Genomic DNA, 72089 nt, shown 5'->3' on the forward strand with positions numbered 1-72089 from the left:
TATATTTACATGTTGTAATGTGATTGCTGTTGCAGTGATATTTGGTGCCTCTATCATATTACATAATTATAATTTCTTTTTAGTGGTTGGGATAATTACGTTTTAGTCTCAGCAAGTTTGATGATTGTAGTACAGTATTGTCGTGTATATTCACTGTATCGGGCATTGGCTCTCTATGACGTATTTACTTCTCATTGCAAGTTTGTACCCTTAAACAACAGCAATCTTATCCCCTCACTCCCCATCCTCTGGTAAACACCATTTTACTCTTGTTTTTCAAAAGTTTGACTTTTTTAGATTCCACATATAAGTGATATCACACAGTATTTGTCTTTCTGTATCTGACTTATCTCAGCATACTATATGCAAAGTCCATCCATGTTGTTGCAAATGGCAGGAGATCCTTTCTCATGCCTGAATAATATTCCATTGTGTGTGTATACTACATCTTTTTTTAAAATCCATTCATCCATTGGGCATTTAGGTTGTTTCCATATCTTGGCTATTGTGAATAATGCTGCAATAAACATGGCAGTGCATGTATTGCTTTGCAATCCTATTTTCATTTCTTTTGGTATATACCGATCTTATGGTAGATCTATTTTTAATTTTATGAGGAAACTCCATACTGTTTTCCATAGTGGCTGGACCAATTTACATTCAAACAGTGTATAAGGGTTCTCTTTTCACCACCTCCTCGCCAGCACTTGTTGTCTCGTCTTCTTGATGATAGCCATTCTAATAGATGAGATGAATCCCATTGTGGTTTTGATTTCCATTTCCCTGATGCTTAGTGATGGTGAGCATCTTTTCATGTCCCTGTTGGCCATTTTGATGTCTTCTCTGGAAAACTGTTTAGTTCTCTGTCCATCTAAAAATTGTATTGTTTGCTTTTTGTTATTGAGTTGTATGGGTTTTTAAAAATATATATTTCAGATATTAATCCCTTATCCAATATATGGTTTGTAAAAATTTTCTCCCATTCTGCAGATTGTCTTTTCATTTTGTTAATTGTTTCTTTTGCTGTGCAGAAGCTTTTGAGTTTGATGTAGTCCCATGTGTTGATTTTTGCTTTTGTCATTTGTGTTTTTGGTATCATATCCAAAAAATCATTGCCAATATCCACGTCAAAGAGCTTCTTCCCTACGTTTACTTCTAAGAGTACTTCTCTACTTCTTAAACAAGAAGTTTTCTGAAAGTTTCAAGCTTTCTACACCAGCTTCCAAGATATTGATGAAGAATGACTAGGAATAAGGAAGTGTACCCAGTTGTGTGTTGGTAAATGTTTGGCAGTCAGCAATCTGGAGATCTAATTTGTAGTGTTTGCCAATTTCTGTGGTGTAAATAAGCCCACCATGGCTAATTTCACATTTTCAACAGTTTAAGAACTGGCTCGCAAAGTTCCTAAGAATTTACTGGTTAGCTCCCATGAGCTGGCATGTGCTGGTTTAATTAAGCACACCACTGGGTCTGCCTTCTCTATTTGCCCTCTGATTTTGGGGGGAGAAAAAACTTATTATATATGATGTTAATAAGCTCTCTAAAGTATGGAATTATGTTCTAAATCTCCTGTGAGCCCATGGTACTATCATGGTCATAGACAAAAAAGTATCAATTATCTAAAGAAAATTTCCTGTGGACATACTGCTTTTTGGGAGCAACTGCCCAGCTAAGAGCAGGGAGGCTGCCTCCTCTTTCCAGCAGCCTCAGGGAGGCTTGTAGGGGAAAATACAGGAGCACAGGATAGTTTTGATAAGCATGCCGGTCTCACTGAAAGTCAGATCGAGATACTGTAAGACCAGCTCAGATTCACATCCAGAGCTGATTAACTAACACACTTTCCTCTTATAAATGCATGTGTTTCAGGTACAGGGTTTGGCATGTACTTCAGTGATTAGAATGAAATCCCCCAAGAAGAGGATCTGTAGCCTTCATCACATATTGCTAGTAAAGTGCCAAGGGCTCCAGAGAAAGCGCACTAAAATTTTGTAGTATGAAATACCTTTTATACCTATAAAGGTATAATATAACTCTACCATAGAGTGGGTGGGGACCAGGAGGGCCAGAGAGCTCCTGGAGGCCCTCGGGGCTCAGGAAATAACCTTTCAGTGGGATACGAAAAGCAAGGAAAGCGGGGAAGATTGAGAGATGACAATCTCCAACCATATGAATTTACTTCTCCTTCCTGGGCTCTTTGGAATTGGGAAAGATTTGTAGATGTGGAACCACAGGTGTCATGACAGCAATATGGCCCAGAGATCCTGGGAAGGCAGCTCCTGTAGCAGGATCTGCCTGCGAGACTAGATTCCCTCTGTGTCAGCAGAAGGAATAATTGGTAGACAGGTCTAAGTTCTGTACACTCACTGAAGACCCTGATTGAAGGTCTAAGTCCTGACTTTCGAGGCAACCTCCATCTGTAGGCTTTACGTGTGAGAGGTGGCCCAAAATCCTGCACATCTCATATTGGTCATGCATATGCCACTGTGTTTTCTGACTACTGAAATATAATAAAACAGTGGTCACAGTGTTTATCCTTTATTTATGATTAAAAATATTTCCAGGAATTTTAGAATTTGGAGAATATATTACTTCCCAGCAATATTCCTTGAAACAAAAATCTAAGGGAATTTATAAAAATTTGCCTGGATCTTTGCCTAACAAATGGAACGGGAGAAAGGCTAGTGCAAAAATCAGGCAAGTTTCTGTCCCGTACATACAGCGAGGCTGCTGATACCACCACAGATAGAGTGTATGTTGTGAGCAGCTTTCTGAGTTGTAGGAGGGCTTATATGATCCATATACGCTATTGTCCTTATTACTTAAGAGGTATTCGTGCAGCCAGCCAGCAAAAAATTTACTGGATATCTACTCCATGTCGGGCACTCAGATTATACAGATTGTAGTTAAGACATGGTCCTTTATTCTCAATTAGCTGATATTCCACTAGAGGGAGCCAAATACATAAATAAGCACAATAACCGTGTTGAAAGTGCTGGCATAGAAGTCTGGGCAGAAGGTGTGTGTGAGGTGGGGAGGGTAACAGAAGGAACTGGACAAATCTGCCCCAGGATGGGTCAGGAAAAGTCTTCATAGGAAACGTGTCCCTGAGCAGTGTTTCTGAGGCTTCTTACCCAGAATAAGGAGGCTGCTGAGGTGAGCACGGAACTGTTAGGCTTCTGTGTGTAGCTAACTGGAGAGACGGAAGATGAAACCTCTGGCCTGAGCCTTTTGACTGATGCACGTGCTCAATCTCACGTCTGAGGAAAAAAGATCCCCTGGCAAGTTGAACGTGGACACCACAGAGAACGGCACACACATCATCAAAGCCTGAGCCACGTGCAAGCGATGTCTAGGTAACACAGTTTTTAGAAATTATCTCTTCTTTATTGCTACATTCATATAAAAAGTTTGGTATATTTGGGTGGGCAAAAGAAAGCCACAGTGTATATAAAGAAAGTTGTAGGAAGTTAAAAAATATGTGGTTTCAGTGTTTGGAAAAGCAGTCACAGATTGTTTCTTTGGTTTAGTTATCCAGGCGATCGAAATTCTGGGTTTGAAATTCTTGGAAGTCCTCTGGGATGGTGTCTGCAAAGGAGAACAGGCACAGGGGGATTAGGAAGGCTCCCTCCAGCCCACATCCTGGTGCATCTCATGCTGGGAGGCATCCTGTAGGGGTTGCCGTCAGCCCACTCAGCGGGCCCCCAAAGATACCACTTCACGCCACACCCCCGGCAGCCATTTTCTACCACCGGCTGCTTTGCAAATTGTTGGCTTAAAGCCCAGGAGTGCTCATTCACAGGCCTAAAGAAAATTTGCACACAGAATGGATTTTGAGTTTATGATTATGTGTGAGCTGTATGAAAATGAAGGCTGCCTGTCAATTAAACCTGCCTGAATCTCTCACTGAACCCACGTCCTAAGCCAAGCAGTTTAATTCTCTGGGGCTCAATTTCCTCATCTATCAAATAGGAAAAATGAGATCTACCTTTTACTTGGATTACACAGGGATTCTCAGGTTTCGGGAATATGTGGCATGAGCCTGTGGCTTCTGGAAGGGATGTGTGCTATACAATAGGGTGGCATTATTTGATTTTTTTTTTTTTGTAGTAATATCATGCAGTAACAAGAATATACATTACCATTGCAGCGATATTTGAGGTTGGACCAAATGATGTTTTCCTGGGAGAAGCAGAACACGCCGAGCCGGCCTCCGCGCATGGTGGTGTCTATGGTGACCCCCGAGTCAGCCACCAACTCGGAGCCTTCATAAAACTGCACCCTGTGGACAACAAAGCCAGAGCGGGTCTCCGTGAGTGGGTCTCCAACCAAGGTTGGGGGAAGCGCCTGTCGTAAGACCTAGGGGTCCCACTTCTTATCCACCTGCGTCTTTGCTCTGTTTCATACTCCACTTTTCACAGACCTGGATCGTGCTCCCCTTTCCCTACAAGACTGGAAGCTCCATGAGGTCAGGGACCACCTGTCCACATCTCCCCTCTTCCGTCTCTCCAAAGGCCTAGCATGATGCTGGGCACCGAGTTCAACTCGATGGGTACTCGCTGATGAGTTAAAGAGAAATCACAATATGACTCAGGACCAAGAGGCTTTGTGACTTCACTGTCCAGTGAGTTACCTTGTCCAGACATCATGCTTGAAAACCACTGCTTTTCTCTAGGTCGAACTGGTAACATTTGGTGGAATCCCAGAGCGATGATTCTCCTCGGGAGGGACAGCACTCCCTAAGCAGGGTTTTAGAAATTTGTGGGAGCATTTTGAGCTGTCACCGTGGCATTTAGTGACAGAGGCCAGGGGTGCTGGGTAGCTTACAAGGCCCTGGAGAGAAAAATCAAAACTTGTCCTGCATCCAGACACTTTTGGGGTGCTCCTCCAGACCCCTGGGTAGGTGAAGAGACTGTTTATCTGGGCTTAGAACCTAACTCTCTCTCACTTGTGAACATCAAGTAGTTTTTGCACTGGTATTAACTGATTTTCCAGGGTAAATTGAGAAACTGAGTACAGTCGACCCTGAAACAACATAGGCTTGAACTGCATGCGTCCACTTACATGTGGATTTTCCCCAAATACTACTTTACTATGTGATCTACAGGTGGTTGACTCTGCAGATACTGAGCCGCTGATACAGAAGGCCGACTATGGGACTTGAGCACCTGCGGATCTTTATCCATGGTGGGGTCCTGGAACTGATCCCCTGAATTGTTCAAAGGTTAACTGTACTTTGTTTTGTTTAAAAATTAAGCTGTTCACTATTTACTTATTTTATTGGAGTATAGTTGAGTTACAATGTTGTGTTACTTTCTGCTGTACAGCAGAGTGAATCAGTTATACATATATCCACTTTTTTCAGATTCTATTCCCACGTGGGCCATTACAGAATACTGAGTTCCCTGTGCTATACAGTAGTGTGTATATGTCAATCCCAACCTCCTAATTTATCGCTTCCCCGCCCCGTGTAACCATAAGATTGTTTTCTACATCTGTGACTCTACTGTTTTGTAAATCAGTTCATTTGTACCTTTTAGGTTCCACATATAAGCGATGTCATACGATATCTGTCCTCCTCTGTTCACCATTTTAGAAAGTCACATCACTGCTGGCAATACCACTGTTGTGTCCACAACACACCAATCTGTAGTAGGACATCACCTCTGCACTGATTCTAGGCACAGGTGTCAGTGTCTGTCTCATTTTGTGTTGGGTGTGGTTGTGTCCAAGCATTTACATGATTTTGTTATAAATTATTATTTCTCTATTAGGGATCAGATTGACTCTCTAAAATAATATGTGCAGGTAGGTTATATTTTCTATGATCTCATTTTGGGACACAGAGGGGGCATTTCAAAATATGTCATAAAAAAGGGGCATTAAGCTTAACAGGGCTGAGCACATGATCATCTTACTGTGAGACAGATTACATTTGATGTAATGTCTCAAAGAAGGACAAATATGAATTAGCCCTCATGATTTGCTTTTTTCCACTCAGCAGCTTCCTTGCCCCCAGTCAGGAGAAAGCAATCAGCACCCTTCCTAAAAGTGCTACATGGGTGTCGATCTGTAAGTTTGAGGAATGAGAGAGAAAAGTACACTGACTAAATTTCAAAGATGTAGTGCTAAGGCATCCTAGCTTCTGGGAACAGTTGTTTGTTTTTTTAAATAGTCCTACAGGGAAATAAGGCAGATTACATCGGCTCACATGAGGGTCAGTTCATGCCGAGGGTGGGACATGCCGTCACTGTGTCAGGCACAGGGGAGACCAAGATAAAATGAGACACGGGTGCTGCCCTCGTGGAGTTTATCAGACCGTGAGGGACTCACTGCAGCGTGAAATGTTTGTTTGTGGGTAAGTGATGATACAGGGCCCAGAGGGACCACATGGGGATGCGGATGGGAGAGTCAGTGCACGTCTCACCTCACACGGGTCAGCGTGGCAGAGGGGAATCACCATTCCGGTGCCAAGGCCTCCCCCACAGAAGGTCCTTCTACCCCCAGTTTGGCCCTACCATCCAGGCGGTCAGTCTGAGCTGGGTGTTGTCCTCCCACATCGTTGCTGGGAGCCTGAGGTCCCAGCATGTCCTCAGGGACCCTCGGCTCAGGGAAGCGAAAGCTCTGCGATGCAGGAGGAGGATGCGCTTTACTTCAAGTGCACGGGGAGGAAGGGGCGCTGCACCTACCTGATGTAGCCCACCTGGGGCCGGTGCTGCAGGAACCAGCGGTACGACACCTTGTCCTTCCAGCCCACGTTCCTGGAGTCCTTCCACAGCAGCCTGACCTGGTCGCTGGTGTCCCCAGTGTGCCACAGGGAGTTGCGGAGATGCTCCCCCGGACCCGTCTTAGACTTAACGGCCTGGACAATGACACGAGAGAGGTATTAGAACAGAATGCACAGACCACCCTTCCTGCACCCTCCATCCCTGGGGTGGTGACGGGGTGGGAATTCACCATTACAATCTGGTGGCTTTGGATCTGGACACAAAGCATAAACACTTAAGTGCCATTTCTACTGTGATGTTTCCCCCCCCAGCCTTTCAGTAATCCACACTGGCCAGTATTCCACTAACCCAGCCCATGTTTTTCCTGCTGAAAATCCATTGCTCCCCACATTTGGCCAATGAGGGCTCTGAATTCTGCCTTTCCTCCCAGCAGGAGTGACAGAGGTAGCCTCCCAGCCCTCCTGTACAAAGTTGGCCCCATTGAGGAAACACAATACCAGTTTCCAAAAGAGTGTGCCTGAAGATGTACCTCCAAATCCTCCCCACCTCTTGGGCCCTACTGGGGCTGACATTCTCACCAACAGTCACCCAGAGGGAAGCATGTAGCTTGTACGCAGGAGTGAAGGCAAGGCCCTGGATGGGCTCCAGTGTTCCCTAACTTGAATGCTGGCACGAATGCATCAATTCCTTAGATGAATAGATGCCATATGGGAGAACACAGAATTTAAAAGGTGGGTGAAGGGCCCAGAAGAAAGGGAGATGAGTACCTTGAGCTGAATGCCAGGTTCTGCAACAGCTCGGAACGGGGTGGCCTGCCAGTACGTCTGCTCTGTTTGCTTCCACATGACCACATAGAAGCTGGAACTGTCTTGGTAACCAAAGATAAAGCCAGCATAGTCATCGTCCGTCTGGGTGTTGACGTGGAAGGTCCCTTCAAAGTCCACTCCATTAAAAGCCGTGTACCCTGTAAAGATCAAAATAGATGAGAAAAACAGACAAGCCCACGAGTAGCTGGAAAGAGAATTCTGTACCAGTGGTGATGAGGCCCTGGACGTACCCACTGCCAGGCCTGGATCGCTGTTCATGGTCTGCACGATCTCCATGCCCTGCAGAGAGAGTTGAAGGTGTTAAGATTAACCTTAGAGGGGGTAGAATAATCTCAGAGAAGCCCAGAACCTCAGACCTCCATGTAAAGATTTCATTATCTGAGGAACTGCTCTACCTTGTTATGTGCTCAAAGAAAGCGTACCCTTAGAAAAAAACAACAAAAACCCCTCAAAGCTAAGTAGAAATAGTTTTGCTAAAACTGTCACTTAAGCTGAGTCAATAAACCCTTAATTAGAGAACATATGCTTCTAATGAATGTGACCTCCTGGGTGACACTGGAAAACCTACTAAGCCTCTCTGTGCCTGTCTTCTTTAGGTCCACAGGGAGGAGGACACACCAGAGCATCTACTGCAGAGATTAGGAGCATGGCTCTAGGGTCAGACTGCCTAGGTCCCAAATCCAGCAATCTTAGCTGCTTACCTGCAGTGCTACCATGAGTAATCATTCAAGCTTTGTAACACTTGAGCTCATCATCTGTAAAACGAGGCTAATGAAAGAGCTCTGTCACAGGGTTGTTGAGAGGAACAAACATGACGTGGAACAGTGCCTGGCTCGAGGTCAGCACCCTCAACATTTACCCACTGCTCTCAGAAGGGCCTGTGTTGAGAGGTAACGTTGAGCCGGTGCCAACCGCATGACCCTCACCTGGTTCAGGACCACCCAATTGGGATCAATCTGGGCATCCCCTTCAGGGTCCAGGACCACCGTCTGATAGGCCCTGAAGTCGGTCAGGGTGACCTCTGCATTCTCCGGGCACACGTCGATCCGATCGATGACCTGGTCGTGGTCGAAGTCTGCCTCGCAGATGTCCCCCACGCCGTCACCTACGGGGGTGGAGGAGGGGGGCAGTTCAGTAATGCCTACTACCCCCAAGCCACCCCCTCCATGACAGGGAGGGGCTGGGCAAGGAGCAGAGACAGCCCAAGACCCAGCTCCGCGTGGAGTGAGGAGTCCTGGAATCAGCTGTGTCTGAGCCAGCCCCGGGGTCCTCGTGGTGGGTTGGTGAACCCCACTGCAGGTGAGTGAACCCCACTGCAGGTGATCAGAAGGATTTCCTAGGGACAGAGTGGAGGGCAACTGTCCAAGGATGACCTGACAAGGGACTTCCCTGGTGGTCCAGTGGTTAAGACTACACCTTCCAAGGCAGGGGGTGTGGGTTCGATCCCTGGTTGGGGAGCTAGGATCCCACATGCCTCACAGCCAAAAAACCAAAACATAAAACAGAAGCAATATTGTAACAAATTCAATAGACTTTAAAAATGGTCCACATCAAAAAAAAAAAAATCTTAAAGAAAGTACACTTCAAAGTTGACCTGACAGGAAACCCTGGCTGTCATCTAGGACAGGGGTTTCACAACTAGTGGATCTTTTTTTTTTTTTTTTTTTTGCGGTACATGGGCCTCTCACTGTTGTGGCCTCTCCCGTTGCGGAGCACAGGCTCTGGACGCGCGCAGGCTCAGGGGCCATGGCTCATGGGCCCAGCCGCTCCACGGCATGTGGGATCTTCCCGGACCGGGGCACGAACCCGTGTCCCCTGCATCGGCAGGCGGACTCTCAACCACTGCGCCACCAGGGAAGCCCCAACTGGTGGATCTTAAGCCTGACCTTACATAAGCAAACGTCTACAGTACTTTCTGGACTATGATGCATAAAAAGCAGGGAAATTATGGTCACCAAAATCTAAGAATAATTTACAGTGATCCTTAGGCTGAATATAGCCCACTGTCTTTTGTCCAGCTGACAGATGGTATTAAAATTTGAATTTGCATACTGGGGTGGGCATGCCCTCACCAACGCACCACCATGCTCACCACTGTCCTCACCACTCTGCTGTCTCATTTCTGGCTCTGTGCATACCTTTCCTTAACAGCTTGGCCCCCTGCAGGCATCAGGCATCACGCAGCACTGCGGTGCCCTCCCCTCCATCCCGCTCCTGCTCTGTGACTCTGGTGAAAGGCACGAGCAAGATGGTGGAGCAGCTCTCCAAGCCCCGATGGGGAGCACGTGGCTGCTTCCCTGCCCCGCGTGGTCTCATCCTAGGGCTGCGCAGAAGCAGCTCTTCTCTGATAGGTGGAGACTGGTGTCTAGCAGATGTCTACTGTCCACACAAGCTGTGGCTGCTCAGAGAAGCTGGGGCCCTGGCAGAGGTGGGCCACCATGTGCCTGGCTGAAGGGAGCCCTGGGCTGAGCCCACTTACTGTTGCTGTCCTCCTGGCCAGGGTTGGGGACCAGCCGGCAGTTGTCTGGTCCAGGGGGCACCAGGTCTGGGATGCCATCATTGTCATCATCATCATCACACTCGTCACCAATTCCATCCTTATCAGTGTCCAGCTGGGCACTATTAATGACAGTGGGGCAGTTGTCTGTACTGTCCTGGTGCCCATCTCCATCACTGTGGGAGAAAGGAGAGAGGGTTTGCATCCCAATTCAGCAGAGGACACAAAGAATCCAGTTCTCAGGAGGGAGAGTCTGGGTTTGGGGTCTTAACCAGGCTTGGTCTTTTATCAACCCCACAGGTCTTTAGATGAGGCTGCCTTATGGGCCTCAGAGACCATTTCCCACTTCTCCAACCTGTTGAAACAAGTAGATCATTTTCTGTTCAAAATAAGGGCCAACTTCTGTGATTTTTGTGACCAGGTGCTCCTTTCAGTCCCCAGGCACGACTGTGACCCCCGACAGAGAAAGTGGGAGGGGAACAAAGTGAGGGGCGGTGGACTCACTGCCTGCTGTGAGTCCTGGCTCAGCTGCGCACCAGCGCTGGGCCCCGGACGTGACACATCCTCCCCTGTACCATGGGAATAATAACAGCCTACCTCACAGGGTTGTTGGGAAGATTAAATGATTAAGGGATTAGAATTTTGCATGTTACGTTTTAATAGAAGAAAAACACTTCTAAGTGTCTGGCTCTTGGGAAGCCCTATGGTGTTTCCTTCTCTATGACTCTTCACCATGCCCGGCCAGGAAGCCTGAGAAGCATCAGATGTGAATGCACAGGGAGAAGGGCAGGAACAGCAGGGCCGCCCGTCCCAAGAACTGAGCACGTAGGCTGGGCTCGGGTCCTGGGCTAACGCACTTCTCGGAACCCTCGTTCTCTGCCCACCTGACATTCCTTCTTTCCAGGCCTAACGGCCACCTGAGGATGAGTCTGCTCTGTCCCCAGGCTTCCCTGAGTTGATGGAGGCCTCCCACGGCTACTCTGGATTAGAGCAGATACTCCTTTCACGGGCACCACCCACAGCCCATCCTGGACCAGCAACTGCCCCACACCGTCCACAATGGGACAAGGTCAGGAAGCCAGGGGCCAGTCCATGCCCTTCAGGCCAGTGCTTCCCAGATGGGTCCCAGAGAAAGTGAGGTCAACCCCGACAGGCAGCAGGTGACAGAACTCCAACAGTGGAATTCCTGGGCATGTGGCAGGGCTGCTTTCCAAACCATAAGATTGAGCTATTTCCATTAGCAGCCATTCCATACAGCCCTGAACATTTTTATGCAAAACCAAGCAGTTTCTGTCCTCAAGTCTGTGGGGATTAAAATGTAGTGGAATGAGTTATTTATTTTAGGCAGCAAATCTAGAGGCTGGTGGGACAGGATATTTTAGAAATCACTTAGATGGCACTGAGAGCGCAGGATGACCTGCAACAGGGAACATTCTTGATGTACATGATTGAGGGAAGCTGTCAGGGTACCAGTTGCATCTTCCCCTCAAAAACAGAGACATCCTATGTCAAACTGTCACCGACTTGCCTCTCCTCTCCTCATGCTGTGATAACACTAATACCTCAGTTACCGTTTCCTGCAGGTCCTCTGAGGGCCAGCACTGTAGGTAGGGGCTTTACCTACATTATCTTTCATTTTTACCATCACTTGGCATTTAATTCTCTCTACTTTGCAGATGAAGAAATTGAGACTCAGAGACTGAGAAGTCTGTTGACGTTCACTTAGCTGGCATGTACTGTGCATCACGGACACAGAGCACAAGGACTTGATAGGAGCTGTCCTTGAGCAAGGCTGGGCTTGGGAGCTGCTGCCTGTAGGGCAGCCTCTGAGAAGAGGTTGAGAAGGGTAGCTATGTTTCTTCCTGCTTTGTCTTTTAGACTCCTTTCCCTCTCTCACCCCTGTCCTGCTGCCCCTATGATTCCCTACAGAGACGAAAGGGTTTAGAGTCTTGGACGGCAGGTACCTCTTAGGGCAGAGCTGGCCATGCCTACATTTTTGATGTTCCTATAGCAGCTGATCCAGCCCCGTGTCTTAACGTAAGACTCCATCCATGTGGGGCTAGAAGGGCTGACAACATTCATTTGCATAGAACAACTCCACCCAAATAAAGAAAACTGAAAGAAAAAATTCCAAGGACAATGAAATAACAGTGATTCCCTCAGCACACTGACAGCTCTCTATTTTGGGATGATGGTGAAGCTTTCCTGAGCTGAAAGAATATAACAGCAAAAGAGCTAACATCTATGCAACAGAAACTGTAATATGTACTTTCTGTAAATTAACTCAACTTTCACAATACTCTTAAGAGCTACATTCCATTTCCATCCCCATTTTACAGATGAGAAAATGGAGGCACAGAGAGATGAGGTAACTTGCCTAAGGTAAGCTAATGTGTAAGTGGAGGAGCTGGGATTTATATCTAGCTGTGTCGCTCCAGAGCCCATCCCTAAAGCATGATGCTACACCGCCTCTCCTGTGACAGAGTCTCAGTTGCTTGAGTGCCTAGTGGCCCTGCCTGGTACCGTCAGCGCCCCCATTCATGGAGGTGCAGTGACCCTGACCAAAGACAGGGCTATTGTCCCTCCAGCAACTCAATCTGCCCAGAGAGATCCCAAAGCATGGTAGCAACAGAGAGCTCTGAAAGAGAAAACTTTCTCTGGAATTTTCATCAGCCCTGTGCAGCTGGGAAACATGCCATACCTGTCCTGATTGGTGTCACAGGAGTCCCCAACCAGATCGTTATCCACGTCAGACTGCAAAGAGAACAAAACGTGTTATTTACCCCTGGGCCTGCACAGAATGTTCCAGAGAAGGCAGACCCAGCCCATCATCACTGGATCTCAGGAATTATTTCTCTGGAATTGGGGTGGTGCAAACTGCAAAAGGACAACACCATATTGGTGTAGGCACAATGCTGAATTTTCAAAAAAGCCTTCCAAAATATCAAGCTCCAAGGATGGGCTGCCTACACACCAGATGAGCTGATTGGAGAAGGGCGCTGGGGCAGCATGGTGGCAGGTGGAGACGTGGCACTCTGGCATGGGTCGGAAGGGAGCCAGCCACAGGCACGGGGACAAGGCAAACAGATTTTGCTTTGCTTCTGCATTTTGGAATTGAGCCAGAATGGGAGTGAGTCAGAGGGCAATAATGACGCCCCTCTCTCAGGGCTTTAAAAATAAGTGACACATCATACCCAATTATCCAGACAGGAAGGAGGAGAGAGAAGGGAAACAGCACGTCGCTGACTGAACCCAGTCTGAAATGTCCATACATAGGCTGTTGTTGGGATTTGGGGATGAAAGGGACATGAGGCTCCCAATGGTTAATTTCCACATTGCATTTTCCTTTCAGCAAAAAAACAACTTGTTTTGGGCATCATTAAACTATTACTGGGACTTCCCCGGTGGTCCAGCAGTTAAGACTCTGTGCTCCCAATGCAGGGAGCCTGGGTTCGATCCCTGGTCAGGGAACTAGATCCTGCATGCCGCAACTAAAGATCCTGCACACAGCAATGAAGAGCCCACGTGCTGCAACTAAGACCCAGCGCAGCCAAATAAGTTTTAAGAAACCCCCAAAACTCCTATTCCTAACCTCCCAGGGACTTCACAGCCTGTGAGATTAGTCCAGAAGGCCTCAGACCTCCTGTAATGTTCTTCCCATCACGTCCAGGCTTAAGTACACAATTTCACCAGCTCTGCTGTTAGGTATAAGGCAACAGCACAGAACTGGGCTGGCGGGCTCGGCTGGGTTCTTCCAGACATGTGTCTTACAAGGGTCTCTACATTGGGCAGTTCAGCCTAGAGTTTGGGTTCCCCTGGATCCTACTAACCTGGTTAGGGTTGCTGACATCAGGACAGCTGTCACAGGCATCCCCCACGCCATCACCATCTTTGTCCTGTTGATCACGGTTGGGAACTTTCTGGCAGTTGTCCAGGATGTTTTTTATGCCTATGAGAAAGGAATGCTTCCCTGAGTCAGGCGAACATCACAGAAAGGTCTGGAGCACAGACTTCCAGGTGCTGTAGAGATCAAGCCAGCACATGGCACACAGTAGGTAATGTCTGCCTGGGCCATCCTCAGAAAGCCACACCTTTTCCAGCAGTTACCTGGAGGTCATGTCAAAGGATGGATTCTGGGAGACTTAAAAAAGAAGAGTGACCTGAGGCATTTATCCACTGAGTTAGAATTTGTTGAAGATATCAAGGGCTATCACTGCAACCAGATGAGGGGGTCATGAGGGCTAGGTGGGCCGACCCTGGAGAGGGAGAACCTCACGGGTGTGTGAGCTAGGACAAGGGCCCCGGGGCTCAGGCAGTGGTGTGCTGGAGTCAGGCCAGTCATACCCATTTCTCCCCAGCTTCCCGTTCAGTCATGTCATCTCCTCTTGGTACCCTGGAACCAGTGATGGTGGGAGTGGTATTTACATAATGGAAACTGGCAAATGCTACAACTCGGGGCGTTTTTTTGTTTGTTTCGCTGAGCTGGTTTACCATCAGTCAGGCTTACAGAAGGTGGGGTCGTGTTTTAGAGACATGTGAATAGTCTGGAGTGTGGGGTGTGTGTTGGTTAGTGGTGGGTGTAGTGTATTTCTAAAAGGAAATTCCTTCAAGGTCCTGTGTTGTGATGTGTTTTTCAGAAACTATCGGATCCAGCTTATACTTTGATGATAGTCATCTATATGTTACGGAAGCTATACAGGAACGAATGTCCTTCCTCACGGCCTGTGAGGCTCCAGAGTTGTGCTCCAGAGGTGCTATTCACACAGACCACAATATGAGGCCCCTTCAGTGGACCCTGGAGCTGAGTGATGCAGCCGCCCTGCCTGACAGCTCTTCCCAGGCTCCTGGGAAATGCCCGATTCTCTGCAGGAGGAGCCTGACCCAGGGCTGCAGCCCATGACTCTGCTCAGCCCCTCTACCTCAATCCTCCACTTCCAGGACCCTTATGCATGAAAAGGATGGTGGGGAGGGAGGAAAGCTGCAGTCTGGGAAGACAGATGCCCTACAAAGTCACATCCCTGACAGGACACTGCTCGAACGGATCACTACACAGTTTCTGGCAATGATGTAGAGTTCCCAGAACACCAGGGTTCTTCTTCCACAGAAACAAGTGGGCCTTGGGGCCGCCAGGCACAGGCCATGTGGAACCCCCTGGAGCGGGAAGGCCCTCAGAGTCAGTCATTCTATTCCTGCTCCTAAGAGAGAACAAGGGGAAAAAGGACAAATGAGTCCCAAGTAAAAGACTAAGCAAGACACACCCACCATCTCCATCCATGTCGTCATCGCAGGCATCTCCCTTTCCATCCCCGTCAGTGTCCTTCTGGTCATTATTTAGGACATTCCGGCAGTTATCACAGGCATCCCCAAAGATATCTTTGTCACCGTTCCTCTGGTCCACATTGTGAATCAGGACACAGTTATCCTAAAGGATCAAAAGACCAACATTAACTCTGACCTTTACTGAATCCCCACTGTGTGCCTGGTCCTGCAGTGGATGCCAGCCAACCTTCCCCCGACTGGCATGAGATGTCGCAACTCAGGAGGCCCAAGTTCATCAGTTTTATAAACATTTCAGAATCTTAGAATAAAAAATTGCAGTGCTATGGGAACGCAGGCATGGAAACAGACAATTGGGATGATTAATATAAATAGTTGACTTCACGGCCTTTCTTCCACCATCCCTGGTACGTGGCAATTCATAGGCCCTCCCAGCAAAGCAGGTACCTACCTGCTCATTCAGGATCCCATCTCCATCCGCATCCTCGTCACAAGCATCTCCAAGGCCATCTCCGTCTGCATCCTCTTGGCCGGAGTTTGGCACATACTTGCAGTTGTCCTAGGTTGGAGAAACACAGCTCAGAGACACATCTACATTTGTATCTTTTCAGCTTTATTGAGGTATAACTGACAAATAAAATTGCAAGACATTTAAAGTGTATAATGTGATGATTTGATATACATTGATATTGTGAAGGGATTCCCCCATTGAGTTAATTAACATATGCATCACCTCACATGTTTATCTCCCCATTTTTTTTTTTTTGCTGAGAACATTTAAGTTCTACTCTCTTAGCAAATTTCAACTATACAGTACAGTACAGTGTTATCAACTATAGTCACCATGTTATACATTAGATCCTCAGATCTTATTCATCTCATGGCAGGAAGTTTGCACCCTTTCATCAACTTCTCCCCATTTCCCCCATCCCCAGCTCCATCTGTCTTAAGTCAAAAACTATTTCTGCTTGTACCTGTCTGGCTTTTTAAAATATATTTATTTATTTTTGGCTGCGTTGGGTCTTCACTGCTGCACGCTTTCTCTAGTTGCGGTGAGCGGGGGCTACTCTTTGTTGCAGAGTAGGGCTCTAGGCACATGGGCTTCAGTAGTTGTGGCACGTGGGCTCAGCAGTTGTGGCTCGTGGGCTCTAGAGTGCAGGCTCAGTAGTTGTGGTGCACGGGCTTAGTTGCTCTGCGGCATGTGGGATCTTCCCGGACCAGGGCTCGAACCTGTGTCTCCTGCATTGGCAGGCGGATTCTTAGCCACTGTGCCACCAGGGAAGTCCCTACCTCTCTGGCTTTATTGTGGATGGCTGTTTTGCTACATTTGCGATGCAGCTACTTCAAAAATACAATTTTAAATGGAACCCAAAGAACCTCTGCCCCATATAAGATGTGGCTTTGGAAAGCCACAGAGTGAGTGTGCGTGCATGTGCGTGTGTGTTTTTCCCCTGCTCGTCCCCCTTACCTTTCTGCAGTTCCTGGCAGAGCACAGCAATTCTTCGTCAGGGTAGCTGTCAATGTCCACGTCCTTTCCGCAGATGTAGCCGTCACCAGCCCAGCCAACCCCACACTGTGAAGGGAAAACCCGTCAGGAGCCCAGGAGCTGAGCCTGGTGGGAGGCCAGGGCCTGACAGGGGCCTCTGCTCCTGTGTGTGCATCCCCAGAGGGAGGCCAGAAAGCTTTGTTCGCAGGATTTTCAAACTATTAAACTGTGTTTTGAATAGTCTAATGGTTCAAAATTCAAAAAGTACAAAGGGAGAGTGAAAACTCCTAACTCCTTCCTGCTCTTGCACCCTGGCTCAGGAACCAAGGCAATCTGCTCTCATGAATACTTTCAGAGACATGCTGGGCAGAGACCAGCAAACACACATACATTCTTTTTCTCTTTTTGTCCTTCAGCACAATTGGTAGCACACATATAAACACTGCTCTGTACCTTGATTTTTAAAAAATTAACATTATATCTTAGAACTCTTTTCATATTACCACATGTAGATTTGTGTCTTCCTTTTTAATGGGCACAGATATATCATACATAAAGTGGAATGCATGCACCTCAATTAATTCAACCAGTCCCCTACTGGTCAGTGTCAAGTCGTTAAAACCTTTTTCTGTTGCAAACAATGCTGCCACAAAGAATTCGAGGACATTTATCATTCTGCACATGTACTGGCTTCTTAGTATGAAATTCTTGGTTCAAAGGGTATTTGTATTTGTACTTTTGAATTATTGTCAAAATGTTCTCCATATGATAATCCAATTTCTTCTCCCAGTGGAAATGAATGCACACAAGGGTGGAGCGGCTTCTGTGGCACCTTCCTTAGCATTCTGGAGCCACAGTCGTATCTCTGAATCTAATGGTCTTCTAGATCAATTTCCACCACAGCAGGAACCTTCCAAAGTGCTTTACCTCTACTCATATCTTTTAATAGGTGAAGATTCCCACAGGTGTAGGGCTGTCTGCATGTTCTCTACGTTTCTGGAAAAGTCTACCCAAGTTCCGTGCCACCACCAGCTGCTGAGAGCAAGCCTTCATTGTCAACAGAAGAGGCATTAAAATAACAGTTACTCTATACCAGACTCTATAGGCATTTTCTCCAGTCCTTACAGTGATGCTGCAAGGTCATCACTTTTTACAAAAAGAGTGGACTTTTACAAAAAAGTCCCATTTTACAAAAGAGTGGACTCAGCTCAGAGTGGCTAAGTCCCTTGCCCAACGTCTCAGAGCTGGGACTTGAACTCAAGACTGTCCCAGTTCAATGTTTTCTGCCACATGTATTTGGTTAACAGGCACTTTGAGTTCTCCCTCTGATAGTCCATGTAGTTGGCCTGGCTAAAGGATGAATGATAAACCCAAGAGAAAGGAAAACCTTCCATAAGCGTTGTCCTGGGTATGAGGTGGTACCTGGGAGCTCAGCTCAGGAGCAGGATAGGTGCCCCAGGAGGGGCAGGCAGAACTGCAGAAGGGACGGGAGACAAGGGGGCCTGGGAAATGACAGGGAACCAGCAAGGCAGGGGTGGGTAAGAGTCGGGGGAACAGGGCCAAGGGAAGAGAAACTTCACATGAGTAAATGTTAAATTTCCTGCCCTCATGAATCAAAATAAGGTGATTTAAGACCAGTGACTTCCTAAGCTGCAGCCTGTCTGTTCTCAATCATGTACACCCTGCTTCTGCAACCAGAGATGTAGAAGGCAGGATCCAAAGACACCCCTCCCAGTAACTACCCCTATTTCTGTTCAACTGCTTCAGCAGGGCCTTCAGAAGGCCTGGAAAGCTCAGCCATGGGCTATGGTCCTTGACTCATTTTAATGAAGAAAAGATTTCCTCTAGGAACAAGTATGTTTTAATGAGCCATTTTCTGGCAGATTAACTTATTTTAGTCACACCAAGTGTATTAATCCTCTGCCATCTGTCATTGTGCCTTATTACAAATTCAAAAACACATTAAGAAAAAAAAAAACACATGAAGAGCCTCATCACCCACCATCCCAGGGGAATCATTAATTTGTTCACAGAAAATGAGGATTTAAACAAAGATATACGCTTGCCTCTCAATGGGAATAAACATGCCCCATCAACAGGAATTAGAGGAACTGTTGATTTTTTTCTCCCCCTTGAACCCAGCCCGTTCCTTCATCAGTATCTTGTTACAAATTATCTGTGCTGCTGGAGAGAGCTGGTGTCATCACAGTTATTTCTCTTAGTTTTGATTCTTCTCATTTTTCCTATTTGAAAGTGATATGCCCATTGTAGAAAATTCTGAGAACATGAAGGTAAGGGAGTCTGAGTTTGAGGTATAAAGAAGAGAGAAAAAGTCTCCCAGGATCCATCCTGCCCCTCAGGGTGATCGCCATGAACCTATGAACCCCCAACTCTAAAGGGCCTGGCTCCCTGGGGAGGAAGAGGGACGTGAGCAGCTGAAGACGGCTGATTGAGCAGCACCTAGAATCCCCCAGGACTCCATGGCAGGATGGATGGCAGGCATGAACCTCATTCCTCGCCAAGGGCCCACTACACACCTGCCTGGAGGGAGACCCTTGCAAGGCTGCAACTGCCCTGCCCTCTACCCACCTCCTCCTCCCCAGGCCGGCTCCTTGGTGGGGAACCACATGGGAAGGAGAGTGAGCACCCACTGAGCTACTCCTGAACCCAGCCGAGGTGGACACAGAGAACAGAGGGTGCTGCGGAAGATGGGAGGTTTTTCTCCCAGGGTTTATAAGAGCAGCCCACCACCCCTCCACTGTGGCTCACCTCCTGGAGTATGAGGCCAGATTTTGAAACTGGACGTCCTCAGGGTGAGGACAGTAAGGAAAGGCAGCAGTGCGCTCATATAAACAAGCAGCCAGGGCAGCAGTCGGAAGGGAGAGAAGGAGGCTCCTTCCTCTCCGGCTGCTCACTTCTTGGGCCTTCCAGAGGGGGTGGCTGGGAGCTGGGGCTCCACCACCGAGGTGCCCAAGGGGATGGTGCCGACCCATGGCCAAGAGGGAGAGAAAGAGGGTGGCTGATGGTTAGGTGGACTTCAGATTGCTCCCCACAAACTCAGCTGACTCTGTTATTACTACATCCTTTGTTTACTTTGATGGAATTGTTTTCATTCTTGAGTACTTTTACCCTGAAGCAAGTAGAAACCGGAGAGGTGTGGTGTTTCAAATGGAAGGGGGAAAATGATAAAGCAAGTAGCAAACAACTTACCACGCATGTCACATCCCCCAGCCTCTCTTCAATGCACTGTGCGTTCACGCTGCAAGGGTTCAGTTCTGGATTCCTGCAGCTTCTTTCCATTTTGCATCCCCTCGTCTGATCACCAACGTACCCTGGTTTACAAGGCCCACAGCGATAAGATCCCTGTAAGGAGAAGAGCAAGACGGTGAGCCAGGGCCTCAGACCTGCGAGCAAAGGTACGGCGCTTGTGTCTATTTTTACATGTACTCGATGATGCCAGGATGAAGTGAGCCCCATGCCTGCCTCTGCTTATGTGGATGTCTTATAACACTGCGTGAGTATTGGGGGAGACACTACCAGACTGAGAGCCACAGCAGGCCACGGAGGCATGAAGGAACACAATCGAAGGGAGAAGGCTGGCCAGTGAGCCACTTTGATTTGCCGGCTCCACTGTGGAGGGCAAGGAGGAAAGGGCTGAAAACTCCAGTGAAGTCCTGGGAGGTGGAGCGAGAAAATTTACTCTGGGGACAAAGAACACGGTTTGGTTAAAAAGCAAATGAGAAAAAAATTTTTAATGTTCATTTGGCTTTTTTTTTTTTAACAATCAAGTGACAAAGGAACAGAGAAATGTCGTTGGCCTTGCACCGAGAATTCTTGATGAGGTGGGGTGCTGTGGAAGAAACCTGGCAAGTGAGCTGTCAGCTCCATTGCGATGGCACTTCCAGGGCAAGCCTGACTTCTTTTTTTCACTGAGATAGACTTTACATATCATGAAAGACACCCACGTAAACTATACAATTCAATGATTTTGATCACTCACAACCCCTGAATCACTGAATCCAAAAGATGCTTTCCAAGTATTATTATTTTATTTTTCCCACACTGCAGGGCTTATGGGATCTTAGTTCCCCAACAAGGGATTGAACCCAGGCCCTGGGAGAATCCTAACCACTGGACTGCCAGGGAATTCTCTCCAATGATCTTTCTTGATCTGTCAGCCTCATTGGAAGACTCCCTTTGGTCAGTTCTTTCCTTTTCTTTGCTTCTCTGCTCTTTTTCCTTTGCCTACTTCTTCATTTTTGAGGTTTTCTAGAGTTCTATTTTGTAGACAGTTCCACTGTCTACTTTTCCTCTCCCTGAGTAGCTTTAGTTATTACCTTCATGTCACTGTCTCCCAAATCCATATCTGCAGACTAGCTTTGTCTTGGTAAAAAGCTAAGAAGCAATAAGTCCCAGTATATTCCCAGGCAACATTGTGGATAAGAACAGGGCTCTGCAGCCAGACTGGATGTCTTATGAGATGTGTGGCCTTTGCCTAATTATTTAACTTTCCTGTGCCTCAGTTTCTTCAACTGTAAAATGGGGATAATAATAGTGCCTATAGGGCTTCCCTGGTGGCGCAGTGGTTGAGAGTCCGCCTGCCGATGCAGGGGACACAGGTTCATGCCCCGGTCCAGGAAGATCCCACATGTCGCAGAGCGGCTGGGCCTGTGAGCCATGGCCACTGAGCCTGCACATCCAGAGCCTGTGTTCCGCAACGGGAGAGGCCACAGCAGTGAGAGGCCCGCGTACCGCACAGAAAAAAAAAAAAAAAAAAGTGCCTATTGACAGGTTTGTTGTGAGGATTAAAATAAGTGACTTGATATTTATAAACTGCTTCGATATATAAGGAAACTAGGAACCTAGAGATTAAAAGCCTTTCCCAGGAACATACAGTAAGTGAGAAGCAGTCATACCTGGAGCCAATAGCTCCTTCACTGACAGTCTACTGTGCTACACCTATCATCTTGGAAAGAGTCAACAGGAACTTTCAGAAATAAAAGCCAAATCTGATTAGTTAAAATTTCAACCCACTAAGTGTTAGGCATTTTAATTTAATACAAATGACTTTTGAGAAGTTCTATGAAAATAATGAATACCATTCGGGAATTGTGTTGTCACAAGTAAAATGCATATTTTGGAATACTGAACTATTAATACAAACTAAAAAGCTCTTCTTATTTAAAAAATACTAGAATGATAATATTTTATTCAATAAACATTCATTCAAAAGCCCAACACTGATCAGGAAACTTGCATAAGCCTCTTAGATAGCCTCATCCACCAGAGGGCAGAGAGCACAAGCAAGAACTACAATCCTGCAGCTTGTGGAACAAAAACCATATTCACAGAAAGATAGACAAGATGAAAAGGCAGAGGGCTATGTACCAGATGAAGGAAGAAGATAAAACCCCAGAAAAACAACTAAATGAAGTGGAGATAGGCAACCTTCCAGAAAAAGAATTCAGAATAATGATAGTGAAGATGATCCAGGACCTCGGAAAAAGAATGGAGGCAAAGATCGAGAAGATGCAAGAAATGTTTAACAAAGACCTAGAAGAATTAAATAACAAACAAACAGAGATGAACAATACAATAACTGAAATGAAAACTACACTAGAAGGAATCAATAACAGAATAACTGAGGCAGAAGAACGGATAAGTGACCTGGAAGACAGAATGGTGGAATTCACTGCTGTGGAACAGAATAAAGAAAAAAGAATGAAAAGAAATGAAGACAGCCTAAGAGACCTCTGGGACAACATTAAATGCAACAACGTCCACATTATAGGGGTCCCAGAAGGAGAAGAGAGAGAGAAAGGACCAGAGAAAATATTTGAAAAGATTATAGTCAAAAATTTCCCTAACATGGGAAAGGAAATAGCCACCCAAGTCCAGGAAGCACAGAGAGTCCAATACAGGATAAACCCAAGGAGAAACACACCGAGACACATAGTAATCAAATTGGCAAAAATTAAAGACAAAGAAAAATTATTAAAAGCAACAAGAGAAAAACAACAAATAACACACAAGGGAACTCCCATAAGGTTAACAGCTGATTTCTCAGCAGAAACTCTACAAGCCAGAAGGGAGTGGCATGATATACTTAAAGTGATGAAAGGGAAGAACCTACAACCAAGATTACTGTACCTGGCAAGGATGTCATTCAGATTTGATGGAGAAATCAAAAGCTTTACAGACAAGCAAAAGCTAAGAGAATTCAGCACCACCAAACCAGCTCTACAACAAATGCTAAAGGAACTTCTCTAAGTGGGAAACACAAGAGAAGAAAAGGACCTACAAAAACAAACCCAAAATAATTAAGAAAATGGTCATAGGAACATATATATCGATAATTACCCTAAACGTGAATGGATTAAATGCTCCAACCAAAAGACACAGGCTTGCTGAATGGATACAAAAACAAGACCCATTTATATGCTGTCTACAAGAGACCCACTTCAGACCTAGGGACACATTCAGACTGAAAGTGAGGGCATGGAAAAAGATATTCCATACAAATGGAAATCAAAAATTACAGGGAAAAAAACCCGTAAAAAACACAAACACATGGAGGCTAAACAATACGTTACTAAATAACTAAGAGGAAATCAAAAAATACCTAGAGACAAATGACAATGAAAACATGACGATCCAAAACCTATGGGATTCAGCAAAAGCAGTTCTAAGAGAGAAGTTTATAGCTATACAAGCCTACCTCAAGACACAAGAAAAATCTCAAATAAACAATCTAACCTTACACCTAAAGGAACTAGAGAAAGAAGAACAAACAAAACCCAAAGTTAGCAGAAGGAAAGAAATCATAAAGATCAGAGCAGAAATAAATGAAATAGAAACTAAGAAAACAATAGCAAAGATCAATAAAACTAAAAGCTGGTTCTTTGAGAAGATCAACAAAATTGATAAACCATTAGCCAGACTCATCAAGAAAAAGAGGGAGAGGACTCAAATCAATAAAATTAGAAATGAAAAAGCAGAAGTTAAAACAGACGCTGCAGAAACACAAAGCATCCTAAGAGACTACTACAAGCAACTGTATGCCAATGAAATGGACAACTTGGAAGAAATGGACACATTCATAGAAAGGTATAACCTTCCAAGACTGAACCAGGAAGAAATAGAAAATATGAACAGACCAATCACAAGGAGTGAAATTGAAACTGTGATTAAAAATCTTCCAACAAACAAAAGTCCAGGACCAGATGGCTTCACAGGTGAATTCTATCAAACATTTAGAGAAGAGCTAACACCCATCCTTCCCAAACTCTTCCAAATCATTGCAGAGGAAGGAACACTCCCAAACTCATTCTATGAGGCCACCATCACACAAAACAAGACATACCAAAACCAGACAAAGATACTACAAAAAAAGAAAATTACAGAGCAATATCACTGATGAATATAGATGCAAAAATCCTCAACAAAATACTAGCAAACTAGAATCCAACAACACATTAAAAGGATCATACAATATGACCAAGTGGGATTTATCCCAGGGATGCAAGGATTCTTCAATATATGCAAATCAATCAATGTGATACACCATATTAACAAACTGAAGAATAAAAACCATATGATCATCTCAATCGATGCAGAAAAAGCTTATGACAAAATTCAACACCCATTTATGGTAAAAACTCCATAAAGTGGGCATAGAGGGAACCTACCTCAACATAATAAAGGCCATATATGACAAACCCACAGCAAACATTGTTGTCAATGGTGAAAAACTGAAATCATTTCCTCTAAGATCAGGAAAAAGACAAGGATATCCACTCTTGCCACTATTATTCAACATAGTTTTGGAAGTCCTAGCCACAGCAATCAGAGAAGAAAAAGAAATAAAAGGAATACAAATTGGAAAAGAAGAAGTAAAACTGTCACTGTTTGCAGATGACATGATACTATACATAAAGAATCCTAAAAATGCCACTAGAAAACTACTAGAGCTAATGAATTTGGTAAAGTTGCAGGATACAAAATTAATGCACAGAAATCTCTTGCATTTCTATACACTAATGATGAAAAATCTGAAAGAGAAATTAAGGAAACACTCCCATTTACCAATGCAACAAAAAGAATAAAATATGTAGGAATAAACCTACCTAGGGAGACAAAAGACCTGTATGCAGAAAACTATAAGACACTGATGAAAGAAATTAAAGATGATACCAACAGATGGAGAGATATACCATGTTCTTGGATTGGAAGAATCAATATTGTGAAAATGACTATACTACCCAAAGCAATCTACAGATTCAATGCAATTCCTATCAAATTACCAATGGCCTTTTTTACAGAACTAGAACAAAAAATCTTAAAATTTGTATGGAGACACAAAAGACCCTGAATAGCCAAAGCAGTCTTGGGGGAAAAAAATGGAGCTGGAGGAATCAGACTCCCTGACTTCAGAGTATAATATAAAGCTACAGTAATCAAGACAATATGGTACTGGCACAATACAGAAACGTAGATCAATGGAACAAGATAGAAAGCCCAGAGATAAAGCCATTCACCTATGGTCAACTAATCTATGACAAAGGAGGCAAGGATATACAATGGAGAAAAGAGTCTCTTCAGTAAGTGGTGCTGGGAAAACTGGACAGCTACATGTAAAAGAATGAAATTAGAACACTCCCCAACACCATACACAAAAATAAACTCAAAATGGATTAGAGATCTAAATGTAAGACTGGACACTATAAAACTCTTAGAGGAAAACATAGGAAGAACACTCTGAAATAAATCACAGCAAGATCTTTTTTGATCCACCTCCTAGAGTAATGGAAATAAAAACAAAAATAAACAAATGGGAACTAATGAAACTTAAAAGCTTTTGCACAGCAAAGGAAACCATAAACAAGATGAAAAGACAACCCTCAGAATGGGAGAAAATATTTGCAAACGAATCAACGGACAAAGGATTAATCTCCAAAATATATAAAGAGCTCATGCAGCTCAATACTAAAAAAAACAAACAACCCAATCCAAAAATGGAAAGGAGACCTAAATAGACATTTCTCCAAAGAAGACATACAGATGGCCAAGAAGCACATGAAAAGCTGCTCACCATCACTAATCATTAGAGAAATGCAAATCAAAACTACAATGAGGTATCACCTCACACCAGTTAGAATAGGCATCATCAGAAAATCTACAAACAACAAATGCTGGAGAGGGTGTGGAGAAAAGGGAACCCTTTTGCACTGTTGGTGGGAATGTAAATTGATACAGCCACTATGAACAACAGTATGGAGGGTCCTTAAAAAACTAAAAATAGAATTACCATATGACCCAGCAATCCCACTACTGGGCATATACCCATAGAAAACCATAATTCCAAAACACACATGCACCCCAATGTTCATAGCAGCACTGTTTACAACAGCCAGGTCATGGAAACAACCTAAATGCCCATTGACAGATGAATGGATAAAGAAGATGTGGCACATATATACAATGGAATATTACTCAGCCATAAAAAGGAACAAAATTGGGTCATTTGTAGAGACTTGGATGGACCCAGAGAGTATCATACAGAGTGAAGTAAGTCAGAAAGAGGAAAACAAATATCGTATATTAACGCATGTATGTGGAACCTAGAAAAATGGTACAGGTGAACTGGTTTGCAGGGCAGAAATAGAGACACAGATGTAGAGAAGAAACGTATGGACACCAAGGGGGGGAAGCCGCGGGGGGTGGGTGTGGTGGTGTGATGAATTGGGAGATTGGTATTGACATGTATACACTGATGTGTATAAAAGTGATGACTAATAAGAACCTGCTGTATAAAAAACCCCCAAAAAACCCAAAACCCCGAAACCCCAACACTGCAACTTTGAGAGAAGATAAAGAACAAATTTGGCATTTATAAAATTATTATTATTATTATTTTTTTGGCCATGCCACACAGCTTGCGGGATCTTAGTTCCCCAACCAGGGATTGAACCCGAGCCCTCATTAGTGACAGCGCAGAGTCCTAACCACTGGACCACAAGGGAATTCCCATATAAAATCATTCTTATATAGAAAATTACTTATAAATTACTCTTACATTAAAAACTGTTTTTCAGCACAAACTTTTATCCTCACTTGCAAATCAAATATATTATGCCCATATGTTCTCCATGTGTTTTGGGGTTATGATTTATGTACACATACTTGTTTTAATAACTGGTCTTCCATAACAAGAGCCATGAAAAATACTCACCAAAGTGTTAACACAGATAGAATTGAGAACACATGCTCCACTGCGACACTCATCAAAGTCAGTGCAGACCTAGTACAGAGACGTTTAAAGGGACACTGTTTAAGTAGAAAGACAAATACATTTTGCTTTGTTTTGACATCTTGTGTGAAGCGAGGACATGCAATTCCAGGTAGGCTGGTGATCAGAGTATATCCTTAGTGGCCCTGCTTTTGCTTGACGGTATCCCACTTGCCCTGAGTTTTGGAGTCTCTTCACAAAGTGATATTAGCCAGGGTTCTGGGGATTTTACTGCTCTAGGGCTGGTTTTTATGTCAATTTGGGGGCTTCTGTTTCTGCATTCTATGTGTAACACAGGTTTGGAGCTCATGACTATATGTCTTACAAGCTTGGAGCTTTGATTTGTTGTGGGCAACTGTCATTTCTGTCAACCATGTCCCAAAGTTGACATCAAGCTTCCTGTTGATTTTGGGGGGCTAAGAAAGTTTTCTCATCTCCTTGTAATAAGTAGGGTAGCTTTCTAAGGCTTCTGGCTTTCTTCAGGGGTATTAGGTCTTTCTAAAGGTTCAAGACTACATCTGCTATACCCACATAGTGCTTGAACCCCAGTTTCCCACTTGGAGGACCTAAAACCATCTCCCACCTCCCATGAGCTGCTGTGACATCAGTTTCCACCCACAGCTCTGACTTTGAGTTCCCTCTTTGTTTCTCGAACCTGCACATTTCCTTTTATTTCTTTTGATATTGGCCATGCATTAAAATTTGTTGTTTAATTTTAGCAAGTTGGTTCCCTTTGACTTGAGTTCATTCTACCATATTCTGGAAATCCACTGGAAGGGCTCCTTCCTAGCTTACATAAAGCACCTTCTGTTCTTTTTGTCTATTTTCCTTAGCTTAGTCTTGGCGATTCTGTCTTTAGAGAAGAGGAAGACAAACTTAGGTCATTACTCCAATGGCTTCTTGTCATTCCTGTGTGTCGAGCTTGGCTCCTTTTTCTAGTCTAAAAAATGATGCCCTCTAGGATCCTTTGATAGGCTGCTAGGAAATAATGAACGTCTGCCCTCCTTTAAAGCTAATAATTTCCGTAAGGTAGTAAAATATATTTATAGACCAACCATTTTTAAGGGCTGAAAACATCAAAAAGTATTTCACGGTCAGTCAGTTAAATAATGGCCAGGATATGGTAGAACATTTGGAAATAAACGGAGACGGTCACAAACTGCTTGAGTGCTTTACAGCAATTTACGGCTTATATAAGAAGAAAGGCAGGTTTCCTCAGGGGATTATTTCTACTCTTGAAATCCTCTCATCTCTAAAACAGCTTCTGATCAGCAACAATGACTCTATGAAAGTGACCTAATTTTTCAAAGCTTTCGCTTCCCCAGTTCTTAAGTTAATTGGGGGGACGAAATGTTCAAGAGACTACCAACAAAGTAAGGCTGAATCATGCCACATGTCCAGGATCACCCCCTTCACTGCTTTCCTAGTGCTACTCGATTATCCCAGTTGACTAGCTTCCTCCTCACTAGCCTTGGTGAAATCAGTTGGAAAACTTCCTAATGTGCCCGCAGTGCATGAGGACATTCTTCTGCACACCCTTGGCCGCTCAGGGAGGTAAAAGGTTATATGGACAGAGGTGGGAACCAACCAAAGGTTTTCTGTTGGTAATTAGAGATTAAAAGGCCACAACTTCAGCCCACCTGCTTGTTTGTCTTGGCAAAATTGATCCCAACACCCTGCACCGTGGTCCCTGTGAAGCCCACCGGGCAGGTGTCACATCTGAAGCCAGGAGCCAAGTTCACACAGCGCACGCCTGGGTAGCAGGGATGATATTTGCACTAGAGAGAAAGAAAAATTCACTCTTTAGCCACATGGAGAAAACACTCTCAAACTTCCATTCATCTATTTGCGCAGACTTGGGGATTCCTTTAACTATCCATTTTTTGGTGCTCGACATGATCAAAGGCAATAAAGGCTTCCACTTTCATAGTTACTCACAGAATGCCTGACCCACACGGTCTGGAGGTTGCCTTGTAGTGGGCTTTTGCTATATTATAGAATCACGCACAACCGACTGGAAAGAGTCCTTAATGTTAACCAGTCTACCTCCCAGTGCCAATTCCCTGATATTCTAACTTGGAGTTTTAAAACCTCTGTTGAGAGGACAGTGCTCCTGGACCACTTGTCAGCTGGCTATTAGTTGAGTCCAAAGAAACCAACTACTCAAACAAAAAGACCTTGAGAAGACAAAGCCAGGGCAGTTGTTTCTTGAGTTAAGATGTGATTCATCAGGGTCTGTGCCTGCCTTTGTGCCCGCCTTTGTGCCCTACCAAATCCATGACTGTTCCTAGGCTCTCACAGTCTAGGAGGTTCATTCTGACTTTGTTTTGTTTTTAACCAGTTCAACTAATGTAAAAAACATGACCACTTCCTGCCCTTTCAAAAGGAGGAAAATTCCAGCTCACAGATAAAAACCAGATGCAGTTCTGTGAAACATGTGCAGATGTTCTTCCAGTGGAGGGATGACTAAAGACCATCTTAATTGCTTACTACCTGGGGAGGTAATCAGCTACCACAAGCCTGCAGGATCCATGTGTGTGAAAGCTCCTTCCAGCCTTCCTCTGGCCTGATGGGAGGGCAAAGGCACATTCTGGGGGCAGCCTTGTTACCCACTGTGAACACTGTTTTGGGACTGGACCAGTGACTGGCTAACCATGGTCCTTCAGAGGCTTTGCCAGCTGGCCAAACAGCCCATATTTGCTGTATGTCTTTCTGGCTCCATCTCTGGGCACTTTTGGTTACTCACAGATAATGGGGCCTCTTCAAAAGGTCTTATTGGTTTGAGATTCGTGTCTGCTCCTCTGTTTTAGGAAGACTGAAGCAATCAGTTGCAACTCCTGAAATATACGCTTACCCAGATCTTTCCCCTCCCACGTTTGCAAATGTGTGGAAAAATCACAATCGTCACAGAGACTGCTTCAGAGAAAGAATCAATGTTAGAGTTGAAGGCTGAAATCTCAGCATTGTAGCAACACAAACCGGAAGAGTGGGAACCACGGAGGGGAGACGTAATGATCACGGCCACAACTGTGTGTCATGCCTCCTCATTCCCACCATCACAGATCTCTAAGGATTCCTGAGGGAGTAGTTTTTATGTAGCCTGGAGGACAACCCAAGTCATCCCTTAGTCATCAACATGACTTCTTTTTCCATAAGCTGTCGGGTGTACAAAATACTGAGGGAGCCCCAGCCTATGGAGTTGAACTTTTACCTCATCAACGTCAGAACAGGTGATCCCATTTCCTACGTAGCCCTCAGGGCAGGGCCCACAATGAAAGCCATCTCTGGTGTTGGTACATCGGACGCCACGGAAACACGGGTTGGAATCGCACCGGCGCACTGGGGGTGTCAGGGATGCTGGGAGCACGGGGGGCACCACGGTGGCGGGGTTTGGAGACTGAAAGCTGAGAGGACCTAGAGGAAAACCATCATCCACAGGCTTATAAACCACCAAGAAAACAGAGCTGATACAGAAGCAAGTTTAGTTTCCCAGTGAACTTCTTTTCCCTTCCCTCTGCCTCTGTGCCAAACCTCCAGAAACCAGTGCCAGTGGAGCCTCACCCACCCAGGCCCGTCATCAGTTGGCATTTGCTGGTCCAACTCAGAATGCACCAGTTACTAGAAAAGCACTTACCGCAAGCCTGGCATTCAGCTATGGTGTTTCGCAAAAATGATGTCTCCTTGACCTTTAGAAATGGGAAGGGAAAAAAAAAAAGTTGGAAAAGGAGTTCCTGATGTATAATCCAGGAGTGAAAGAATCCATGAGTAGCAAACTATTAAGCAGTACTTAGAGGAGTGTTAAAGGAGCTCTTGGTAGTTGCCACTCTGCATGGAGCCCTGGTGTGTTTATCACAGGCTGGTCCCCCATTTTCAGAGCCCCAGGGCAGCGGGCTGCACGGGGCCACTTGGGGTCAGGCTCCAGGTCCCCTCCCTGCCTCTGCAGGCCTGCAGCTCCTTTAACTCCAACAAAGAGCTTCTCTCATAAGACTGGGCCTTCTCTGATGGTATGTCCTACTTGTTACCTGCTGTCTCAGAAGATCCTTCAACTCTCCCAGTAGCTGGTTTAGTTGTGACATCTGCCCCAAGAACTGCCGATTGAAGTCTCCTGTAGGAAGAGCAGAAGGTAAGAAGCATTCAGTCAGTGACAGCTATTTCTACAGTGACTCAAAAACAAACGATTTCCCAGACATCATCAAGACAAAGAACCTAAGATACAGGAATTTAATTTGGGGTAAAATTCATTGAATTCATCTAAAACATAATGATAATGATGCCACTGGGCTGGTTACTCCAAATTCCTATGAATTATACTAATAAAAGTGCAATGAAAATATTCCTTGCCCTGGACTTTGGCACAAGAGCCTCATCTCTGTAGGTATATGATCCTGTAGGGCTGCTCTGCCGACAGCCCACCTTTCTGGGATGGGACCCAGTCCAGCCGGGGGCCTGGGGGTTTGTGTTGATGGAGGTGTGCAAACTGCCCAAGAGCCCACACCTGTGCTTGTGGCGGCCAGCGGCTCGCTCTGCTGCAGGAAGCAGTCTTGCAGGCTGGCCACCTGGAACAGCGAGCCTCTCACCGCCAACTTCAGCTCTTCCAAGGAGTCCTGGAAGAAATCGGATTCATACCACACATTGCTGATGTCATTCAAAAGCCAATGAGCTTGCAGACGCACACAATTTTAACAGAGTAGGCCTGAATACTTGGACTCTGACACTTTACATAATTTTGTGGTTTTGCATTTTTTCCTGAAGCCTGCCAGCCCTATCCTTTTGACTGAAGCAAATATGGAAGAAACCAGTAATTTAGGAGAGTGCTGGCGTCCAGCGTGGTCTGAGAGTTCACGAAGGTGACTCAGAGAAGAGAAAAGGCAATCTTCCTTCATGGTAAACAAGCTCTTTTGTGGCAGGAGCCTCTTAAGAGTTGTCTGTTTATGGAGTTTAGACTGTAATGAATAAGACATTGACCCCAATTTTAAACACTATTGTTTTTAGGGTGTCTTGGATCCAGGTTTTAGCAAAGTCTCTGGTTTCCTTGGATTATGAGGATGAATAAACCATATATTCTTTTTTTTTTCGTATATTCTTTTTCTTTCTTTTTTATTGGGGTACAGCTGCTTTACAATGTTGTGTTAGTTTCTGCTGTACAGCGAAGTGAATCAGCTATACGTATACATATACACCCTCTTTTTTGGATTTCCTTCCCATTTAGGTCACCACAGAGCACTGAGTAGAGTTCCCTGTGCTATACAGCAGGTTCTCATTAGTTATCTATTTTATACATATTAGTGTATATATGTCAATCCCAATCTCCCAATTCATCCCACCCCGCCTTTCCCCTCTTGGTGTCCATACATTTGTTCTCTACATCTGTGTCTATTTCTGCCTTGCAAACAGGTTCATCTGTACCATTTTTCTAGATTCCACATATATATGTTAATATAAGATATTTGTTTTTCTCTTTCTGACTTACTTCACTCTGTATGACACTCTCTAGGTCCATCCAAGTCTCTACAAATGACCCAATTTCGTTCCTATTCCATTGTATATACGTACTACATATTCTTTATCCATTCCTCTGTTGATGGACATTTAGGTTGCTTCCATGACCTGGCTATTGTAAATAGTGCTGCAATAAATACTGGGGTGCATGTGTCTTTTTGAATTATGGTTTTCTCTGGGTGTATGCCCAGTAGTGGGATTGCTGGGTCATAGGGTAGTTCTATTTTTAATTTTTTAAGGAACCTCCATACTGTTCTCCATAGTGGCTGTACCAATTTACATTCCCACCAACAGTACAAGAGGGTTCCCTTTTCTCCACACCCACTCCAGCATTTATTATTTGTAGACCTTTTGATGATGGCCATTCTGACCGGTGTGAGGCGATACCTCATTGTGGTTTTGATTTGCATTTCTCTAATGATTAGTGATATTAAACTGTATATTGTGTGATGTATATTTTCATATATTTTCACATTACTGGTTTAGATCCATCATTCATTGTTAGTCATAGTCAATTTCCTCACCTCTTAATTTTGTAGCTTTTACTGTACCCATTATTTTATATATGTATGATAGAAAATGTTTATGTTAACTGGCAACATAAAGTCATCATTCTTATTTTAGAAATGAGCATACCAAGGATTTTCAGAGCGACTCTGCTTTTTCATTTAGCTAAGTTAAGATGTATGCAACACGTGCTACATAACAGGTATTTTGTTGGAATCAGACCATAAGCTGTATGGAGGCAGAGCCTAGAATGTGCCTACTGACTGATTAATTGACTGACTGACTGACTGAGAAGGTGACTATGAAGACAGAGCACTGTGGTCCTTGTTCGCAGTCTAAGGAGGTAGAACTTTTGGACAAAATTCCAGAAAATTCCATCTATTTCTGATGACCTTGGTTTTTAGAAATGGACTTATTTGGTGGTGGAGACTAATTTCTGAAATGTCAGTGACACAATTTCTGACTGTCATTCTGACTATTTGGGCTACTCTGGGGATTCAGAAATAAAGTTTGGCATATCTCTCCATTAATTTTTTTCTCTCTCTATAAATCTACACGAAATATATATACCACTCTTTCTCCCTCTCTCTAAACTTGGATTTTAGCTTTCTTGAAATTTCTGCTTGAAAATGCTTCCTATGTTTCAAGCACAAATTCTAGTATCTGATTCATAGTTTTTACATTATTATCTAAAACTTCTCAGCATTCCTAGTTACAATGGAAATTACTGTTTACACCCTGCTTCTTTACACAAAGGGCTCAGAATAACTTGGTAAAAGCACATATAATTTAGTTAAAGCATATAATAATGAAATAGAAGTGGAAAATAGTGATTGCAATATATAAAACAACAATATGGGCCACAGCGGATGAACGTAGTTACTGATTTGGGGTTCGACTTCCGTATCAGATGAAATTCTGGAACGATGAACAGTTATAGTAATAATTGGAAAAGACAAAGAATACTAGTTATTTATAGGAAACAAAGTATTTCCTAGCACAAAATTCTTTTTTTAAAATAAATTTATTATTTTTTTTTATATTTATTTTTGGCTGCATTGGGTCTTCGTTGCTGCATGTGGGCTTTTCTCTAGTTGTGGCAAGCAGGGGCTACTCTTTGTTGTGGTGCAAGGGCTTTTCATTGTGGTGGCTTCTCTTGTTGTGGAGAACGGGCTCTAGGAGCACGGGCTTCAGTGGTTGTGGCACGTGGGCTCAGTAGTTGTGGCACATGGGATCTTCCCAGGCCAGGGCTCAAACCCATGTCTCCTACATTGGCAGGTGGATTCTTAACCACTGCGCCACCAGGGAAGTCCCCCTAGTGCAAAATTCTAAGAGAAACATATGTGGCAATTTCTAGAGTAGGTGCAATGATACAATGAAAAAAAATACCATCAACAGGGCATAAAACGGAAGACAGAAGTGATGTGATTTGTAAGGCCTCATGGAATTAAGTTGGCAATAAGGGTCTTTTTGTTAGGGATGTTCTAGTGAGACCTGTGAAAAATGTTGTTCCTGGTGCTTGGCAATTTCCAATCATTCTTTTTTACTTTCACTAAAAATATAATAACGTTATAGAAAGATTACAAGTAGAGCATCCTATTGCCCTAAGATAGTTTAAAAATTTTTGCTATTCTTTTTGCTATTCCTTTCCTACTTTATAATTATATCCCCAAAGTCTCCACTTATCATCTAAGAGAGCAGCTCTCAATTTTGACTTCACGTTAGAATCAGTATTTTAAAAAATACTGATGCCGAGGCACCATCGCTATAGATTCTGATTTAACTTGTCTGGAGGGTGGGCCCTCTAGCAGTTGGTTTTTAAGTTCCACAGGTGTTTCTAACATGCAGCCAAAATTAGACCCACTCTTGACCTCAGCCCACTCTTCTGCATTCAGCAGAAGCTTCAGAAACTCATCTTTCCACTTTGGAGAATGGTTTGTGGGTTCTTACCTGTGCCTTCCTCTGGAAAGTCCTCAATTCAACCACCTCAGGACTCTGGGCGAGGCCAGAAAAGGCTCTGGGGAGATTGTGAATGGAATCCACTTGTGAGCAGTCCACGTAGAGCTCTACAGAGCCAGCTCCCCGGTGCAGATTGTTCAGTCTCAGGAGGATCCTGTGCCGCCTGCCGTCGGCCAGCTGCAGGTTGTTGAAAACCACCAAATGAATCTTCCCATCATTCTTCAGGTAACGGAGGATGGCTAGAACCAAGCACAGGTCAGTGAATAATGAGATAAAGGGAAAGGGCGTGATTCTGTGCTGCACAGCCTCCAGGTGACAATGGCAAGGCTGGGTCATTGGAAAGACGCAAGTAAGTCAGCACCATAAATTTTCAACATTTTGTGTGCCAGGCATTTTTCTAGGCACTGGCCACCACTCTGTTGCTGAGAATGTTTTGTGCTCATGAAGAGAGACAATAAGTAGTAAATTTGAAAATAAACAGTATAATTTCAGATAATGATGAGTACAGTGAGCAAGTAGAACCCATCAAACGTCAAGTAACATCCAAGTAAGCTCCTGAGGGCATGAATTCATTAATTCACAGACATTTACTGAGCACTACTACAGGGCTGGGTGCAGCCCTTCGGTGCTCTAAACACTTAATTTCTCCTCACTGCAACCCTATGAAACTGGAATGACTACAGGTGAGGAAAGGGAAGCTCAGATAAGCAAAGGAACTTGCTCAAGGACACAGTAAGTGACAGGACTAGAATTTGAAACTGAGTGTGGTTTATTCCATGACTAAAAGAATGCTAGGCCTGGATAGGCCTTTGTAAGGACTTCATGGAAGATCCACTACCTTACACAAAAAGACATTCCCAGTATTACAATGAGTGAAAAAAAGGTTATGAGTCAATACAGGTTCATTCCGAAAAAACTATGTAGGTATGTACATAGATGTATATACACATATACAGAAAATCAGAAGGAAATATTAATACGGTCATTGCTGGGTGCTTGGATGATGTGTTTTTTTTCCTTTTCTTCATTTTCATTGCCTGATTTTTCTACAAGAAACATGCATTACTTATGTAATACAAAAAAGTAAAAGAAAAAAATGAATTCCACACATAAACCCAGAGTGTGCTACAGTCAGTCTGTATGATTCATAACAAGTAACTGGGACCATCTTTCTTCAGATACCTCTTCTGTGAAGTGTAAATACCAACTTGGTGCTGCCCCATGGAGTAGCCAGCCAGGAGTATCTGTTTATGTTGCAATATTGCCAGAAAAAATAATCCCTACTACGAAATTTTAAAGATGTTTTTGAAGACTTCCTCCAAATACATTAGACTTTCTAGGTTGACTTCCCCACCCTTCTAAACCCTGACTAGATTTGCTTTCCCATTTGACCATGGCTGGAGGGGGCCAGTTGGCATCAGGGTCTGTGGTGTAGAGAGATGCCCTGAGGAGTCAGGAGATCTTCTCTCATGCCCATGTGGTCGCCACCACTTGCTTACCGAGAGAGAAGAATTGGTAAGACCTGACAGAACAGACTGGCTAGAAGGCCTTTCTATGGCTGTAGTACATTACTACATTTCCTGAAGCAAAGTATTGGTAAGGCTTAAGTAAATGTGGTATGAGGAGAAAGAAAACAGACGTGAGTAGAAATTCTTGAGGTGTTTTAAACATGGGATACAACAGAGTTTTTTTACCCCTTTATTTAATATTGTTGAGAATTTATAATAGTAACAGCATGGCTGGAAACTGGAGGCATAAGGTACACAAAAGAGGGGGGAAATGAACCCAAATATATGCACTAATTCAATATTTTAAGACGTCTATTTCTTTACTTTTTTGAATAGTTTTGCAAATCCCTGGCGTTTTTAGGCCAGTGAAAACACCACTTGGACTACCAGACTTCAACCAGGTCATAGACACATATACTCAGGATCTCCTCATTTTCATTATGGCCACAACCTCTGTTCCTCATAGTAACAGTTTAAGAGGATACACAGAGCAGCTTAAAACAAATACCCTTGGTCTTTCTCCCCTGGGATTTCTGTGGAATTCAAAAGAAACATATTTTCATGGGCCTCTTGCCTGCTTTTCGCAGGCCTTCCAGGCCATGTGGGCCATGATTTATTTTCATAACTGAATCGCTAAGTTTAATTTTATAAATAGTACCTAGTGGAGTACGTTATATGTATGACAGTTGCACATTAATGTTGTGACTATAAACTTTCAATGAATAATTAAATGATTGCATCAAAAGCTTTTCACATATAAAGTTAAAAAGTTTAGAGAGTAGCAATTTAACATCTATTGCAGGCAGCCAAAACTGCCATCGTGTTCATGCTGTCATTTAAGAGCACGCTATACTTCTGCCTTGCTTTGTGTTGCAGTGCAGCACTGAAATGACAGATTCCTCATGCTCCTAGATCTTGTGACAAGAGCAAGAGGAAAAAAAGGAAAAGAAGAATTACGGAAACTTCCATCTTCACAAGGTCTGTTAACAGAAAATTATCAAGTGCTTTGACATTTACCATTCTTCATACTTGATCCAATAATTTTCATTTTGCTTATGGCTTCCATTTTTTCATTTTTCTCTTTTATTGCAAACTCCTTACTTCAGTGCTTCTATATTTATTTTATCTTCAGAGCAGTAAGACTACCCCAGAGGGTTGACAGGCACCTGCTCAGAAAACTCAGCATTCTCCCATCAGTCACAATGAGTCTAGAAACAGCCTCAACAACCCAGGAGTCTGCAGCCTGGGAGATTCCCTGACCTTCTCCAGAAGCAGCACCACTGGAGGGGGGAGAGCAGACATGGTTCCCTTCCTCTCTGGTCCCCCCTTCCCAGTGCTCACCTTGCCCAGTCTTAGCCCAACATACACCCAGAGCAGAGGGGAGCAAAACAGAGGGGAAAATACAAGTAAGCCAGTAAGACATCACTTCTGCCTCCAGAAGGAGTGAAATATCAGGCCTGGAAGCCAGAAGGAGAAGTCTTCTCCTGGCTCCAGCCCACTTCTGCCCCTTAGCACCCCAGGGAGCAACGCACTCAGGAAAACCGTCACTGGGCACAGCTCTGCTTCTTCAGCTGAGGCACATTCCATTCTCTTGCTTGCTTCTCACTGAAACAAGTTTGCTTGGTGATTTCAGCCTTGTTCTCTCTCAGGGCGAGCACCAAGAACTCCTCTGATTAGAACTGAAGGCTGCAGGTCTTCAAACGGTGTTTCTGCCTCTACCTTGTTCTATCTCTGTGTTTCTCTGCCAGATTCCTTACTTACCTTCCTGCTGAGGGTCTCTTTCTATGCAGTTTTTCTGGACCGAAAGCTTGAGATTCTTACAGGACTGTTTTGACCAAATGATTGCCTTTTCAATACAACACACAAGCGAGCCAATGGAATCATTCACTAGCTCCCTAGTGGTCCGTAATTAACGTGTAACTTATCCCAGGACTGGCCCAACCTTCCTGCCACCTTCCATTCTGCTGATCACCAGCCAAGCTGAACGACCAGTTCTAACAACCCATGTTCACCCCTCTCTAGCTTTCTCCAGCCTCCCTCATCCTTTTCTTCCTGTGTGAATGTTCTCTTCTCCATTCCTCTCCTGCCTGCTCCATCATTGCCACAAATCTGAAGCCAAGATCCAGCTCAAACGCGCCAGACTCACTCTAGTCTTCCACCTTCCCCACGGTTGGAAGTTACTGCCTCATTCATCTTCCCTAACACTTTCTCGGTGCTTTGCTAGGTATACTTTTTCAGGACTCAGGTTCCAGTCATGGCTCGGACACTTAATCCCTATGTGACCCTGGGCCTGAAGTGTCCACTTCTTAAACTATTAAAAGGAGTCAATAAAAGCTGTCCTTCCTATTTCATTTTGTTTTCAGTGGTGGTCAAATAAGAAAATGCAAAAATATAAGCTGCTGTACAAACGTAGGTACTAGTATATTTGTTTATTTTCTCATCTTCTCTACTAAAGCATAAACTCTTGGGACAAGCAGTCTATTTCTTACTAATTTTCCCATACACCACAGCATCTGAGAACACCAAATACAACTATCTGTTGAATGAAAAAATAGATAAAATAGAGTATTCATGTATCTACTCTGATTTTTTAAATCCATAATCTTTTTAAAAATGTGGGGAGTTTCCATTAGTTTTTTTTTTTTTTTTTTAATTTTTTTATTATTATTTTTTTATTAGTTTCTGCTTTATAACAAAGTGAATCAGTCATACATATACATCTGTTCCCACATCCCCTCCCTCATGCATCTCCCTCCCTCCCACCCTCCCCATCCCACCCCTCCAGGCGGTCACAAAGCACCGAGCTGATCTCCCTGTGCTCTGCGGCTCCTTCCCACTATCTATCTACCTTACGTTTGGTAGTGTATATATGTCCATGCCTCTCTTTCCCTTTGTCACAGCTTACCCTTCCCCTTCCCCATATCCTCAAGTCCATTCTCTAGTAGGTCTGTGTCTTTATTCCCGTTTAACCCCTAGGTTCTTCATGACATTTTTTTTTTTTTAAATTCCATATATATGTGTTAGCATACGGTATTTGTCTTTCTCTTTCTGACTTACTTCACTCTGTATGACAGACTCTAGGTCTATCCACCTCATTACAAATAGCTCAGTTTCGTTTCTTTTTATGGCTGAGTAATATTCCATTGTATATATGTGCCACATCTTCTTTATCCATTCATCCGATGATGGACACTTAGGTTGTTTCCAGCTCCGGGCTATTGTGAATAGAGCTGCAATGAACATTTTGGTACATGTCTCTTTTTGAATTATGGTTTTCTCAGGGTATATGCCTAGTAGTGGGATTGCTGGGTCATATGGTAGTTCTATTTTTAGTTTTTTAAGGAACCTCCATACTGTTCTCCATAGTGGCTGTACCAATTCACACTCCCACCAGCAGTGCAAGAGTGTTCCCTTTTCTCCACACCCTCTCCAGCATTTATTGTTTCTAGATTTCTTGATGATGGCCATTCTGACTGGTGTGAGATGATATCTCATTGTAGTTTTGATTTGCATTTCTCTAATGATTAATGATGTTGAGCATTCTTTCATGTGTTTGTTGGCAGTCTGTATATCTTCTTTGGAGAAATGCCTATTTAAGTCTTCTGCCCATTTTTGGATTGGGTTGTTTGTTTTTTTGCTATTGAGCTGCATGAGCTGTTTATAAATTTTGGAGATTAATCCTTTGTCAGTTGCTTCATTTGCAAATATTTTCTCCCATTCTGAGGGTTGTCTTTTGGTCTTGTTTATGGTTTCCTTTGCTGTGCAAAAGCTTTGAAGTTTCATTAGGTCCCATTTGTTTATCTTTGTTTTTATTTCCATTTCTCTAGGAGGTGGCTCCAAAAGGATCTTGCTGTGATTTATGTCATAGAGTGTTCTACCTATGTTTTCCTCTAAGAGTTTGATAGTTTCTGGCCTTACATTTAGGTCTTTAATCCATTTTGAGCTTATTTTTGTGTATGGTGTTAGGGAATGATCTAATCTCATACTTTTACATGTCCCTGTCCAGTTTTCCCAGCACCACTTATTGAAGAGGCTGTCCTTTCTCCACTGTACATTCCTGCCTCCTTTATCAAAGATAAGTTGGCCATATGTGCGTGGGTTTATCTCTGGGCTTTCTATCCTGATCCACTGATCTATCTTTCTGTTTTTATGCCAGTACCACACTGTCTTAATTACTGTAGCTTTGTAGTATAGTCTGAAGTCAGGCAGCCTGATTCCTCCAGCTCCGTTTTTCGTTCTCAAGATTGCTTTGGCTATTCGGGGTCTTTTGTTTTTCCAAACAAATTTTGAAATTTTTTGTTCTACTTCTGTGAAAAATGCCAGTGGTAGTTTGATAGGGATTGCATTGAATCTGTAGATTGCTTTGGGTAGTAGAGTCATTTTCACAATATTGATTCTTCCAATCCAGGAGCATGGTATATCTCTCCATCTATTTATATCATCTTTAATTTCTTTCATCAGTGTCTTATAATTTTCTGCATACAGGTCTTTTGTCTCCTTAGGTACGTTTATTCCTAGATATTTTATTCTTTTTGTTGCAATGGTAAATGGGAGTGTTTTCTTGATTTCATTTTCAGATTTTTCATCATTAGTGTACAGGAATGCCAGAGATTTGTGTGCATTAATTTTGTATCCTGCTACTTTACCAAATTCATTGATTAGCTCTAGTAGTTTTTCGGTAGCATCTTTAGGATTCTCTATGTATAGTATCATGTCATCTGCAAACAGTGACAGCTTTACTTCTTCTTTTCCAATTTGGATTCCTTTTATTTCCTTTTCTTCTCTGATTGCTGTGGCTAAAACTTCCAAAACTAGGTTGAATAAGAGTGGTGAGAGTGGGCAGCCTTGTCTTGTTCCTGATCTTAGTGGAAATGGTTTCAGTTTTTCACCATTGAGGACAATGTTGGCTGTGGGTTTGTCATATATGGCCTTTATTATGTTGAGGAAAGTTCCCTCTATGCCTACTTTCTGCAGGGTTTTTATCATAAATGGGTGTTGAATTTTGTCGAAAGCTTTCTCTGCATCTATTGAGATGATCATATGGTTTTTCTCCTTCAACTTGTTAATATGGTGTATCACATTGATTGATTTGCGTATATTGAAGAATCCTTGCATTCCTGGAATAAACCCCACTTGATCATGGTGTATGATCCTTTTAATGTGCTGTTGGATTCTGTTTGCTAGTGTTTTGTTGAGGATTTTTGCATCTATGTTCATCAGTGATATTGGCCTGTAGTTTTCTTTCTTTGTGACATCCTTGCCTGGTTTTGGTATCAAGGTGATGGTGGCCTCATAGAATGAGTTTGGGAGTGTTCCTTCCTCTGAAATTGTTTGGAAGAGTTTGAGAAGGATGGGTGTTAGCTCTTCTCTAAATGTTTGATAGAATTCGCCTGTGAAGCCATCTGGTCCTGGGCTTTTGTTTGATGGAAGATTTTTAATCACAGTTTCAATTTCAGTGCTTGTGATTGGTCTATTCATATTTTCTATTTCTTCCTGAGTCAGTCTTGGTAGGTTGTGCATTTCTAAGAATTTGTCCATTTCTTCCAGGTTGTCCATTTTATTGGAATAGAGTTGCTTATAGTAATCTCTAATGATCTTTTGTATTTCTGCAGTGTCAGTTGTTACTTCTCCTTTTTCATTTCTAATTCTACTGATTTGAGTCTTCTCCCTTCTTTTCTTGATGAGTCTGGCTAATGGTTTGTCAATTTTGTTTATCTTCTCAAAGAACCAGCTTTTAGTTTGGTTGATCTTTGCTATCGTTTCCTTCATTTCTTTTTCATTTATTTCTGATCTGATCTTTATGATTTCTTTCCTTCTGCTAACTTTGGGGGTTTTTTGTTCTTCTTTCTCTAATTGCTTTAGGTGCAGGGTCAGGTTGTTTACTCGAAATGTTTCCTGTTTCTTAAGGTGGGATTGTATTGCTATAAACTTCCCCCTTAGAACTGCTTTTGCTGCGTCCCATAGGTTTTGGGTCGTCGTGTCTCCATTGTCATTTGTTTCTAAGTATTTCTTAATTTCCTCTTTGATTTCTTCAGTGATCACTTCATTATTGAGTAGTGTATTGTTTAGCCTCCATGTGTTTGTATTTTTTACAGATCTTTTCCTGTAATTGATGTCTAGTCTCATAGCATTGTGGTCGGAAAAGATACTTGATACAATTTCAATTTTCTTAAATTTACCAAGGCTTGATTTGTGACCCAAGATATGATCTATCCTGGAGAATGTTCCATGAGCACTTGAGAAAAATGTGTATTCTGTTGTTTTTGGGTGGAATGTCCTATAAATATCAATTAAGTCCATCTTGTTTAATGTATCATTTAAAGCTTGTGTTTCCTTATTTATTTTCATTTTGGATGATCTGTCCATTGGTGAAAGTGGGGTGTTAAAGTCCCCTACTATGATTGTGTTACTGTCGATTTCCCCTTTTATGGCTGTTAGTATTTGCCTTATGTATTGAGGTGCTCCTATGTTGGGTGCATAAATATTTACAATTGTTATATCTTCTTCTTGGATCGATCCCTTTATCGTTATGTAGTGTCCTTCTTTGTCTCTTCTAATAGTCTTTATTTTAAAGTCTATTTTGTCTGATATAAGAATTGCTACTCCAGCTTTCTTTTGATTTCCATTTGCATGGAATATCTTTTTCCATCCCCTTACTTTCAATCTGTATGTGTCTCTAGGTCTGAAGTGGGTCTCTTGTAGACAGCATATATATGGGTCTTGTTTTTGTATCCATTCAGCCACTCTGTGTCTTTTGGTGGGAGCATTTAGTCCATTTACATTTAAGGTAATTATTGATATGTATGTTCCTATTCCCATTTCCTTAATGGCTTTGGGTTCGTTATTGTAGGTATAGTCCTTCTGTTGTGTTTCTTGCCTAGAGAAGTTCCTTTAGCATTTGTTGTAAAGCTGTTTTGGTGGTGCTGAACTCTCTCAGCTTTTGCTTGTCTGTAAAGGTTTTAATTTCTCCATCAAATCTGAATGAGATCCTTGCTGGGTAGAGTAATCTTGGTTGCAGGTTTCTCTCCTTCATCACTTTAATTATGTCCTGCCACTCCCTTCTGACTTGTAGAGTTTCTGCTGAGAGATCAGCTGTTAACCTGAGATTCCCTTGTGTGTTATTTGTTGTTTTTCCCTTGCTGCTTTTAATATGATTTCTTTGTGTTTAATTTTTGACAGTTTGATTAATATGTGTCTTGGCGTATTTCTTCTTGGATTTATTCTGTATGGGACTCTCTGTGCCTCCTGGACTTGATTAACTATTTCCTTTCCCATATTAGGGAAGTTTTCAACTATAATCTCTTCAAATATTTTCTCAGTCCCTTTCTTTTTCTCTTCTTCTTCTGGAACCCCTATAATTCGAATGTTGGTGCGTTTAATGTTGTCCCAGAGGTCTCTGAGACTGTCCTCTGTTCTTTTCATTCTTTTTTCTTTATTTTTCTCTGCATCAGTTATTTCCACTATTTTATCTTCCACCTCACTTATCCGTTCTTCTGCCTCAGTTATTCTGCTATTGATCCCATCTAGAGTATTTTTCATTTCATTTATTGTGTTTTTAATCGATGCTTGATTCATCTTTAGTTCTTCTAGGTCCTTGTTAACTGTTTCTTGCATATTGTCTATTCTATTTCCAAGATTTTGGATCTGGGAAATAGAATCTTGGATCAGCTTTACTATCATTATTCTGAATTCTTTTTCAGGTAGACTGCCTATTACCTCTTCATTTGTTAGGTCTGGTACGTTTTTATCTTGCTCCTTCACCTGCTGTGTGTTTTTCTGCTTTCTCATTTTGCTTATGTTACTGTGTTTGGGGTCTCCTTTTTGCAGGCTGCAGATTCGTAGTTCCCGTTGTTTTTGGTGTCTGTCCCCCGTGGCTAAGGTTGTTTCAGTAGGTTGTGTAGGCTTCCTGGTGGGGGGACTAATGCCTGTGTTCTGGTGGTTGAAGCTCGATCTTGTCTTTCTGGTGGACAGGTCCACGTCTGGTGGTGTGTTTTGGGGTGCCTGTGGCCTTATTATGTTTTTAGGTATCCTCTCTGCTAATGGGTGGGGTTGTGTTCCTGCCTTGCTAGTTGCTTGGCATAGGGTGACCAGCACTGTAGCTTGCTGGTCGTTGACTGAAGCTGGGTGCTGGTGTTGAGATGGAGATCCCTGGGAGATTTTCGCTGCTTGATATTATGTGGAGCTGGGAGGTCTCTTGTGGACCCGTGTCCTGAAGTTGGCTCTCCCACTTCAGAGGCACAGCACTAACTCCTGGCTGCAGCACCAAGAGCCTTTCATCCACCCGGCTCAGAATAACAGTGAGAAAAAGTAGAAAGAAATAATTAGTAGAAGAAAGAAAGAGAGATTGAAAGAAAGGAAGAAGGGAAGTAAGGAAGGAAGGAAGGAAGAAAGAAAGAAAGGAGGGAGGGAGGAAGGATGGAAAGAAAGGAAAGAAAGGAGGGAGGGAGGGAGGAATGAAAGCAAAAGGAAGAGTGAATGGAAGAAGAGAGGGAGGGAGGGAGGAAGGAAAGAAAGAAAGAAAGACAGGAGGGAGGGAGGGAGGAAAGAAAGAAAAAGAAAGTGGAAAGAAGAAGGGTGGGAGGGAGGGAGGGATGGAGGAAAGAAAAGGAAAGAAGGAAAGGAGGAGCGGAGGGAGGGAGGGAGGAAGGGAAGGGAGGAAAAAAAGAAAGAGCAGGTAAAGTAAAATAGAATAAAGTATGAAATATAGTAGCGTTATTAAAATTAAAAAGTAATTATTGAAAAAAAACACGGACCGAAAGAACCCTGGGACATATGGTGGAAGCAAAGCTATACAGAGAGAATCTTACACAGAAGATTACACATACACATTCACAAAAAGAGAGCAGGGGGAAAAATCAAAAATCTTGCTCTCCAAGTCCACCTCCTCGATTTGGGATAATTCGTTGTAAAAAGAGGAAAAGGGCGAAAAGTCTGAAATCTTGCTAAGTCCACCTCCTTAATTTGAGATAATTCGTTGTAAAAAGAGGAAAAAAAAGGGGGGGAAAGTCTTAAATCTTGTCCTCAAGGTCCACTTCCTCAATTTGGGATGATTCGCTGTCCATTCATGCACTCCACAGACGCAGGGCACATCAAATGGACCGTGGAGCTTTAATCCGCTGCCTCGGAGGCTGCACAGAGAGATTTCCCTGTCTCTGCTCTCACAGCTCCCGGGTCTCAGCCTTGGACCTGGCCCCGCCTCTGCGCGTAGGTCGCCGGAGGGCGTCCGTTCTTCGCTCAGACAGGACGGGTTTAAAGGAGCCGCTGATTCGGGGGCTCTGGCTCACTCAGGCAGAGGGGAGGGAGGGGAATGCCCTCTCCTCGCGCACCAGGCAACAAAAGGGAAAAAAGTCTCTTGCCTCTCCGGTAGCTCCAGACCCTTTCCCCGGACTCCCTCCGGGCTAGCACTAACCCCTTCAGGGTCTCTTCCTGCCGCCAGCCCCAGACCTCTTCCTGCGCTCCGACTGAAAGCCGATACCCGAGCCTCAGCTCCCAGCCCCGCCCGCCCTGGCGGCCGAGCAGACAAGTCTCTCGGGCTGGTGTGTGCCTGAGGGCACCAATCCTCTGTGCCAAAATCTCTCTGCTTTGCCCTCCACACCCCTGTTGCTGTGCTCTCCTCCGCTACTCCGAAGCTTTCCCCCTCCGCCACCTGCAGTCTCCGCCCTCGAAGGGGCTTGTAGTGTGTAGAAACCTTCCCTCCTTCACGGCTCCCTCCCACTGGTGCAGGTCCCGTCCATATCCTATTGTCTCTGTTTATTCTTTTTTTCTTTTGACCTACCCAGGTATGTGGGGAGTTTCTTGCCTTTTGGGGGGTCTGAGGTCTTCTGTCAGCGTTCAGTAGGTGTTCTGTTGGAGTTGTTCCACGTGTAGATGAATTTCTGATGTATCTGTGGGGCGGAAGGTGATCTCCGCGTCTTACTCTTCCGCCATCTTCCTCCGGCTCCCTCCATTAGTTTACTTACATAAATCCTTTCCTTCTAAACTTAGCATCTTTGTGTACTTGAGAGTTTGGAGCCCCGTTTTATGGCTGCATTTCCATGTCTGGGTACCAGCCTGACAGAGGAGCCACGCAGCCCGGCCTGATTAAAACCATCTCAGTGACTGGTGGGGGATGAAGATGAAGAAGGAAACCCAAGCAATGAAGATTTGAAATATTGCTATCTTGGGAAAACTTTCAAAAGGTGCTTTTTGGAAAGTGGACGAACTTGGTGGTCAAAAATATTATGATGTGTTGAATGTCAAAGCTACGAAGCAGGCTGCCAGCTTTAAAGAACTGGAAATGATAATATTTTGTCTGCTTGGGCAAAGAAATTCAGAGTGACCTGGCCTGCAGGCAGCAAACTCAGCAAGGTAGTCCGGGGCTTTCTGCTTTACTTGGCAAATGGCTTTGCTCTTTGGCACTTTTAAAAATAGGATGAAAGCACTTGTTGTCAACCTTTCCTCTTCTTCTCTAAATAACTGTACATTAAAAAAAGACTTCTTGCCATTAATGTCTCTTGTGACGGATATTCTTGTTTGCCTTGACTCATTTATCTTTATGCCTTATACGCTAAGGTCTTTGTAACTTTAGTGCTTTGGAACTACATAAAAGGTAAATCATCAAACTGCTTTTCCTAAAAGTACTCTGGGTGACTCCCAGATGTGATAAATGCAGTATGTGTGTTTTGAAATTTTTTTGTAGCAGTTTAAACCAATGTAAAGCTTACAGAATACACACACACACACACACACACACACACACACACGGAGCAAAGAAACCATCCAGTGAAAGGAAGCACAGCAGTTATACTGAACATCTGCAAAAGGCTTTATATTTTGCTAAGTTATGAGACATCACTATAAACAACTATCTGGTAGGCAACAGAGCTGTAAATGTGCACAGAATCCCAAGGTCACCTTATAGGAGAGAGGTGCAAAGCAACTTCTTAAATGCCCATGGAATGCTCTCTAGCCTTAGCAGAGCCACAGAGTATTAGCATTATAAGTCATCCAGCTTAACATCTCACTTCACAAATCCCTTCAGTAAAAGTGCAGCCTCTACCAGCACATTTCCAGTAACAAAGAACTTCACTTTGCAGAAAAACCCATTTCACTTTTGGATTGCTCCCCAGGATTTTCCTAATTCAGAGCCAATATCTGTTTCCTCCGACTTCCACCAGTGTGTCCTAATTTTACTCTTCAGAACTAGAGACAGAGAGAATCTTATCCTCAATCGAAATGATATTCTTCAAATATTTTAAGGCAACTTTCATCTCTCTCATGTCTTCTGTCTGGCTCCTTGATTTCTCCAGTTCCTTTAACTTTTTGACTTGTGATGTGGTAAAAAACGGGATTCAGAAGGATGCTGGCTTGGTGACTCTCCTCAAGGTAATTTCTGACTTGACAGTGTCCCTGTGAAATGTGCTCACAACTAGACACAGTATTCTAGATGTGGGCTGGACAATTAAGTGTGCAGTGGGACTAACAGTGCCCTTCATCTGGCCACATGTGTGTATTAATGAAGCCTAAAATTCAAAAAGCTTTTAAAAAAGTTGCATCACTGTATCTGTTCATTCATTCATTCAGCAAACATTTCTGAGCAACTGCTAAGTGCCAGGCACTGTGTTCAACATTGCTTGGTTCTTAACGTTGTTGACTAGAATGCTTAGGATGGGTCTTCCACATCCTGGGTGTCTACAATTTACTTCTCATTCCTAGAGGATGGATTTACATTTATTACTGTTAAATTTAATCTGATGGTGGCCTATTGTGTGTCAGCCAGGTAGGACCTTGTAAATCTTGATAATGGCATCTGACATGTTCAACTGTTTTTTCCAGCTTTGTGCCAACTGCAAACATGTTAAAATACTATATTTCCACCTAAGTCACTGATATGTTGAAAAGTTCAATGCCCAAGACAGAGCCTTGTCAAAAACCACTAGATACTTTGCTATAAGGCAGTTTACCAACTCCGAACAGTACTACTTATCTAGCTTATTCTTTTTTTATATTATTCAGAAAGGTATGATGAGTGACTTCATAAAATTCATTAAAAAGTTTGGCAGGATTTATTTTTAGTAAACCTATTTGCCTTCAAATAATCCCAGCTTTCTTTTCCAGGAAATCCCAAAATGCATGAATAATATAGTACAACCCTCTGAAGGTTTGTCCTAAAGTTCATGAAAATTCTTTCCGCTTTCCGTATATCATCATTTTAAAACTGAGTTCATTCAAGGGTACCTCATTAGAGTACTGTGAAAGTTAAAAGGGAAAATGAGCGTTGAGCCTTTAGCATGGCCCTGGTTCATTGTAACGGCTCCATAGATAAATATTATTATAAGTGTTTGAGGCACCTCATTTTTTCCCCTTCATTATTTGGTTTAGAATTCTAACTTTTTTTTTTTTTTTGGCCGCTCCACGCAGCTTGCGAGATCTTAGTTCCCCCATCACGGACTGAACCTGGGCCCGTGGCAGTGAAAGCTCAGAGTCCTAACCACTGGCCAGCCAGGGAATTCCAGAATTCTAACTTTTAAACTCTTCCATCTCTTTCAAGCTGTATCTCTCATTAGCCTGCAGCTTTCAGAACAACTACTCTGAACCATTTGACTTCTCCTATCATAGGCTGAGGAGTGTGACTCTCTCCAGTCATTACTGCTAATTCTTGGAGTTCCCTTCATTTCCACAGAATCAAGTTGTTTTTCTGTGGCTCTCAAATTAAGACTAAAGAAGCGGTCCTCTCATGCTTTTTCTGAAAGGTGAAGCTTTCATTAAGGTAAGCCAAGAGTTCACCAACTCATCATTTTTGGAAGACAGTTGCCTAAATAATAGAAAGGTGTCTCTGTCTCTCACTATCTATCTAATCTAGCTAATATAGTAACCTGAAGTTTTTATTGAGCTTCAGAGTCTAAGTTATTATACTTTATATAAGTCAGTTCTTGCAATCAACCTGGGAGGTAGCCATTATCATCCCCACTTTAGAGATAGTAAATCGATGCTCAGGGGAATTCAGAGATGTATTCATGGTGACACAGTTCCTGAGACTTTTAATTGTGACTCAAACTCAGGATACTAACTGGAAAGTTGTCTCTATGCCAGATTCAAGAAAATCACCAACCATATCTTCTACCCAGCTAGGTGGTTTCCATAGAATGCTTATTTCTATACCACTGTATTACTAATAATCTGATAGAGCATTTCTATCAGAAATACTACCACTATTACTTTTACATCCTCAACCAAATGGTGTTCAACATTCATTCATTCAAAAAGTGATTCCGAGCCAGGCCTACTGTGTGACATTGTATACGTCTAGAATTTCCACAACGTCTTTTTTTTTAAACAAAGCTACTCTTCTCAGCCTCCATTTATTCCATCCAATCTCTTCATGAGCCACTTCTATGTACAGGGCGCTGTGCTATGTGCTGCAGTATACACAAAGGTAAGTTAAGGGATGCTCAGTCCCTGCCTTAGGGGAGCTTACAACCTACTGGAGAAAAGACCTCTAAGTAATTCAAATACAAGGCAAGCGAACAGTAGCACCTTCTGTGGAGGTACAAAGTCATATAAAGAAAGGCGTCAGGAGGAGCTGGAGATGTGTCTTACGTGTGTAGGGTTTCAGTCACTTGAGATGGTGCAGGGCATGCACCAGGGGGAGCAGAGGGCAAGAGCAAAAGGACAGAGAAGGAGCGACAGCATGGGTGCGTCCAGGGAACAGTAGTTAGTCCATCCAGCTGAAGCACAGGCTGCACGGACAGTTGGAGGGACAGATAAACTGGAAAGGCTGGTTGGGAGTCAGGCAATAGAAAGCCCTAAATGCCCAGCCTGGGCAATTGCACCTTATTCAGTTTGGGATCGGAAGCCACTACAGGTCTCTGCAGTCAGGCATAACTAGATCCAAGTTATGCTTTGCGAACAGTAATGAGGCGACCATGGTAGGATGACTTGCAAAGTGAGAGAGTAGAAACAGAAAGCTCAGTGGCAAACTCATTCTTTGCAGTCTTCATGGAATACACTTTAGTTTCTCGTAGGAGCTCGTCAAAGACCCAGACAACTAAATCCTCTCTTCGATTCCATCTGTACAGTCACCCTCTCCCAAACCATAACCTTTAATAGAGGGAAAGATGTGTCCTATTTCCTACTCTGGTGCTTTAAGTCACGAGAGATACATCTTGATTTCTTGTTTCGCTGTTTTCCATGCAAAGCAACAGAAGACAAGATTAGCTGAGCCTTGTCAGTTGAATAATGGACTGGGGTTCACCTTCCAGGAAGATGCTTTACCTCCACCCTCCACAAATCATGGCATGTGTGCATGGCCCCCTGAACGGTCAGGTCACTGAAGATGGTCTCTTGCTCTTTGTAATGCCCCTGCTTGACCAGTCCCTGCTTCACCTATACTTACTCACATGAACGTGCTTGCCCCCTGCCCCAGCTAGTGATTGTTCTAATCCTTAGGCCAGAACGGGTCCACCTGCTAATTTATTAAAGGGAAACTTCTACCCTCATGATGGTGGTTAACCTGAGGGGCTGTGAGGGATGTGCCCCAGCTGCCAGTTTCCCTGGTAACTGATGAGCCAACCTGATGTCAATTCCCCCATACATGGTAGCCTCCTTCTCCCTCGAGGAGCAAAGATCGCTGCCATGTCTTGCCTGCTGTCTGGTCTATACAGTGGGATGTCGCTCCAGGACCTTTTGCTGCAGACATGTAAGATCCCCTGTCCAATAAACTGTTGATGTCTCCATCACTGTTCTGGGCTCTTCTTTTGGTCTCGAGGCTGGGCAACAAGACTTGCAGGCCTGCAGGGTGCAGCCCAGCACCACCACTGAACACCTCAATGGGGAGTCACAAACACATGCTGCATCTTTTTCTGGACCTGATGGACCCAGTGACTTCTCTTTCTTGTTCCAGTCACAATGGGCTGCTGCTCCTTCCTAGAACTTTCAGATTCACCAGGGATGGCAAATCTCTGTCCTTTTTCCTATTGCTCCAGGGAACCTTCTCTGTGTCAAATTCTTCAACTCTAATACTGTTATAAATTCCTCTTTGTTTTCTGAGAATTGTCATCTCTGGATTCTTTTAGGACTCCTTTTAAAAAATATTTTTTCTAAGAGCTTTTTAGCTCTTCTAGTAGGTTGGCAGATGGAAAGGTGTTCAATCCTTTCCTCTTTTTTTCTCCTTTAACATGGAGATCAGCTGGTATTAACAGCTGACTCACATGACTGGTGATTCTTCCAAGGAAACGCACTTAACAACCCCCTTCCCTATCCATCTACCTGCCCATGTATCTAGCATTACTCTGGCCTCTGTAGAGTGAACAGAAAGAATCAGCTCGGGGGAAGTTGCTTGTTTTTCCACAATGGCCAATTTAGAAATAGAGGGTGAGATTCAGAGAGAGTGAAAAGCTAGAAGCAGAGTTTTTGGCTTTATAGAGGGCCTTTTAGCCACTAAGCTGAGTGAGCTAAAAGAAAAACCTTCCAGTGCATCTAAAATAATTTAGTGAGAAGCTACTGCCCTTTAGATGAAGAAGGGTGGCTTTTAGAGATGATAAACTGAGTAGCTGGGTTCTTAGGCAATGAGCTGTTCCTTCAAGAGATGTGAGGCAAAATGGGGTTGTCAGAATCAAGGCAGAGAGATGGGTGAAATTACCTCCCATGAGGGCTGAAGGCGGGGAAAAGGGAGCAGGAATGGTTGAAACATCTGCTAAATCATGAACCATGTCCCCAACTCCCTTCATTGTCTGAAACTGCACCTCAGCCCCTGAGAGGCCATGAGGAACAGACAGAGAAAGCAGACTTGTGAGATGGAAGGAGGAAGAGAGGATATTGGAACTTGACATAAAAGGAGGGGTTAAAAGCCCATTCCTTCTTGCTTTTAACTCTATAGTCCTGTGAATGCTAAGAATTAGGAATTTCTTTCAGCTCCCAACACCTGCAGCTTTAAGTGTTCAATCACAATTAGAATCTCAGAGAGTTTGAAGCACTAGAAGTATCTACTTTGTAGAGCAAACTGAAATAAAAAATCTCGCCGGAAGGACAAGTCCTTCTTTTTTAAAAGCACGAGGCAGCATGGACACATATCTGTCACATTCCTCAATAAGCAGGAACAGGTGGTGTCCCCAGGGCATGGGTGGAAGAGAAGGAGATGAAAAAATAGTGACCTTTTTCCTTGGAAGTCATTTCTTAGTACATGTAGGAACTCAATTTGACAGTGAAACATTTGACAGCAGAGGGAACAAACAAGTGACAGACCTGTGTAAATTGGCACAAAACAGGTAGAAAAGAGAGTTGTTCATTTTGTTCTACCGCTGAGATATATTCTCTCCATCAAGTCCGGGAGGTGCTTGCAGAGCTAGGAGTTAGGTCTGCTAAGCCACATGCTTCTAAGGGAGCACAAGAATGGTGTGAGTGGCTATTACAGGCTGAATGTGTGTGTTCCCCTCAAATTCATACGTTGAAGCCCGAACCCTCAACATGGTGGTATTAGGAAGTGGGCCTTTGGGAGGTAATTAAGTTTAGATTAGGTCATGAGGGTGGGACCCCCATGACGGCATTAGTGTCCTTACAAGAAAAGGAAGACAGAGCTCACTCTCTCTCTCTGCACCAGCACACACTGAGGAAAGGCCATATGAGGACACAGTGAGAAGGTGGCTGTCTACAAGCCAGGACCCAGGCTCTCATCAGGAACCAAATCTGCTGGCACCTTGACCTTGGACTTACCAGCCTCCAGTACTGTGGGAAAGAAACATCTGTTGCTTAAGCCACCCAGTCTATGGTATTTGTTATAGCAGCTCAAGCTGACTAACAGAGTGGCCAAACTGTCCTGGGTCCTGTCCCGTTCAGAGCTGGATCCAGAATAACATGACAATTGGAAGATGTCAAAGGGCATTTTTGCCGCAAGCTATTCTTCCTTCTTTCTCCCGATATCAACTCACCCTCCCTATACAGGTAAATGCACAATCAGAGGAATTTGGTATTGAAAACTGAAATCAATGGTGGATGGAACCATCTGAAGGAAAGGAGAGCCCAAATCCTGGAATAGGCAGAGAGGATTTTTAAGAAAATAATTTCTATAAATCTCCTTACCTTTGTTCAAGCGTCCCATCACAGTAAACTCAAAATACTTGCTGTTGTCAGCTGAAGAGTAAAGTCCGAAGATGGTGGCTGAACTTTTCGTCTGCAGCTTGAAGGTGGAGATCACATAGAGCTCGTTCAGGGTGGTGTCTGTCAGGACTGGCTGCAGGACACCTGGGTTCAGCCTCTGGCTGGCAGACGGGAGAAGGTCAAAGACTGCGGAGCATGGGGAGAAAGGAACAATCAGTGAAAGGTTTAACTTTGGGGCAAACACGTTTTTTGAGGGGAGACAATTTGACAGTAAGCTATGAAGTAAACTGATATTGTAATCAGTTTTCCACATTGTCAAACTCGCCAGTTCTTCCTCATCACTCTTACAGTGGCTGGACATTTGAACCAGAAGAAATAGAGCACAATATTCATCACAAGGTTATAGCCCCCAAGAGAAGACAAAATTTGCAAAGACAAAATTGCATTTTGGCTGAAGAAGTGGCTCTGAAGATGCCCACTAGGGAGAGGCTAGTATAAAGGCTAAAAGCCTTTATACTAAAGGCTTAATGTATAAGGTGGGGGGGGGACGCAGGTAATAGCACCCAAGTCATTGTTTTTCTTATGGCCCCTAGTAGTGAATTTCCACCTTGGGGTCCCTCATGTGCCTCTTGGACCAGAGCCAATTGTCTTTTCCTGGTCAGTGATGAGTGACACAGGGAATATGCAGCAGAAAGCAGGGGTATGGTAGGAGATACACTGTCAACAAAACAGTTTGCTACCTTTGTGAGACCTAAGTATTCCCTTTGTGCATTTACAGTGCCCCAGTGTCTCTCTGTTAAGAAATCCCGATGTGGAAACAAAACAAAACCATACAACGTGGTTTCTATTTCTTGATTGTAACCTCACTGATAGAGTTGGTCTACAAAACCTGCATTTATATTTGTGTAAGTTGCTTTTGATCGAGTCAGCAGCACCTTCTCTCAAACTTTATGAAAGCTATGAGAGAGTATGTCCAGTTAATTTAAAAGGCAAAGGCCAAATTTGGGTAATACTCACTAGAGGTTACTTAGTATTTTTCTCGGTTTATGCAAATATCGTTTGGACAATTCCATAGCCTGCAGGAACTTCAGGCTCCAGAGCTGTCTCCTGGATACAATAATCTGGTTACTAAAAAGGGTCATAGTATCCATAATTTATAAAGAGCTCTTACAAATCAATAAAATAAGCATCCTAATAGAAAAATGGGTAAATAACATGAAAAGGCAATTTACAGAAAAAGAGTTACAATGGAAAATAAGCATATATATAAGTGTTCATATGCTTAACTAATGATGAAGGAATTGCTAACTTAAACAACGAGGTATTATTTTCACCATCAAACTGGAAAAACAGTAAATACAATAATACCCAACTGTTGGTGAGGATTCAGGAAAATGGGTACTCATATACTGGTGGGTAAGATTTAAACTGGTATAAACACTCTGAAGCCAGTTTAAATAGCAATATCAAAGGGCCTAAGACACATATGCTCTTTGATTTAGCGTTGCTACAAAAGGAATTTATCTTAAGAAAATAATGGATGACATGGTAATTTATTTAGAAGAGTCACCACCAGTGTTAATTCTAGAATTTCTATTTAGGAAGGAGTTATGTGAAAATCTAATTGGAAGAGGTGGGAAACCTGAATCTTTGCTGGCACAGCACTTTGTCTCTTCTTAACAGAGACAGAAAGGCTTGACAAAGATTACAGGGATTTCAGCCCTCCGAAGCCATCCTGTGGCACTGCAAATGTTCAACAAATTATTTACAGTATAAAAACACTGGAAACAACTAAGTGTCCTACATTAGAGCCCTGGATAAATAAATTTTGGTCCACCCAAAAAGAGAAATACTATATATTAAATTACTATATATTAAAAAGGATAATGCAGCTGAATACTTAGATATGGGAAAAAGCTCATGATATATTAAGTGGAGACAGATGATAAAATTACATGTATAACATGACTCCATTTGAGATATGTATTTGCCCATAAAAAGATTTGAAAAACGATTTGACAAAATGCTAACAAGAATAGTAGCTATCTCTGGGTTGAATAATTATACATTTTTAATTTCATTTGCTTTTACTTATCCAATTTTTTCTTTTTCTTTTTTTTTTTTTTTTTTTACAGTGAACAGGTGTTGCTTTCGTAAGAAAAAATTATAAAAAACAGGCAAAAGCCTAGTTATTAATGAATGTCTACTCCTTTTAAAAGATGATATGTCTTCAGATTGGATCTGTATTGTTTCTTTCATGTGTATCAAGAACCTTATACAATAATGATTTTACTACTAGCAGTGCTGGAAAGCAGAGTATCTATTATGTTCTTTCTAGCATCCCACATTCCCCAAACATGAGGACTGCTGCCCACTGTACTTCAAAAGGGGCATAGAATTTTTAAATTTCCAGAGAACTGGAAACTTTACATTTCCACCAGTGGGAGCAAAGGGGAATAAGGTAATATATTTAAAAGTTCCATTCAGGACAAGACAGCTTCAGGAAAGAGATGTGTGTTTAAAAGTATGGGAACTGCATGCAAAAGTAAACTCTTGGTATTCCTGATTTTTGCTTTGACCATGATTACTTCATAATTCAGCTGAAACTAAATTTACCGCATTTCAATCTGTAGGGTTCCTCTAATCCACTGGCTTAACTCCCAAGAGGCCAAGTTGGGATTAGTTAGTAATGAGTTTGGAGAGTGTTTTGAAAAGGAAATGAGACACCACAAATTTCTACTAATGTTATTACGCTTTAGTAATAGCGCCAGGATCTAAGCACAACCTTCTAGTGTTACAGGTGAAATTACTGCTACCAATGAGCCCAACCATCACTGTATGAAAATCGAATACTTACCAATAAGACTAGCAAGGCAGCTCAGAGGAAAAAGGAGATAAGCAAATTATTCAGCTCAGCTGATAATTGCAAACCAATCAACTCAATAAAGAATCTATCAGAAACTTGACTTAATCAGATCATCTACAGCAATTAAATTAACCAGATAATTTAGGTATAGCCTGATTTCAAGTCTCCATAAAACAGGCAGCTCTGTCCAAGGAGAAGCAAAATCCATACCTGCAACACACCATGAAGTTGTGTGTTCAAATGTCAAGAATTCATATAACACAAAATATTATACCCAGGAATTCAAACCTGTTAAATAATGTTTGCAATAAGAAAACTTTTGAACTGTGTCAAAAGCTTCCTTTCTGACACCAAAAGCAAAGGCAACAAAAGCAAAAGTAAACAAGTGGAACTACATCAAACTAAAAAGCTTCTGCACAGCAAAGGAAACCAACAAAATGAAAGGGCAACCTATGGAATGGGAGAAGACATCTGCAAATCACTTCTCTGAAAAGGGGTTAATATCCAAAATATATAAAAAACTCATACAACTCAATAGCAAAAACAAACAAAACAACAAAAAATCACAACCAAACATATTTAAAAGTGGGCAGAAAATCTGAATAAACATTTTTCCGAAGGAGATAGACAGATGGCCAACATATAAATGAAAAGATGCCCAACATCACTAATCATGAGGGAAACGCAAATCAAAACCACAATGAGGTATCACCTCACACCAGTTAGAATGGCTATTAGCAAAAAGACAGGAAACAGCAAGTGTCGGTGAGGAGGTGAGAAAAAGGGAACCCTTGTACACCACTGGTGGGAATGTAAGTTGGGGCAGCTACTATGGAAAACAGTATGAAGGTTTCTCAAAAAATTAAAAACAGAACTACCTTATATGATCCAGCAATCCCACTCCTGGGTATTTAGCCAAAGAAAACAAAACCATTAACTCCGAAAGATATATGGAGTTATTCATCACAGCACTATCTACAATAGCCAAGATATGAAAACAAACTGCGTCCATCACAACTTTCTCATCACAAGAAAAAAATCTGTAGTCACGTGTGGCAATGGATGTTAACTGGACTTACTGTGGTGATCATTTTGCGGTGTATACAATTATCAAATCATTATGTTGTACACCTGAAACTAATATAACATTTTATGCCAATTATACATTAATTTTTAAAAAAGGCTTCCTTTCTTACCTTCCTAGAAGCAAGGTCACAATGAATAAATACTATAACGTACAGCATTTTAAACATTTCAACCCAAACTAAAAGCAGTTCAGTATTCCCTGAAAACACAATTCTGGTTGCCTGGTCTGGAATCAAAATGAGTTATCTGGTGAAATGCAAAGTTTAAATGGGTAATTACTGCAGTGGGAGGGGAAGGGAATGGAGAGCACCAGCACAGGCATTCTTCATTCTGCCTTCCTAGAATTAGCAATTTTTACTTCAAGTTGCGTGTCTCTTCCAGCTTTATTTCCTTAGTCAGTAAAAATTAACCCCAGGCATCAATTGAAACAGATGAAGGTCGTCACTGGATAGCTAGTTAAAGCCCTAAGATGTTTTCTTGCTTAAATAATTTCTTCCTTTTGGTCTTTCCAAAATTCTGTTTAAGCTTAAGTGCTTTCTGCCCAACAGTTCTCTTCACCCCATCTCACAAAGGGGTTTGAAGACTGATCATCCAGGTGGCTTTTCAAATTATTAGTCAACTTATTAACCTCTTTGTAGAGAAAGACCCATTTCTCAGCCTTCCAGTTCAATTTACCTCAAGAATCAAGAGACCAAGCCAACTCCCAAAGGAGGCTTTGGGGTCCCAGCAAAGCTGGAGCAGAAAAAGGCGAGTGGCAGGGCAATACAGCAATACTGCGCCCTTCTTGGGGATATCAGCCTCAGACCACCTGGTAAAAACATCGCTCCTGCCGCGTCGAAGGATTTAGGATGCTGGGCTGAGTGGAGGGCCGGCCAGAGAGAGCCGCGGGGGAAGGAATTCGGATTTCACCCTACTTCAAACAGAACGTGTTCGAGGTCTAGGGCCGCGCCATAAGCTTGGAAACCCCACGTTTTTGCCTAGCCTGAAAATAAGTTTTGCATCCCCCAAACTATTGTATAGGGAATTGGTCTCATCGCTGGATAATCGAATCTCCGAAAATTCTAATCTTTAATTATCGTTTCCAATCACATTAAAAAAGAGAGAGGTGCCGAGCGAGGCCCCAGGAGCCAGGGGCCAAGCCGCGCGCGGAGCTGGTCCCTCCGTTCGCCCAAGGGGAGCGCGGGACGGCGGGCTCCGTGACCGGGGGGACCCTGGCCCGTGGCTCCCGCCCCGGCTCGCTCCCACTTACCCTGGGGGGTGGCCTGGGCGCCGGCCCCCAGCCACGGCTGCAGGGCCAGGTTCAGCAGGAGCAAGGCGGCTCCGCGCGGGGCCAGCATGTTGGCTTTTCCTGCTCCCCGCGGGCGCTCGGGACTCACGGCTCCGCGGGCCCTGCCTGGGAGTGCGGACAGCGCGCGGCCCCTCGGTCGGGCTTCCAGCGCGCAGCGCAGGTGAGGCGAGCGCGGCGTCCGGGCTGCCGTCGGGGGCGGTGCTCGCTTCCTGGCGCCGCGGAGCTGAGTGTGCTGGCGGCTGGGCAGGGCGCTTTATGGTCTGCTTGGCCCGGGTGGGGGAGGGCCGAGGCCGGGGCGGCCTACTTGGCTGGGATCCCCTTTGGCCGGGAAGTATGGGGGCGGCCGGAGCGGGGAGCGTGGGCGGCAGAGAGAGAGGCGTGAGCTTCGGGACTGGGGACGAGAAGGAGCCCTGGGCCGACCCGGTCCTGGGTGGGTGGGCGTAGTCGCCGGGCCCGCACGGACGAGGGGGTTAGGAGGATGCGAAGTGCGAGGATGCGCAGTCGGGGGGCTGGTGAGAAAGTGAGGACACGCAGGACAGAGAAGAAGGAGAAGAGCGGGGCAAAGGAGGAAGAAAGTGACACTGACCCGCTAGCTTTGGGCACCGTCCATCCCCCACCTCTTCTTTTCTAAACAGAAGAACATCGTTTGGTCAGGCTCTTAACGCCCATCTTGGGTTCCCTTCCCAACGAGCCCTGAAGGCTCTCTGGGAACTTCTGCCTCCTAAGGTGGTCCGGAGAACTGGTTTCTTTTATTTCTTCAAACTTTTCTTGAATACTTCAGATGATGAATATTTTCCCCATCAAGTTTTGAGAGGTGAACGGTGAATGTTTCAAAGTTTTTGAGTTTTCAATGGAAATAAAACACATCTCAAGGAATCCATCCAGACAGAACCATTTATAGGATGGTAATGTTTTATGGAGAATTTTTCAGTCCGGTTTCCAAACACTCTGCCCACTTCTGTTCCACCCTCCCAAAAGATTCCAAGTGACAGTTTAAAGCTATGGGAGTAGGACCTAAAAGAGAGGGAAGGAACATAAGGAATTAGTCTTCCTCCTAGGCAAAGTTCCCTAAAAATAATGTGGATTAATTAGAGGAAAAAATATTTCAGAACAATGGCAAACTTTTCCCTCTTAAACAATCTTGACTAATGGAGAAAATCCAGCAAAGTATTTATATCCCTATCTTTAAGTCTCAAAGAATTCCATTTCAAAGTTTAAGAAGCTATCTGCCATAAGCTGGACGATTAACTCATCTTCTTATTCCCAAACTGTGCTAGAATAACCGCTCACCAATTATGGTTCCATTTACAGCTAATGACCTGAAAATTTGTGAGCTATATTCAGAGCTCCTTTCTATTTGAGGTCTAACATAGTTCTAATCCAGGCTTCATTTAATGCTACATTACATTAAGTCTCTGTATGGAGTGGGTCACCATATGTCTACATATAAGAGAGCACTGAAGAGACAAAGGGCACATGTTTCCAGCAATGTGACTGTACACTAGTGAGATGGATTAGACTAGAGAATCTTCAAGTCACCAAACGGTGTCCTCAGGAGTGGCCTGGGCTGGAGGGAGCTCCAGGCTCCCAACTTCTACTTTAAGCACAATGGCTCTGCTTGTATATGTTTTATGCAATGGACTTTGGAGTAAGTAGGACTAAGTTATTTGGAAGGCAGATACCATTTTTTTAAAGTCATCTTTGTTCAGTCGTCTTTGCCAGGCATCCCCAAATCCTAGCAAATTCCCAGCAAAAGAGCTTGCACAGGTAGGCACACAATAAATTTTGGTTGAAACTGGATGACTACTAAGTGTAACTGAGCAACAAAAGAATCAAATGACTTTCTGCTAGCCTAATAGAACTTACAATTTAGTTTTGTTTTTAAAGAGACTGCATTTTTATGAGGCTATTCTTTGGGGAACCTCAGTCAGCTTTTTCTTCATGTTCTCAGAATCAAGAGGAAATTTGATTACAATAAAATTCATTAAATTGGCTGTGAAATATATGGTAAAGGAGGTGAAAGAGTTCATCTGTGTCTTTTCTGTGCCACCTCATTAAAATATCTGTTGTTAACACTTACACTGAATTTTAATTTATTTTAATAATGTACTAATTTATTTAAATTTTCCCCAATATCAGACTGAGCTCTTTAGCACTCTCATTTATTTTCATAGTCCTAATTCCACGTACAGTGCTGACACTTGATAGTAAGTAGCTCATTGAATTTACTTTCCTTCTCTTGGTACTGTAAAGCAGGATAAGAGGTTGTGATATGTTAGTAATCCATTCATGCCGTAGATTGCAAAAATGGTCCCAAAGCTTCACTGTTGTCTATATATCTTTTGCTTTCCAGCTGTAACTCTAGGCTTGGCCATGTAGTTTTCTTGTTCAATAAGAATTTAGCAAAACTCCTACAAGCAGAAGTAAAAAACATACGTGTGTGATTGGATTTGCTTAGTCTTCCACCTCTGCCTTTGCCGTGATAGTGTGGCTGTGCTAGCCTGTTGGAGGACGAGACATGGAGCAGAGCTGAGTCACCACAGTCACCTTAAGCAAAGCCAGCTGAGATCTGCTCACAGATGACTCACACAGGTGAGTAGGTTCAGGCAAGATCAGCAGAGCTTGTCTTGTTGACTCCAGCCGTGAGAGGAACAAACGTTTATTTTTTAAATGTATTTATTTAATAAATGTATGTATGTATGTATGTATGTATTTATTTATTTATGGCTGCATTGGGTCTTTGCTGCTGCACGCGGGCTTTCTCTAGTTGCGGCGAGCGGGGTCTACTCTTCATTGCGGTGCAGGGGCTTCTCATCGCGATGGCTTCTCTCATTGCAGAGCGTGGGCTTCAGTAGTTGTGGCGCGTGGGCTCAGTAGTTGTGGCTCGTGGGCTCTAGAGTGCAGGCTCAGTAGTTGTGGTGCACAGGCTTGTTCCTCCACGGCATGTGGGATCTTCACGGACCAGGGATCAAACTCACATCCCCTGCATTGGCAGGCGGATTCTTAACCACTGTGCCACCAGGGAAGTCCCTATTTATTTATTTTAAACATTTATTTTTGTATGCCATTAAGATTTGGGGGTTGTTTACTATGTAACATTATTGTCACATTACGATCTTATTGTAGCAACTTATATACTAGGTTCCGATCCATTTCTAATTATTGTAACACAGAGTATGCCCCATTTTTTATGTTTGCTGACAGATTTCAAGCTTCAGCACTCCCCTTCCTCTTGGTCCCACATCTGAGCAACTTGATAAGAAAGCCTGGGTGCTCCTTCCTTTGGTGCTGTGCAAGCCTTACATCATGCATGGGAACACTCTCCCCAGCCCCACCCCCTAATCATCATGAACACCCCAAAGCCAGCCTTCTTTCCCTTCTCTCTCAAGCCATCTGCAGACCAGCTTCAGAGCCCATCCTGCTCTCACCAGAAAGCCTCCCTATGTGAGAAATAAACCTTTTCAAACTCTTTTGCAGCTGGGCGTGGGGATACCCATCCTGCTTCTGCTCCTCCTGTTCTTTGGAAGGGGGAGAAGTTACTCGTATTACACGCTACTATTTGGCACAGCTAAGTAGAAGCTTTATACATATTTGTTAATTGATATTTGAATAAAGCTATCATTATTTATGTCAAGTTTTCCACTTGAATTTCTTTTTTAACATCTTTATTGGAGTATAATTTCTTTACAGTGGTGTGTTAGTTTCTGCTTTATAACAAAGTGAATCACCTATACATATACATATATCCTCACATCTCCTCCCTCTTGTGTCTCCCTCCCACCCTCCCTATCCCACTCCTCTAGGTGATCACAAAGCACGGAGCTGATCTCCCTGTGCTATGCGGCTGCTTCCCACTAGCTATCTGTTTTACATTTGGTAGTGTATATATGTCCACGCCACTCTCTCACTTCACCCCAGCTTACCCTTCCCCCACCCCGTGTCCTCAAGTCCATTCTCTACATCTGTGTCTTTATTCCTGTCCTGCCCCTAGGTTCTTCAGAACCTTTTCTTTTTTTTTCAGATTCCATATATATGTGTTAGCATACAGTATTTGCTTTTCTCTTTCTGACTTACTTCACTATGTATGACAGACTCTAGGTCCATCCACCTTACTACAAATAATTCAATTTTGTTTCTTTTTATGGCTGAGTAATATTCCATTGTATATATATGCCACATCTCCTTTATCCATTCATCGGTCAATGGACACATAGGTTGCTTCCATGTCCTGGCTATTGTAAATAGAGCTGCAATGAACTTTGTGGTACATGACTCTTTTTGAATTATGTTTTTCTCAGGGTATATGCCCAGTAGTGGGATTGCTGGGTCGTATGGTAGTTCTATTTTTAGTTTTTTAAGGAACCTCCATACTGTTCTCCATAGTGGCTGTATCAATTTACATCTGACCAACAGTGCAAGAGGGTTCCCTTTTCTCCACACTCTCTCCAGCATTTATTGTTTGTAGATTTTTTGATGATGGCCATTCTGACTGCTGTGAGGTGATACTTCATTGTAGTTTTGATTTGCATTTCTCTAATGATTAGTGATGTTGAGCATCCTTTCATGTGTTTGTTGGCAATCTGTATATCTTCTTTGGAGAAATGTCTATTTAGGTCTTCTGCCCATTTTTGTATTGGGTTGTTTGTTTTTTTGATATTGAGCTGCTTGTAAATTTTGGAGATTAATCCTTTGTCAGTTGCTTTATTTGCAAATATTTTCTCCCATTCTGAGGGTTGTCTTTTTGTCTTGTTTATGGTTTCCTTTGCTGGGCAAAAGCTTTGAAGTTTCATTAGGTCCCATTTGTTTAGTTTTGTTTTTATTTCCATTTCTCTAGGAGGTGGGTCAAAAAGGATTTTTCTGTGATTTTTGTCCTAGAGTGTTCTGCCTATGTTTTCCTCTAAGAGTTTTATAGTGTCTGGTCTTCTATTTAGGTCTTTAATCCATCTTGAGTTTATTTTTCTGTATGGTGTTAGGAAGTGTTCTAATTTCTTTCTTTTACATGAAGCTGTCCAGTTTTCCCAGCACCACTTATTGAAGAGGCTGTCTTTTCTCCATTGTATATTCTTGCCTCCTTTATCAGAGATAAGGTGACCATAGGTGGGTGGGTTTATCTATGGGCTTTCTATCCTGTTCCATTGATCTATATTTCTGATTTTGTGCCAGTACCATACTGTCTTGATTACTGTAGCTTTGTAGTATAGTCTGAAGTCAGGGAGCCTGATTCCTCCAGCTCCATTTTTCTTGCTCAAGATTGCTTTGGCTATTCAGGGTCTTTTGTGTTTCCATGCAAATTGTGAAGTTTTTGTCTGGTTCTGTGAAAAATGCCATTGGTAGCTTGATAGGGATTGCACTGAATCTGTAGATTGCTTTGGGTAGTATAGTCATTTTCACAATGTTGATTCTTCCCATTCAAGAACATGGTATATCTCTCCATCTGTTTGTATCATCTTTAAAACTCTGCAAGCCAGAAGGGAGTGGCAGGACATATTTAAGGTGATGAAAGGTAAAAACCTACAACCAAGATTACTCTACCCAACAAGGATCTCATTCAGATTCAATGGAGAAATTAAAACCTTCACAGACAAGCAAAAGCTAAGAGAATTCAGCACCACCAAACCAGCTTTACAACAAATGCTAAAGGAACTTCTCTAGGCAGGAAACACAAGAGAAAGTAAAGACCAACAATAACAAACCCAAAACAATTAAGAAAATGGTAATAGGAACACACATACCGATAACTACCTTAAATGTAAATGGATTAAATGCTACAACCAAAAAACATAGACTGGCTGAATGGATACAAAAACCATACCTGTATATATACACTCTACAAGAGACCCACTTCAGACCTAGGGAGACATACAGACTGAAAGTGAAGGCATGGAAAAAATATTCCATGCAAATGGAAATCAAAAGAGAGCTGGAGTAGCAATTCTCATATCAGACAAAATAAACTTTAAAATAAAGACTATTACAAGAAACAAAGAGGGACACTACATAATGATCAAGGGATCAATCCAAGAAGATATAACAATTGTAAATATTTATGCACCCAACATAGGAGCACCTCAATACATAAGGCAAATGCTAACATCCATAAAAGGGGAAATTGATAGTAACACAATCATAGTAGGGCACTTTAACACCCCACTTTCACCAATGGACAGATCATCCAAAATGAAAATAAATAAGGAAACAAAGGCTTTAAATGACACATTAAACAAGATGGACTTAATTGATATTTATAGGACATTCCATCCAAAAACAACAGAATACACTTTCTTCTCAAGTGCTCATGGAACATTTTCCAGGATAGATCATATCTTGGGTCACAAATCAAGCCTTGGTAAACTTAAGAAAATTGAAATTTTATCAAGTGTCTTTTCCAAACACAATGCTATGAGACTAGATATCAGTTATAGGAGAAAAATAAATCTGTAAAAAATACAAACACATGGAGGCTAAAAATACACTATTAATTAACCAAGAGATCACTGAAGAAATCAAAAAGGAAATTAAAAAATACCTAGAAACAAATGACAATGAAAACACGATGACCCAAAACCTATGGGATGCAACAAAAGCAGTTCTAAGAGGGAAGTTTATAGCAATACAATCCTACTTCAAGAAACAAGAAATGGGACTTCCCTGGTGGTGCAGTGGTTAGGAATCCACCTGCCACTGCAGGGGACATGGGTTCTAGCCCTGGTCCGGGAAGATCCCACATGACGTGGAGCAACTAAGCCCATGAGCCACAACTACAGAGCCCATGTGCCACAACTACTGAAGCCCGTGGACCTAGAGCCTGTGCTCTGCAAGAAGAGAAGCCACCACAATGAGAAGCCCATGCACCACAACGAAGAGTAGCCCCCACTCGCCGCAACTAGAGAAAGCCTACGCGCAGCAATGAAGACCCAACGTGGCCAAAAATAAATAAATAAATAAATTTATATATATAAAAAAAGAAACAAGACATGTCTCAAATAAACAACCTAACCTCACACCTAAAGCAATTAGAGAAAGAAGATTAAAAAAACAACAAAGTTAGCAGAAGGAAAGAAATCATAAAAATCAGATCACAAATAAATGAAAAAGAAATGAAGGAAACTATAGCAAAGATCAACAAAACTAAAAGCTGGTTCTTTGAGAAGATAAACAAAATTGATAAACCATTAGCCAGATTCATCAAGAAAAAAAGGGAGAAGACTCAAATCAATAGAAACAGAAATGTAAAAGGAGAAATAACAACTGACACTGCAGAAATACAAAGGATCATGAGAGATTACTACAAGCAAGTATATGTCAATAAAATACACAACCTGGAAGAAATGAACACATCCTTAGAAAAGCACAACTTTCCAAGACTGAACCAGGAAGAAATAGAAGATATAAACAGACCAATCACAAGCACTGAAATTGAGACTGTGATTAAAAATCTTCCAGCAAACAAAAGTCCAGAACCAGATGGCTTCACAGGTGAATTCTATCAAACATTTAGAGAAGAGCGAACACCTGTCCTTCTTAAACTCTTCCAAAATATAGCAGAGGAAGGAACACTCCCAAACTCATTCTACGAGGCCACCATCACCCTGAGAGCAAAACCAGACAAAGATGTCACAAAGAAAACTACAGGCCAATATCACTGATGAACATAGATGCAAAAATCCTCAACAGAATACTAGCAAACAGAATCCAACAGCACATTAAAAGGATCATACACCATGACCAAGTGGGGTTTATTCCAGGATTGCAAGGATTCTTCAATATATGCAAATCAATCAATGTGATAAACCATATTAACAAATTGAAGGAGAAAAACCATATGATCATTTCAATAGATGCAGAAAAAGCTTTTTACAAAATTCAACACCCATTTATGATAAAAACCCTCCAGAAAGTAGGCATAGAGGGAACTTACCTCAACATAGTAAAGGCTATATATGACAAACCCACAGCCAACATTGTTCTCAATGACAAAAAACTGAAACCTTTTCCTCTAAGATCTGGAGCAAGACAAGGTTGTCCACTCTCACCACTAATATTCAACATAGTTTTTGAATTTTTAGCCACAGCAATTAGAGAAGAAAAAGAAATAAAAGTAATCCAAATTGGAAAAGAAGAAGTAAAGCTGTCACTGTTTGCAGATGACATGATCCTATATAGAGAGATTCCTAAATATGCTACCAGAAAACTACTAGAGCTAATCAATGAATTTGGTAAAGTAGGATACAAAATTAATGCACAGAAATCTCTTGATTTCCTCAGTGATATCTTGGTTATTTATTAGTGTATTATTTAGCCGCCATGAGTTTGTATTTTTTACAGATTTTTCCCTGTAATTGATATCTAGTCTCATAGCGTTGTGGTTAGAAAAGATACTTGATATGATTTCAACTTTCTTAAATTTACCAAGGCTTGATTTGTGAACCCAAGATATGATCTATCCTGGAAAATGTTCCATGAGCACTTGAGAAGAAAGTGTACTGTTGTTTTTGGATGGAATGTCCTATAAATATCAATTAAGTCCACCTTGTTTAATGTGTCATTTAAAGCTTGTGTTTCCTTATTTATTTTCATTTTGGATGATCTGTCCATTGGTGAAAGTGGGGTGTTAAAGTCCCCTACTATGATTGTGTTACTGTCGATTTCCCCTTTTATGGATGTTAGCATTTGCCTTATGTACTGAGGTGCTCCTATGTTGGGTGCATAAATATTTACAATTGTTATATCTTCTTCTTGGATTGATCCCTTGATCATTATGTAGTGTCCCTCTTTGTTTCTTGTAATAGTCTTTATTTTAAAGTTTATTTTGTCTGATATGAGAATTGCTACTCCAGCTCTCTTTTGATTTCCATTTGCATGGAATATCTTTTTCCATGCCCTCACTTTCAGTCTGTATGTGCCCCTAGGTCTGAAGTGGGTCTCTTGTAGAGTGCGTATATACAGGTATGGTTTTTGTATCCATTCAGCCAGTCTATGTTTTTTGGTTGTAGCATTTAATCCATTTACATTTAAGGTAGTTATCGATATGTATGTTCCTATTACCATTTTCTTAATTGTTTTGGGTTTGTTATTGTAGGTCTTTTCCTTCTCTTGTGTTTCCTGCCTAGAGAAGTTCCTTTAGCATTTGTTGTAAAGCTGGTTTGGTGGTGCTGAATTCTCTTAGCTTTTGCTTGTCTGTGAAGGTTTTAATTTCTCCATTGAATCTGAATGAGATCCCTTTTTTTTTTTTTTTTTTTTTTTTTAGTTTCTGCTTTATAACAAAGTGAATCAGTCGTACATATACATCTGTTCCCACATCCCTTCCCTCATGCATCTCCCTCCCTCCCACCCTCCCCATCCCACCCCTCCAGGCGGTCACAAAGCACCGAGCTGATCTCCCTGTTCTCTGCGGCTTCTTCCCTGCTGGGTAGAGTAATCTTGGCTATAGGGTTTTCCCTTTCATCACTTAAATATGTCCTGCCACTCCCTTCTGGTTTGCAGAGTTTCTGCTGAAAGATCGGCTGTTAACCTTATGTGGAATCCCTTGTATGTTATTTGTTGTTTTTCCCTTGCTGCTTTTAATATGTTTTCTTTGTATTTAATTTTTGATAGTTTGATTAATATGTGTCTTGGCATGTTTCACCTTGGATTTATCCTGTATGGGACTCTCTGCACTTCCTGGACTTGATTGACTATTTCCCATATTAGGGCAGTTTTCAACTATAATCTCTTCAAATATTTTCTCAGTCCCTTTCTTTTTCTCTTCTTCTTCTTCTTCTGGGACCCCTATAGTTCGAATGTCGGTGCGTTTAATGTTGTCCCAGAGGTCTCTGAGACTGTCCTCATTTCTTTTCATTCTTTCTCCTTTATTCTGCTCTGCAGTAGTTATTTCCCATATTTTATCTTCCAGGTCACTTATCCATTTTTCTGCCTCAGTTATTCTGCTATTGATTCCTTCTAGAGAATGTTCAATTTCATTTATTGTGTTGTTCATCATTGTTTGTTTGCTCTTTAGTTCTTCTAGTTCCTTTTTAAATGTTTCTTCTATTTTCTCCATTCTATTTCCAAGATTTTGGATCATCTTTACTCTCATTATTTTGAAGTCTTTTTCAGGTAGGCTGCCTATTTCCTCTCCTTTTATTTGGTCTGGTGGGTTTTTGCCTTGCTCCTTCATCTGCTGTGTGTTTCTCTGTCTTCTCATTTTACTTAACTTACTGTGTTTGGGGTCTCCTTTTCGCAGGCTGCAGTTTCGTAGTTCCTGTTGTTTTTGGTGTCTGCCCCCAGTGGCTAAGGTTGGTTCAGTGGGTTGTGTAGGCTTCCTACACAGTGGAGGGGACTGGTGCCTGTGTTCTGGTGGATGAGGCTGCATCTTGTCTTTCTGGTGGCCACGACCGCATCCAGTGGTGTGTTTTGTGGTGTCTGTGACCTTATTATGATTTTAGGCAGCCTCTCTGCTAATGAGTGGGGTTGTGTTCCTGTCTTGCTAGTTGTTTGGCATAGGGTGTCCAGCACTGTAGCTTGCTGGTCATTGAGTGGAGCTGGGTCTTAGCGTTGAGATGGACATCTCTGGGAGAGCTTTCACTGTTTGATATTATGTGGAGCTGGGAGGTGTCTGGTGGACCAATGTGCTGAACTTGGCTCTCCCACCTAAGAGGCACAGTCCTGACATGTGGCCGGAGCACCAAGGCCCTGTCAGCCACACAGCTGAGAAGAAAAGGGAGGAAAAAAAAAAAAAGAAAGAAGAAAAAGTAAAATAAAATGAAATAAATTTATTAAAATAAGAAATTAGACAAAATTATTAAAAATTAAAAAGTAATAAAAAAAGAAAGAAGAGAGCAACCAAACCAAAAAACAAATCCACCAATGATAACAAGTGCTAAAAACTATACTAAAAAAAAAAAAAGACAGAACCCTAGGACAAATGATAAAAGCAAAGCTATACAGACAAAATCACAGAAAGAGGCACACAGATACACACTCACAAAAAGGGAAAAAGGAAAAAAAATCTATATATTAAAAAAAAGGAAGAGAGCAAGCAAATTAATAAACAAATCTACCAATGATAATAAACTCTAAATAGTAAACTAAGGTAAACATAAAACCAGAAACAAATTACATGCAGAAAGCAAACCCCAAGTCTACAGGTGCTCCCAAAGTCCACTGCCTCAATTTGGGATGATTCATTGGCTATTCAGGTATTCCACAGATGCAGGGTACATTAAGTTTATTGTGGAGATGTAATCCGCTGCTCCTGAGGATGCTGGGAGAGGTTTCTCTTTCTCTTCTTTGTTTGCACAGCTCCTGGGGTTCAGCTTTGGATTTGGCTCTGCCTCTGTGTGAAGGTTGCCTGAGGGTGTCTGTTATTCTCTCAGACAGGACAGGGTTAAAGTAGCAGCTGATTCGGGGGCTCTGGCTCACTCAGGCCTGGGGGAGGGAGGGGTACAGATGCGGGGCGAGCCTGCGGCAGCAGAGGCCAGCATGACATTGCACCAGCCTGAGGTCGTGTGTTCTCCCGGAGAAGTTGTCCCTGGATTACGGGACCCTGGCAGTGGTGGGCTGCACAGGTTCCCGGGAGGGGCAGTGTGGATAGTGACCTGTGCTTGCACACAGGCTTCTTGGTGGCTGCAGCAGCAGCCTTAGAGTCTCATGCCCATCTCTGGGGTCCGCCCTGATAGCCGTGGCTTGCAACCGTCTCTGGAGCTCGTTTAGGCAGTGCTCTGAATCCCCTCTCCTCGTGCACCAGGAAACAATGGTCTCTTGCCTCTTTGGCAGGTCCAGACTTTTTCCTGGACTCCCTCCCAGCTAGCTGTGTCGCACTAGCCCCCTTCAGGCTGTGTTCACACAGCCAACCCCACCCAGTCTTCTCCCTGGGATGTGGCCTCTGAAGCCCAAGCCTCAGCTCCCAGTCCCCACCCGCCCCAGAGGGTGAGCAGACAAGCCTCTCGGGCTGGTGAGTGCTGGTTGGCACCGATCCTCTGCGCGGGAATCTCTCCACTTTGCCCTCCGCACCCCTGTTGCTGTGCTCTCCTCTGTGAATCCGAAGCTTCCCCCTCTGCCACCCGCAGTCTCCGCCAGTGAAGGGCCTTCCTAGTGTGTGGAAACTTTTCCTCCTTCACAGCTCCCTCCCAGAGGTGCAGGTCTCATCCCCATTCTTTTGTCTCTGTCTTTTTTGTTTTTCTTTTGCCCTACCCCGGTACATGGTGAGTTTCTTGCCTTTTGGGAGGTCTGAGGTCTTCTGCCAGCGTTCAGTAGGTGTTCTGTAGGAGTTGTTCCACATGTACATGTATTTCTGATGTATTTGTGGGGAGGAAGGTGATCTCCATGTCTTATCCTCCATCACCTTGAAGGTCTCCCCCTTCTCCACTAGAATTCTTGAAGGGAATAGAAATGGAAGATAATTACTAACATTTAAAGATGGTGTACAATTAAAAGTAAAAAGCTTTTTCACAGAACTCAGAAAAAGATACTTTGCCTTAGCAATTAGGCACTGAAGATTAGTGAAGCAAGAAAAGAAGTGTGTAAAATCACTCATTTTCAATCTCACTAAGGGTCTAAGTAGACTATTTTAAAAATTCTTATTAAGCTTCTTTAATATACTTTACTAAATACTGTGTAAAAATTCCTTAGAAAAATAGCCAGAAGTGCAACTGTGAGGACATTTATTACCAGTAACTATGTCTACCCAGCTTGAAGTCCAGAGAGAGTTTTGACAACTAGCATTTCTTAAGGTAACTGCACTGCTTCATTAAACAATACATTAATCCATCCAAATGGTGGTTCCTACAAAGTCTAGTGATAAGAATGATTATTGTTCCAGGGAAATCCCAAAAACTTAGTGCCAGATGTCTAACTGTATTTGCTAAGAAAATACGATGCAAACTGCAATGAAATAATAGGACATAAAGCAAACTTGTAAAATATGCTAAAATTATATTCATTTGGATGTGAGAAGTTTAGAATTGGGATGATTTGATTTGAATTGGATTGAAATTCATCTATGGGGAAAAAATGTTTGTAAGCAAGTGAATAGTATTACTCGAATTCCTGGGGGCATGTTTAACTTTACTAAAATAACTAACACATGAAGGATTTTAATAGTTAACTGTCAACAGGAAACTTGGTACTGCTAATTACAAATGAGCCCTAACAAGTTTGTAAAGAAGCTGGACCATATATATAAATATTTTTTCCAACTCTAAATTATAAAATTCTGTAGGTGTT

At 42.9% G+C, this 72089-nt stretch overlaps 1 protein-coding gene across 1 annotated transcript; it reads right to left on the reverse strand.

Moving 5' to 3' along the window:
- Nucleotides 1–3523: 3523 nt before the first annotated feature.
- On the reverse strand, nucleotides 3524–58935 carry THBS4 (thrombospondin 4; the record flags this gene model as incomplete). Its single annotated transcript, XM_079702319.1, has 22 exons — nucleotides 3524–3585; nucleotides 4140–4279; nucleotides 6687–6859; nucleotides 7493–7689; nucleotides 7783–7831; nucleotides 8479–8657; nucleotides 10032–10225; nucleotides 12751–12803; nucleotides 13880–13998; nucleotides 15312–15471; nucleotides 15778–15885; nucleotides 16795–16899; nucleotides 20023–20175; nucleotides 27044–27112; nucleotides 28741–28878; nucleotides 30312–30514; nucleotides 30735–30786; nucleotides 31123–31205; nucleotides 31596–31704; nucleotides 35057–35304; nucleotides 53629–53832; nucleotides 58848–58935. 22 exons carry the CDS (start codon nucleotides 58933–58935, stop codon nucleotides 3524–3526), a joined length of 2886 nt encoding a protein of 961 aa, XP_079558445.1.
- Nucleotides 58936–72089: the final 13154 nt, after the last annotated feature.

This window comes from Hyperoodon ampullatus, assembly GCF_949752795.1.
Source record: "Hyperoodon ampullatus genome assembly, chromosome: 4".
NCBI classification, from domain to species: Eukaryota; Metazoa; Chordata; class Mammalia; order Artiodactyla; family Ziphiidae; genus Hyperoodon; species Hyperoodon ampullatus.